Source organism: Polypterus senegalus, chromosome 9 (genome assembly GCF_016835505.1).
Source record: "Polypterus senegalus isolate Bchr_013 chromosome 9, ASM1683550v1, whole genome shotgun sequence".
Taxonomy (NCBI): domain Eukaryota; kingdom Metazoa; phylum Chordata; class Cladistia; order Polypteriformes; family Polypteridae; genus Polypterus; species Polypterus senegalus.
In genome coordinates this window covers 103,820,468-103,892,080 of record NC_053162.1, presented here as the reverse complement: position 1 = coordinate 103,892,080, position 71,613 = coordinate 103,820,468, and the positions used below count along the sequence as shown (strand labels likewise).

General features: G+C 40.0%; 1 protein-coding gene across 1 annotated transcript; it reads left to right on the top strand.

The window, feature by feature from the left end:
• The first annotated feature begins 11,031 nt into the window (after positions 1–11,031).
• LOC120534882 (carboxylesterase 5A-like) lies at positions 11,032–60,032 on the top strand. Its single transcript, XM_039762396.1, has 10 exons — positions 11,032–11,268; positions 11,551–11,755; positions 22,689–22,827; positions 30,573–30,706; positions 30,828–31,017; positions 40,109–40,183; positions 43,503–43,650; positions 54,183–54,332; positions 55,234–55,306; positions 59,220–60,032. The coding sequence occupies exons 1-10, from the start codon at positions 11,196–11,198 to the stop codon at positions 59,404–59,406; spliced, it is 1,374 nt and encodes a 457-aa protein (XP_039618330.1). The 5' UTR covers positions 11,032–11,195; the 3' UTR covers positions 59,407–60,032.
• The last annotated feature ends 11,581 nt before the right edge of the window (positions 60,033–71,613 follow it).

The window sequence follows — 71,613 nt, the reverse complement described above, 5'->3', positions numbered from 1 at the left end:
CAAGGGGTCTATTGATTGACAGTTGCCAGCTATTTGGGGGATAGATTAACCAAAATGCAAAATGATGCCCCTTTGACTTTCATGATTATTCCTTATATCTGAGGCATCCTGTCAAAGCTCCATCTGATGACTTTGGGGGTCTTTGAGCTAGAAGAAAGGGTCTCCTGCAAAGGGTGGCATGGTCTTGGCAGTTGCTGTGACACTTGCTTTCCATAATAAGTAGCAGGGTTTAACCATTTTGATTAGAGTTATAATGTAATGTTTATGTCAGTAATCTATGGCTCATTTAGTTTTTGGGCGATTCCCACATAAGTTCCTTCCAGGGCACCTTCTGTAGAGATGGGACTAATCACACTTTGGTTCACGATTGTCAACAGTTTCTCCAACTGCATATGCGGGGTCTCTGTCTCTTGGGGCCCACTTCTCCATATTGTGCTGATTTTTTAAGTTCTTGTAATCCCAGAAACTCATTTTTGTAGGTCGTTACACTAACTGTTGTCAGTTTTTACATATTTGAACGTAGTTTAAAATAATCAATTTCTTTTAAGAAAGAGTTGTTAGTTTAATTGAATTCCAAATGAAACAATCATTTGTTACATCTGTATGATATAACAAATGAGGTCGTGGACAACACTGTTTGAATGAGGAGCTGTTTAACATTTATAGTGGAACTAGGGGGCCAAGCCCCCTGGCGTGTTCTGTGCCCAACCCCGAGTTGCAGGCAGAAAATTTGTAAAATCTGTAATTGTACCAAAGAAAAATGATTATTTAATGGAGTCAACATCACGAAATTCTACAAATAAATAAAGGAAAAATTAATTGTTATTTAACGGAGTAAAAATGATGAAATGAGAATAAAATATTTACTCTCTTACAGATTGGAGTATTTCCGTTAAACTGAGGTCCACTATGCTCAATGCACGACATTCTTGATATTTTAGTTAATAATTTAAAAATGGAATAAGAATCTGTAAATCTAACAACATCACATTAAAGTTCGATAGATTCTGAAAAGAATGATACCAAACATATATATGTAGGTTTTAAAATAAGCCTGATTTAAAGCTTGACAAAAAAGTCACATAAAATCGTTGCACAAAATTGTTGCACTTTTAAGCTTAAGGTTTTATATATAGAGAGTAGATTGGTAACTATGTGTTAAAGAAAATGTTATCATCAGATTAAATAGCATTTGTACAGTTAACTATATTTGTGATGGTTAACAAATGAATAGGACTGGCTTGTCTTAAATATTATTTTATTGATTTTTGCATACATGATGTAATCATTCTGAAAGACTAAGAGAAAGTAAAATGTTTTCTGCATGCAGAAAGTTGCTAACCTGACCTCCTGTGATGATTCAGACTCTGGCTTGTTTGTCCAGTATTTGCGACAGAAGACTAAAGAGGACCATTTAAATGTTGCCAGATCGGTTAGTTCTGAGAACTGATGTCATACAAAACTGCAATTCTTGGTGCAAGCGCACAGCATGTTCAAAACCAATGTGGTAAAAATAGATTTTTGGGTTACTGTTTTGTATAGCTCTTTATATTTGTTTTGCATTATGTTTAACTAAGTGAACTTGTTTGTGTTTGCATGAGACTTAACTTGTGAAACTGTACACAGTTCTAATTACACTTCATGTACGGAATTCTCTGCTATGCATTACTTTTGAAACAACAAGTGACGTAATACATTTCTAAAGAATAATACATTTCTGAATTATCCAAATAAACAGTGAGAACTTAATTTACAAGATGAATCCATAAACACTTGTAATTACTGTATATGAAACTGAGGCAGAAGTATGAACCTCAATATTATTTGTTTTATTATGCAAAAATCCTGATCTGATTTTAAAAAGTTTAAATACTAGCAAATATTTTGAGTCTACAATACAATTAACAACTTAGATGATGGCTGTGAAGGAGGAGTAACATCTTGGTGGTGTTCTCACAGTTTTTCTGGTCTGTATGTTGCAGCCCTTCATATTAGCATGGGATAAGACTCTTTTTTATGATGTTAAAATTTAGCTACATTAAATCGGAAATGGACAAACATTACAGAAGTCCTTTTCCCCATTATGAAAAATGGCTCTTTTGCCTTTCAGCACATTCGTCACCAGAGCACGTGCCTGAAGCGGGAGTGCTCATTACTCCCGGCCGGCAGAGAAGACAGACGAGGAAGTAAGTCTTTGCCGGGTCGAAATAAAAAATAAGATTGACTTGCGGGAACTCGAGCGCTTGATCGAGCCCGTAAATAGTTTTTTACAGGTCCTGACGACCATTGAGAAGATCGTCGGGGAATTGGGAGTGGCAGCCAAAGCGCCGTTGGAGAAGCTGAGGGATTACGTGCGGCGATTTGGTGGGGAGCCTCCTATATATCATTATGTGGCGGTACAGGTATGTGAAACCCGTACCGTATATAAAACAAGAGGGACGCAGTGTAATCCGGGCCCACTTTTAATAAATAGCGGGTGCCAATACACGGCGTGCCCTACAAGAGAGGCCGGTATGATAACCGAGTGGCGGGCGGAAGGGTTAATCGATCCGGGCAGCTACACAGTGCTGACTCCCGGAGAAAGACAGCCCTAAAGACGCGCAACCGGTAATTTGTAAAAGTAAAGGAGTGCAAACAGTCAAGGGTCTCTCTTTACTTAATAGAGAGACTCAGACTGTGGACAAGCCCCAGATTAAGCAGGAGATCCCGAAAATAAAACGGGGGTCTCCTGACAAGAAATGTATAGAAGCGGAAAGAGAAAAAACACCGTTACAGGCGGCAGGGGTTTCTCTCCCAGCAAGAGAAGGGGCGGACCTAACATTTCCTTATTGTTTTCAGTCCCGTAGGGGGAGAATACCAGGAGGACAGAGGCAGTGCTACGGGTGCCGAAGGTTGGGCCACATACTGTCCTTGGAGAGAGGGGGACAAGATATCGAATTGGAATAATATTCCCTTAGGTTCTCCAGGGACCAAGATATTCGGACTAATCAAGGCTCAACCGAACGCCCTCTTGAGGAAGACTTCCTTCTGGGGGCAGGCCGCTCCGAATCTTTATAATTTGTCGCTGGGGGGGGGAATACTGTGGAGGATGGCCGGCTGTTTATCCCGGCCAATACCCCCAAGCCGCCAGGTGGAGCCCTCCTTGCAGCATGGAGGTCCCCAGAAGACCAGCAGGGCATCATGGACAATGGAGTTTGTATGCACCGCCCTGCTGGATGCCATCGGGGCCACGAGAGGAAGCTGCAGGAGGACGAAGAGTTTTTCGTGTCCTATGACCCGGAAGTTCGTCATAGGAAGAGCGATGGGCTTCCGGGGTGAGAAAAGGACTATTTACCCTGACCCGGAAGGAATAAGGACTTGTGGACTGTTGGGCAGGAACACCTCCGGGTCAGGGAGTATAAAGGATCATGGGAACTCCCAGACAATGAGCTGAGCTGGGTGGTAGGAGGGCAACGCGTCTGGGAGTGGAGGATTGTGATTATTATTGTTATTGTTATTGGAGAATTGTGGAGAGGAGCGTGCTTTGTGCACATAATTATTATAATAAATAATTATTTGGACTTTTATCTGGTGTCTGACGTGTGGTCCGAGGGTACAAGGGTGCGAGAAAAACCCTAATCTGTCACAATAGATAGATAGATAGATAGAGGAAGACGCTATTTGATTGATATTACTTTACCGATCCGCAAGGGGAAATACACATGTGCAAATAGCAACATAGTACAAAAAATCAGTAAAAACCAAAGTGCAAGATATTATCTAAAAGCAAAGCCCAAACCAGTGAGCATAGTATACACAGTGCACGCTAATGTGTAGTGTCCTAATGAAATATTGTCCATTTTCAGTGAGTCTCTTATAACTGACAAAGGTGAAAACAGGCATGGTGGAAGGAGCTGTTATACCTTCTGATGTCTGGAAGCAAAAATACAGCCTCAGCAGTGCTTCCTAACACACCAGGGTGGACATCACATTATGAAGCGGAGGAGTAGCATTGGTCATGATACTTTGATGTGACAGTTTCCCCTCATTCCTTAATCTACCTCTGCTCCAGTAAATCCAGTATGAGTCCTGTACAACAAGTGGCCTTCTTGATTGGTTTATTCAGGAGCCTGGCATACCCTAAACTGATGTTGCAGCACGGTGGCACGGTTGTAGAACTTGTTCTCCATCTTATTTGACACATTAAATATAACAGAGCACTCAAAACTGGTTTATTTTGTACAGCACATCTTTGATATCCACCTAACTCCATCTAGTGTTCAAATGGACCTCCCCAGATGTTAATAAGGTTGCACTACTTTCCCCAGCCCTCATTATGGAGACTCATCTGAGGAGGCTCTAGCACATTAGATGTCCACTCCACCACCTTCATTTTGGTAATGTTTAGTTGTAGTTGGTTATTGTTGTAGCTCATGGTGAAGTTCTCCTCCACTTTTTTGGTATTTGGTACACAATTTTCAGATTAAGGACCTTGTTCAAAGGCTCAATAGAAAAGGATTTCTTCTGGCAGTATGCGACTTGAACCAGCAACCTTCCAGATACCAGCACAGATCCCTAGCCTCAGAGCCACCACTTATCTATATCCTAAAAATTGAGTCATCCAAGAACTAGAGATAGCAGTGAAGGATATTTAATGGAATTTGCTAATTTGAAAAGATAAATAAACATTTACAATACGGTCACTCAAATAAATTAAATGATTAAATGGGCTTCATGACAAGAAAAAAAATGCATTGCAGTATATCAGCGTATTTGGTATACAAAAACTTGTCTACCAAATCAAAGAATTATATAATTCAGACAAATTGGCACTCCTACCACATGACATGGTGGTGAAGAAGAAGACACATCTTGTGCCATAGGGCACTGAAATTTACCAAATATCCAAAAGCTCACTACATGTAATTTTTACCCACCTGTGGTGTTATGGGTCCACAGCTCGCCAGCAAAGGCCATTTAAATAATCACCACGCCGTGGCTTCGTGAGGGGGGATAGTAGTCGTAGCAAGCGCAGGGCGATCTGCGTGTGGGCGCTTCTCACCGTATGCACAGGTGAGGAACTGCCCACATCCGTAATTGTTCCCGTGGCTAATGTGCTGCAGCTGCTATGGCCCCTCGCAATATAAAAAGAAGCGAGTGGTTGGGAGGAAATAAAAAGGAAAAAGAATGAGAGAAAGGAAAAGAGAGGACGGAGGTTACAGGGAGCGAGGAAGCAAGGCGGTGCAAGAGAGAGACAGACACGCAGAGTGTATGGGCGAGCGAACGAGCGCTCGTGGGCAGCTGCGAGGAAGCTGGGTGCTAGGCCGACACCCAGGTGTTGATGTTGAAGTCGCTCCCGCTGAGCGATCAGGTAGCAGGAGTGACCAGGGAAAGGTGACTGGCCGTAGAAGACCGGAAAGGCAGCGGGAGTCGCGAGGCTTGGAGTTGCAGTCCTTGGTGTGGGCGTCCTAGAGACCAAGGAGTCCAAGTCTCAGGTCTGGGATGAGTGCCAGACTGAAGCCAGGATCAGGAGGTCTCCAGATCTGTGTTAGTGAATAGAAAAGGGCAGCTGCAGAGAGAGCGTCTCGCCTCCTGCAAAGTCTAGTCAGGAGAAGCAGGTGAGACGCTAATACTAACAGGAAAGAAGCACTGAACTTGTTGGTTTTTTTAAGACTGCTTCCTATATGAACGTTTTAACCTTGGTTTTTAAAGGATTGTTTTTTCGATTGTTTTTAACCTCCACGTTTTACTTTTAATGGATTATTTATTTATTGAACTTTGAAAGCACTGCACTTTATTGAACACTGTTTTTGTTGTTTTTGTTGACTATTTTAATAAAAACACTTCTGCACTTTTTGTACGATCTCCTTGCTCAGTTGTTGCCTTCACTGTCTAGCTCATCTCGGTGACATTATCGACAGTGCTGGGTTCAAGGGCTCCCTAACAGCGATGGGAGCGTGGAGACGAACCCGCATCATCACACCACCAAGATCTGGGGGAACAAGACATGATTAGGGCATGCCATTAAAAAAGCGTTAATTCAAAGTTTAGTTTACAGCGAGACTAAGGCCACACCTGGGGCTATTACACTCTGTAATGCCTCAAACATCACCAGAAGCAAGTAAGAGGGCCTTTGGCGTGCGGCAGACAGACAAGTCCTGGGCTAGTGTTGCTAGACACTGTAAATTGAGCCACCTGAGTGTCTCCCAACTGCAGCCCAGGTTTCAGCAGGCAACTGAAAATTTGGTCTTCCTTGTGTGACCATGGCAGAGCAAAACCAACCCCTCAGACTAGTCCATCTTAGAGATCATTTTAGATCTGTCACCTATATTGCTGCTGAAACTGTCAGTACATGTATTATCCACTTCAGCAATAGGAACTGTGAAGAGTAGTTTCGCTGGTCACTCCTACTATATGTGTGACCCCTCAGCAGGACAATGTCTAGCTACAAATAGTGGCTGTCTTGAGGAATGTCTTCTCATCTGACTGTAAGCACCGCAGAGCATCTTTGGGATACCCTGGATATCTCAGCATCTAGAGAAGTCACCCTCAGCATGAAAATAATCAGTGACTTCATCAGGCCATTCTTCAGGAATGGGATAATGAGCAGTGGTGGGATGTCACAACCACAGTTTTTTTGTTGTTTATTTCGCCTTATACAATTTCTTGTATTAGGAATTTGTTAGTCTTCACATACCCCTTGGGGTCAGAGTGCAGGGTCAGCCATTGTACAAGCGCCCCTGGAGCAATTGAAGGTTAAGGGCCTTGTTCAAGGGCCCAGCAGAGTAGAATCTCTTTTGGCAGTGACAGGGATTTGAACCAGCAACCTTCAGGATACCAGAGCAGATCCTTAGTGTCAGAGCCACCACTCTGCCCACACTGCTATCAATGGTCACAGTTGTTCCTGTTTTATTCTTTTTTTGTTTTTGTACTATTTTGTTTTTTCAGTTATTCTCATTTATTTATTATTATTACAGCATTGACGGTCAATATTTCTGTCCAACAACAAGTGTTCCATTTCTTTTTTTAATCAACATATTATGCAAATCTTGCAAAAGTGTCTCTAGACAGTGTGCTTCCTACTTCATTTGTTTTCAAGAAGGAGTCAGAACTTACTCTTCAGGGCAAAGGACAACATGCAACACGTCGCCACCCTGTGTTGTCTTGATAAACAAGCAGATCTATAACTTTATTTTAAGTTAGCTTAGCTGCTGCACTCCTTACTCTTGTGATTTCATTCTCAGGACTGCAGGTTTCAATACCCAGCATTCAGTCACCATTCTTTCTTTTAATTGATCTCATTGTTTAGTTGTCTGGCTTACAAATGTATCTTTATGTCATTTGCAATAGATTTAAATGCTTTATGTTTCTGTTGTCATTTTTTTTTAAATGTAGTGTTTCTATGGAGTTTGCTCCTTTAATTGTATCCAAATGCTGATTACTAGCAAAGAACTTTACAGACAAAGATGCACATGCCACTGAATGCTAAAAGGGGACAATGACATTGTGGAACACCTTGTACTTGAACCCTTGGCACAACCTAGTAGTTCATAACCGAGTTAAAACCAGAGGTATTTGAAGCAAACGCAACATAGACTCTTGACAATCTCTAAAATAATGCCTTCTATTTCAAACTCAATGATTGTTCCAATTCAATTTCATAAATCCTTTAATAACCGGGTGTCATGCAAGACAAACCAAAACCTGTGTTCTTACCTACTTGGTTGAGAAAATATATATATATATATTTATTTACAATATTTATTTTTACAATATTACACGTTCTGAACTTGGAAATCTGCAAGTTGAAACAATGCAAAAACAAATAAGAGGTTTCTTCTTTAATCCACTGCAAGAAAACCTTCTTCCAGAAATGTAAACACAAAAAAATATTTACAGTTCCTTTCAGATTTTGCCAGCACGACCTCTCTGACTTTGCACACTCTTTCTTTCCTGGTTGTCATCCTCCATCAACCATGTGCATCTTTTTCGCTCTTTCAGCATCACCACAAACTAAATGCTACAATACAGATTCAGCCCGAAGACAGACCCCTCTCTAGCATTCACTCCACTCCTTTTATATAACCATAGACTCCTTAGCGGCCAATCGGCATGGGGTGGGCAACATCGGTCCTAGAGGGTCACAGTGGCTGCAGGTTTTTGTTCTAACCCACTTTCTTAATGAGAAGTCATATTGCTCAAGTGACATTTTTGCTGCTTTATTTTAGTGGTCTCGCTTGTTAAGGTTCCCCACTCGTAATTTCTTATTTCAGTCTTAAACAGCTGCATTCCATGTTTTTAATGGCTTCTTATTAAAATCAGATGCAAAAGACAAAGAAACCAGCAGTTCACCCTCTAACTTATTTCCATTTACACCTGTGTGGATTCATCCTGCACAATTTGGTTTAATAAAACACTGAAGAGAAAAATGTGACAGATTCAAATTGATCCCTTTCAGGCTTCAAATCATTCTTATGATTTCTTTGGAAAGGAACAAAATCTACGATATAATGTAAGAACATTACATTGCAGATTAGCTAGCCATAAAGTTAAATGGAAAATATTAGTTTCTAATGAAGCAATTGGGATGGAACGAAATCCTGCAGCCACTGCGGCCCTCCAAGGCTAACTTTTCCTACCCCTGCTCTAAAGCTTCACCCTGCTTAGCATAGGTTAGCTGCATCTACGTTTCGTCGACCTTTTAAAACAATACTCTGCACAAGGTTAATCAGTCATGTGCGCACACGCGCTTCCGTGACAACTTGCAGCACTACCTCCGTGCTCGCTGAGTAGCGGCTTGTTTCTCCAGTAGATCCCTGCTCTTCCTGGAGTGCCTTCTCAGTTTTACTCGCGTCACGTTGCCGTGGGGACTTAAGGTTGGCCACGCTGAAATACGCGCTTCCCAGACAGGCTGTCCGCGGGATTGCCGATTATACTTCCTGCGCGTCTCGTGCTCCCACCTATGCCGCAATTAAAAAAATAAATAAATAAAAAAATTAAGTGAACCGTTTAACTATTTACAAAAGAATATGCAGGCTATAAATAATTAGCTTTCATTCACTGCTTCTACTTTGGTGTAGCGCTAAGGCTTCACTCTCATTTTCATTCGTCTACTTATTAAGAAATAAATGCCCGTCAAACTAAGAACCAGGTTAAAACTCCACTTCACTGTCAAATGCTCGTTCAATTTTTGCCGCTGATCATTCCCAATGAAGCATAAATATGGATAAAACAAGAAAAAGACAAAAGACATGAAAAGGTGTTGGAACAGCAAATGTATTTATATTTAAAGAAAAGAAAAGTGAAGAAATTGATCAAACTAAAAAAAAATTAAACAAAAATTGAAATGTTCCTTACAAAAGGAAAAGATGAGACAATGAGAGCAATGTCACTTGTGCCTTGCTATGAACTGGCACCCCAATCAGAGTGGGGTTTCTGATTTCTGCTGTCATCTCACCATAACCCTGTAATGGAGAAATGCGGTTCAGAAAATGAATGGCTGGAGTCGTTTATTTGATGCCTCCTCTTGCTGATCTGATTCTGTCTCTACCTAAATCCACACTCAGTGTAATCCCAATTGCAAGCCTTCTTCTCCACACATAATTGTTGCTTGTCTCAGTCCATTCACAATGACGACTGCAATATTGCCCGCTGTGTAGTGGAGTACAGAGTTTTAAGTGTGTTAGAGGCAAAAAACATGCAGGAAGGCGCAACATCAAAGAAGAAAAAAAAAGAAAGTACTCAAACACATTAAATAAGCAATGTCAAAGCTGAAGTGATGGCTGCCAAATAAAGGTGTGGAGTTTTACTGGAGGAATCACAGAATTGACCTGAAACATTAAGTGAGATAAGACAAAGTGAGTGCAGGACATCACAATAAAGTGCCCATATGTTAAGACTGCCCTGAATAAATATTGTTGTGATGGTTTCATATATTGTATGTTGTGATGCCGGCCATGCTGTGTTTCTGTCTGTGGCTTTAGCACTGAGTTAAATCCTACAGTATGTTGCCAGTTCAGAGGCAGCGCACACTATTCTACCGCTCAGGGCAATAAACAATTGTGCCACCCCTGGCTTTGCCGAATTCAATCCATCATATTCAAGGGCTGTACCAGCAACATCATAGACCCCCGGGCAAACTAGTGCACTGGGGCCCCTGTTTTGAAAGGAAAACAGAAACATACAAAGGCATCAGAAACATTGTGGGCCCCTACATTCCTGGAGACCCCAGCTTGTGCCCTTAGTGTCCATACTTTAAGATGGCCCTGCGATCCCCTCACCCACACAGAATAAATGCTCACGTGCTGTGGCATGTTAAATGTATTGTTGGACACACACAGTGATGATCAGCATTTTTTAAACTTTAATGACGGGTCAATATACAGTTCAAAATACTGTAACGTCAGAAACCAATAGACGGCATACCCACATACAGCATAGATAGACAGATAGATAGATAGATAGATAGATAGATAGATAGATAGATAGATAGATAGATAGATAGATAGATAGATTTTCTTAAAATCTCCAGGTCACGTTTATTTTCACCCTTCACAGTTTTCAAAGTAGAGTGTAAACACGCACTTTGCTGTTGAGCTCCTCCCAATTCTCCTACATACTGTATTATCAACACTACCTGCAGCCACACCCTTTTCCATGTTATTCTTATTTACATTCAGGGAGAGACAAGCATATTACCGTATTCCTCCGATTTATCCGCACATTGGTCTGACAGGTGCCGGGCTTCAAAAATTCCCTGTTACATGTAACTGTGCACACCCAAGCTGTTTACCTACAGCAGATGTCGGGTGTGTATGTGTGTGTTTTGTTGTGAAACACGTATATAAAAGATTCTGTTAATTGCTGTGCTCTGTGCATAATGATTGTGTTTTATATAATTTAATCTCATTTTTCCTTTTACTGTATATTAAGAAATCACCCAATACCTTAGTTGCACTTAATAGAAGTTGAGATGGAACATCCGGGGAAATTGCAGAATGTTTCCTTGTAACAGGGAGCTCTTACTCAATTACATTTTGCCCTTGAATTTCCGCCTTTGTCCGACTGGGACCACAAGCTCTTATCTCAGCACTTTACCGCAGCGTATTGCTGGTTGTTCGATGAACTTTGAACTGAGCCCATATTCAGAGACGGACAAAGCGCCAAGATATCTTTCTCTACATCGCTAAGAATTAGGCGCAAGTTTAACACGAACAATGGGAGCGACTACTCAGTTTTTTATTTTTATTTCTTTTATAATATGGATCGGACTTGCATCACAGTTAACAGGTATTATATTGAAAATTTTGAGACATGGTGATATTCGGTACTGCCTTTTTTAAATCCCTAATTGTCCCGTTTAATCGAATGACTCAGCGTACTCGGAGAGGGTACTGGCCCAATCAGAAAAGAGTGAAAGATTGTGAGAGTTTCTGGCTTCCAACCAGGGCTTGGCACCTGCGTTATATGTAATTTCTAGTAGAGAATTTAAAAAACGGAGAGACGTGTCGCCAAATACATGCATTTACTGACTTGACAAGTGTTTGTCTCTCCTTCTTTCTTTTTCTCTAGAAGACGATCATGCTAACCCAGTTGTGTCCGTAGAAAACGGCCGCTTAAAAGGCAGCGTGTCGCGAGTGAAGGGGACTGAGCGGCTTGTCCACGAATACCTCGGGATCCCCTTTGCCAAACCCCCGCTGGGATCGTTGAGGCTATCCGCCCCGGAGCCCCCGGAGCCGTGGACTGGAGTCCGAGATGCCACTCGTCACCCTGCCATGTGAGCACGCATACTGACTAGGGGGGCACTTTATGAGTTCTGTGTAGCTGTTATGCATTTGAGTTGATCTTGCATAGGCTATAGAATAAATTAATAATTGCTACGTCAAAAAAGGAGGGGAATATAGAACAATGTTTACTTTTAATGTTAACTTTACAATTAAGCACCATTTTATTGCGTACACTAGTGAAGACACTGTAATGTTTAATACTAAAATATCAACACTCATCCAGTGCTCCAGTTCATTTGGCCCAATTCAAGCTCGTCTTACCCGCTTACCATCAGTCTCAAGGCTGGAACCAACCCTGGAAGGGAATCAAAAACATTGCAGAGAAAAGTTGAAGGCGGGGATCAAGCATATTGTGAGCGCTAATTCTTCGCAGAGCATAACTCTCCTAAAATTGTGTATGGAAAAGGCAGTAGGGTATAAGACATGAAAATTCTGAATCTTTTTACGAATATTTTTTCTCACCCTTTTAAAGAAACTCAAATGTTCTTTTGCACTTAGTTCTTTTTTTCTTTAATTTATATAAGGTCCAAATTGGCAATAACTTTCTATCTATGTGCTGCTGCCCAATTATCCATGCAAAACTAGAGATGTTTTGTAGTTGCATATACCATGCACAGTAGTGTCTCTATATTTGCGACAAGTGTGGCACTGCCCCCATTCCCAGCAGATTGGACTCTTTTGCAAAAATTGAATACGTAAGCAACTTGTCTCAATATATTATTGCATTTTTTATTACAACCCCAAATCAGAAAAAGTTGGGACAGTGTGGAAAATGTGAATAAAAAAATAAAGCAGTAATTTACAAATTTCCCTTAACTTTTATTTCATTGCAGACAGTATGAACACAAGATAATTCATGTTTTTTATGGCCAACATCATTTGATTTGTAAATAATCATCCATTCTTGCCATTCAGGCTTGCAACACATTCCAAAAAAAGTTGGGATGGGGCAATTCAGGGGTAGTAATGAGGTATAATAACTAAATAATGATGTGATTTGAAACTGGTGATGTTAACAGGTGATTGCAATCATGATTTGGTACAAAAGCAGCATCGAGGAAAGGCCTACTACTTTAGGAGCAAAGATGGGCAGAGGATCGCCAGTTTGCCACCAAGTGCGGGCAAAAATTTTTGAAATGATGAAGAAAAACGTTTCTCAAAAACAGATAGGAAGAGATTTGGGCATTTCTCCCTCTACAGTGCATAACATAGTGAAAAGAATCAGGGAATCTGGAGAAATTACCGTGCGCAAAGGCCAAGGGCGCAAGCCTAAACTGAATGGTCGTGATCTCCGAGCCCTCAGACGGCATTGCATTAAAAACCGTCATTTATCAATAAATGATATAACTGCGTGCGGTCAGGACTACTTCAGGAAGTCACTCTCAAGCACTACAGTACGTAGTTACATTAGGAAATGCCAGGTAAAACTGTACTGTGCCAAAAGGAAGCCCTACATACATAGTGTCCAGAAGCGCCGTCGTTATGGGCTCGGAGGCATCTGGGATGGTCCATTGTGTAGTGGAAACGTGTATTGTGGTCAGACGAATCGGTTTTTCACATCTTTTTTGGAAGAAATGGACGCCGTGTGCTGCGGACCAAAGAGGAAAAGGACCATCCAGACTGTTACCAGATGCAAGTCCCAAAGTCAGGGTCTGTCATGGTATGGGGTTGTGTCAGTGCCTTCGGCAAAGGTAACTTGCACTTCTGCGATGGCACCATCAATGCTGAGAAGTATATTTCAGTTTTGGAGGAACAAATGCTGCCTTCAAGACGACGTCTTTTCAAGGGACGCCCATGCTTATTTCAGCAAGACAATGCCAAATCACATACTGCGCGCACAACAAAGGCATGGCTGCCTAAGAAGAGGGTGTGGATGCTTGACTGGCCTGCCTGCAGCCCTGATTTGTCTCCTATAGAGAATGTTTGGCGCATTTTGAAACGAAAAATGCATCAACGGAAACCCCGTACTGTTGCGCACCTAAAACATTGTTTGGAGGAAGAATGGGACAAAATATAACACCTGCAACACTTAGTCACTTGATTTCTTCAATGCCTAAACGTCTTTTAAGTGTTGTTAAAAGACAGGGGAACTGTACAAAGTGGTAAATGCTGTACTGTCCCAACTTTTTTTGAAATGTGTTGCAAGCCTGAATGGCAAGAATGGATATTTATTTACAAATCAAATGATGTTGACAAAAAAAAAACATGAATTATTTTGTGTTCATACTGTCTGCAATGAAATAAAATTTGAGGAGAATTTATAACTTGCTTTTTTCTTTTTTTATTCACATTTTCCACACTGCCCCAACTTTTTCTGATTTGGGGTTGTAGAAAACTCAACTTACCTGTTATAATCTGTTTTAGTCAGTTACCACGATAAGCTCAATGCAATTTCTTATCTGGACAGATAATTATGTTTGGTGTTTGTGAAATTTTCTTTGTGCCTGGCACTGCTAGCCAGTGTTTGCATTTCTTGGATAGCCCCTTTAAACCTTTGAATGTTTCAGCAAACCTTTATGTTTGTGCTGCCTAAACTCTGCAGTTCGAGGACAAGGAAGGGACGTATCCTAATCAGTAACCCAGTCCCTAGCTTCACACTGGGACATTTTAAAGATAAGTTCCAGTTTTTATTTGTCATTCCAGCCATATCTAAAATACAGTGGAATTAAACTGTGTTATTCAAGACCAGAAAAAGGGAAAAACCGCAAAAAAGTAAATGAAGACAAAGTTCAACCAATACTTATGTAAATTAGTCAATTAAATACTACAGTTAAAAAATAATTATGTGTATAAGAAACTGGCTTGTTATGTGCATGTTACAGAGAGTTTAGCAGTCTTATTGCCTGTGGAAAGAGGCTATTGCACATTATGGCTGTTGTTGATTTTATGGAGCGATATCTCCTACCAGGAGTCAAAAGATCGAACAGTTCGTGAGAGGGGTGTGAGGAGTCTCTCACAATGCAGGGATCTTTCTTCTTGTATCAGTCCTTAAAACATCCTCAATGGAGGGGAGAGTGACCCTGATAACCCTCACAGCCATCCTTGCCACATGTTGCAGAGTCTTTCTCTCAGACACACTGCAGTTTCCAAACCAGGACACTCTCAGTTGTGCCCCTGTAGAAGGTTGTGAGGATGGGAGGAGGGATTCTCACTCACTTAAGTCTTCTAAGGAAGTGTAACATCTGCTGAAGTATCTTGACTTGGTGTGTGGCATTAAAAGTCCAGGAGAGAGCCTCAATGATGTAGACACTCCAAGAATTTTGTGCTGCTTACCCTCTCCAGAGGAGAACCACTAATATGGAAGCAGAGAGCGGATCAGCAAGCGGAAGCAGAGAGCGGCGGCGTCTCCCACAGGCACGTAGCCCTTTGAAAGCACACGAGCAAGTTCACCTGAGATAAAGCCGGCAGCTGACCAGTAGAAATAACCGGCAGTGAGAAATTAAAGTCGATCACTTAGCGGGTGGTGGAAACTTAAAAGCGACGGTGATTCAGCTCAACACGGAAAGCGCAGAAGCACCTATAAAAACGGCAAAGATGACTTCAACATTTAATGTAAGTTCTATCTGCTCTCTGCCCATCGAGGGCACGTTTATATGTTGTGTGTCCTGCAGTATGTACAGCTCAGGTTTTCCGGCCGACAGTGCAGATAGCTTCACCTGCCAAAAATGTTTAGTTAATTTAGAGTTGGTCGGGAAAATACGCGAATTGGAGGACCGCGTTAGGAATCTGATAGCGATTAGGCAAACCGAAAATTGGATCGACTCGGTTTGTTTAGACAATTCGGCTACATCTGATTCGGCTTCAGTCTCTCCAGGTCCCACTGTAGTCAGTGCGAGGCCGAAATCAGCAGCACCAATTCAGCCACAGGGCGAGTGGGTAACAGTAAGACGTGGGTCTAAGAATCCAAAATTTAGTCCCCCAGCACCCAGGTCACCAATTCGGACCCAGAACAGGTTCTCAGCTCTCCGCAGCGCGCCTGTGGAAACTGAGAATAATAAAGTGCTCATAATTGGCGATTCCATAGTGCGGAATGTTAGAATTCCAAACTATGTTAAACCAGCAGTTAATGTTAAGTGCCTTGCAGGGGCCAAGATTTCTGGCATAAAGGCCGCATTGGACCGTGTTGCCGACGATGAAGTATCTACCTTATTGCTGCATGTCGGCACTAATGATATTTATTTACAGCAATCTGAGGTATTAAAGCGAACTTCATCTCTATGCACCAAAGCTAAAACAAAATGTCGGAATTTAATTGTATCTGGTCCCTTACCAAGATTATATAGAGGGATGTGATTTATAGCAGATTGCATTCCTTTCACTGCTGGCTAGAAACCTGGTGTGCAAATAAAAGCATAGCATTTGTGAACAATTGGGATGATTTTTGGGAAAGGCCTGGATTTTTCAGAAGAGATGGTCTTCATCCTAACTGGAGGGATCTTATGTATTATCCCAAAATATGGCAGCAAAACTGCCTGGTTGACTGATTAGAGCACCATCCAGGCCGCAGTCATGTGATCTTAAATCACAGGCTGTTCTTTATCCCACCTGTTATTTTCCTGAAGCTGTTACCCATAATCCCTGTTGTGGGGCATCCAGTAAATTTAGTCTTGAAACAAACCATAAATTAATTGATAACCAAAAAATAAGGTGTATAATTAGACCAAGGGATAAAACCAGACACTCCACCAGGGGCATCTGTAATAGAAATTTAATTCAAATTAAAACAAAAATATATCAGCAGTTCAGAAAGAACCATGCAGTTTTAAATGCTGTTTATTGAACATTCGCTCTCTTGGCACTAAAGCTGTTTTGGTAAATGATATAATATTAAGTACAAAATCTGATCTGTGTCTTCTTACTGAAACCTGGCTTAGTAAATGTGACACTGTTCCCTAGCTGAGGCGTCACCAGATGGATACTCGTTCCTTCATAAGTCTAGAGATTCTGGTCGAGGAGGAGGCCTTGGAATAATTCATTGTAACAAAATGCAAATCACTCCTAAAAATTTAGGCAACTTTACATCCTTTGAGGCATTCATTTTAAATATTAAAACAGATTCCAACACAATTATAGTGCTAGTCTACAGACCACCAGGGCCATATTCATTGTTCATGACTGAATTTAGCAACCTTCTGTCTGATTTGGCTATAAATTATGATCACGTAGTTCTGATGGGGATTTTAATGTACACATTGATGTGGAAACTGACACTTTTAGCAAATGTTTTACTTATTTGTTAAATTCAGTAGGATTTTGTCAGATTGTCAAAGGTCCAACTCATAATCATAACCATACATTAGATTTAATTATAACTTACAAAGTTGAAATTCAAAATTTAAATATTACTCCATTAAATGTAGTTATTTCCGATCACTTCTTAATTACGTTTGATTTAGTTCTGCCCATGCCAGCGCTCGCAGATTAAAACAAAGACAGTGCGACATCTAGATTGTAATTCTGCTTCAAAATTTATAGATACCTTGAGTAAGTCGAGTGTAATTGTGGAAAACCATTTAGATCAGTTAACATCAAATGTAAACGTGGAAAACAATTTAGATCAGCTAACATCACATTATAATGTGACCTTGAGAGATGCTTTGGACACCGTGGCTCCCCTAAAACAAAAGTGATCAAAGCACATAGAAACTCTCCCTGGTTTAATGAAAACACTCGAGCTCTTAAATTAGAGTGTCGAAAACTGGAGCAGATGGAGAACAACAAAGCTACATGTCTTTCAAATTGCATGGACAGAGAGTGTTAATAAATATAAAAGGCCCTCTTTAAAGCTCGCTCAGAATACTATTCTACATTAATAGATAGCAATAATAAAAATCCTAGGGTACTTTTTAGAGCAGTGGCTAAATTAACAAATGGGAATTCAGATCAACAGTGCAAAATACCAACAGATATTAGCAGTACAGACTTTATGAACTTCTTCAATGAGAAAATTAAAAATATAAGATCCCAGATCTCAGCATCACAGTACAAACCAAATACTAGCTTAGCAGACCCTGCTCACATTGCATTCAGCACTTTAATAATTTTAATCCTGTAACTGAGCAGGAAGTCTTAACTTTAATTTAAAATGAAGCCCACTACTTGTTCCCTAGATCCAGTGCCAACAAAACTAGTAAAAGTGCAATGGATGTTCTTGTAGCACCATTCTAAACATTATCAATAGTTCATTATTGCATGGCACAGTACCTGATGCACTAAAAGTGTCAGTCATTAAACCTTTACTTAAAAAGTCAGACCTAGACCCACACATACTAAATAACTATAGGCCTATTTCAAATTTACCATTTCTCTCTAAAATACTAGAGAAGTAGTCGCCAGTCAGCTTCAGTCACACCTTATGCATTACAATTTATTTGAGAAATTCCAGTCTGGCTTTCGCACTGGTCATAGTACAGAAACGGCACTAACACGGGTTGTAAATGACATTCTGATATCCTCTGATGAAGGAAATTCCACTGTAATTATGTTGTTGGACTTAAGTGCAGCATTTGACACCATTGACCATTCTATTTTACTGCACAGGCTAGAAAACGATGTTGGGCTTACAGGCCCGTGCTCGCTTGGTTCAGTTCTTATTTATCAAATCGATTCCAGTATGTACAGAAATGTGCTGACAGTACTCCATCATTATACACAGAAGTTGAATATGGTGTCCGCAGGGCTCAGTACTGGGACCTTTACTGTTTTCACTTTACATGCTTCCACTGGGATCTCTCATTAGGAAACATAATGTTAATTTTCACTCGTATGCAGATGACACCCAGTTATACCTTTCATTTAAATCAAATGAAGTTTCTCCGATGTTGTCTTTAATTAGTTGTGTTAGTGAATTAAAGGAATGGATGAATGAGAACTACTTGTCTTTAAATACAGATAAAACAGAGATGTTAATTGTTGGAGGGAATGACGCTGATCACAGCAATATTTTGTCGTCATTTAACTCAGTTGGAATCCCAATTAATTTTACTGAATCAGCCCGCAATCTAGGAGTTATCTTTGACTCTAGCATGTCATTTAAAGCATATTACAAAGTCGTCCAAAACATGTTTTTCCATCTTAAAAATATTAGGAAATTAAGGCGCTTTCTAAATAAACAGGATTGTGAGAAATTAATTCATGCATTTATCTCTAGTAGGATTGACTACTGCAATGCGGTGTTCACTGGCTGTTCAAACTGTTCTCTATACAGCCTCCAGTTAATCCAAAATGCGCTGCAAGAATTATTACAAGAACAAGAAAATATGAACACATAACCCCAGTTCTTAAATCTTTACACTGGCTCCCAGTTAAATTTAGGGCAGATTTCAAAATCCTCCTTTTAACATATAAAGCATTAAATGGCCAAGGTCCGCTTACTTGTCTGAACTTATCATGACTTACAAACCTGAGCGCACATTAAGATCTCAAGATGCCGGTCTGCTTAGGATTCCAAGGATTAATAAAATAACAGTGGGAGGTCGAGCTTTTAGTTACAGGGCCCCTAAACTGTGGAATGGTCTTCCTGCTTCCATAAGAGATGCCCCTCGGTCTCAGCCTTTAAATCCCGGCTGAAGACTCACTACTTCAGTTTAGCATATCCTGACTAGAGCTGCTGATTAACTGTACATACTGCATCTCTGTTGTTAGTCATTAGCACTATAACATAAGTAACATGATAATTATATTTGAATACTAACCCTCACCTATTCTGTTTCTTTTCTCGGTACCCAAATGTGGCCATTGGTGCCACGGCCCACCTGCCAAGTTGTTTGCCTGCCTATGGTAAAGTCATCCCTGATGGAGGATCACAGGAATCATGGGAAAGAGGGTCCTTTCATCGGAGCAATGTTTCAGCCGTGGCATGGCCAAATGGAGATGCAGCTAGATGGATGAGGTCTCCAGGACTCTAAAAATATCCAAACCTAATTATGTCATATCATCTACTGTTAAACCGTAATTCTAAAATTTTTATTATGCTGTCTTAAGGAATTGTTCTGTTGTGTATATTGTATTGTATTGACCCCCTACTTTTGACACCTACTGCACGCCCAACCTACCTGGAAAGGGGTCTCTCTTTGAACTGCCTTTCCCGAGGTTTCTTCCATTTTCCTACAAGGTTTTATTGGGAGTTTTTCCTTGTCTTCTCAGAGAGTCAAGGCTGGGGGCTGTCAAAGGCAGGGCCTGTTAAAGCCCATTGCGGCACTTCCTGTGTGATTTTGGGCTATACAAAAATAAACTGTATTGTATTGTATTGTATATGTAGTGGGGGATATTCAGCCTTTGTTCTGAAGCGCACAATCAACTCTTTTGTCTTGTTGACATTAAGGGACAGATTGCTGTCCTTACACCAGCTCATTAACTGTTCCACCTCTGCTTTATAAGATGTTTCATCTTCATCACTGATGAGTCCTAGTGCTGTTGTATCATCAGCAAACTTAATGAGTTGATTTGTGCTGCATTTGGCAGTACAGTCATGTGTTAGCAGAGTAAAGAGCAATGGATTGAGCACACAGGCCTGAGGGGCCCCTGTGCTCAGTTTGACGGTGTACAATGTTTTAGTGTCAACATATGCTGTCTGTTGTCTTTCCAAAGTCCAAGATCCAGTTACAAGGTAAAGTGTTCAATCTGAGCATAGAAACTTTCACTATTAGCTGTTGTGGGATGATTGTATTAAAGGCTAAACTGCAAGTCAATAAACAAAATCCTGCAATAGCTTTTCTGTTCCTCCATGTGGGATAATATGGTGTGTAGGACTAGTGTGATTGTGTTATCCGTGGTTTGATTGGTATGATACACAAACTGTAAGGGCTCCAGTGAAGGTATTAACTTGGCCATATGTACTGTATTTGGGGACATTTGTAACAACCCGGTTCTTGAGAAAAACACAACACAGACAGAACATACAAATTCCAGTAAAAGATAACCTGAGTGAGAAATGAACCCAAATCGCCAGATCTGACGGATTATCAGTGATTATTATGAAGTGCTAGTAAATGGCAGTCAAGTGCAACCAGAGGAGTATGTCATGTGTAGCATGCATTTTTACAAAAAAAAAAGCCTTTAAAGTTATTCTTGTAAATTATTGCTACCTAGATGGGCCAATTATTTTTACGATGAATTAAGTGAGTAACTGGAACCTCTTTTGTGTAAACTATAATGTAAAAATAATACTGTAAGGTCTAAAAATGACACGTTGAGAGCAGAAATATTTATGAACCTCATGATACTTATAGTGCTTGACAGGTGCTGATCATTAGTAGGCTGGACAAACTTTAGTGTTTATTTTATATTTACAATATGTATTTATAAAGTAAGAAAACTGGCATATCATCATGATTTGGTTCCTGCCCAGCACTCAACACTACCAGGATAGACTCCAGAATACTGGTCCATGGATGAGATTTGGTGGTTTTGACAATGGAAGGATGGGTGGGTAAAATTAGAAATTAACCACATAATCTATAGCTAGGCTTTGCATTTCAGGGTGACCGATATCTGGGGCAACAGTTCCATGATTACTAGTTATCTTACCTTAATATTTTGTCTTTTTGACATTGTTGAAAATTTAAATTTGTAAATTTTGAAAATATGAGCCACACCTAACTATGGGTTGAATGAACTATGCCAAGGATTGCTTATCTTTTTTGGAACGTCTGCCCTCATGCTTTCTGTCAGTTTCATGCTGTGTGGGATGATTTCTTCTGAAGGCATCACTTTACCGAGTTATTTCTAAACAGTTAATGCCTGTTTTATGTAACACATTTATCAATATTCTCCAAATTGAGTTTCTTCAAGAAGATTTCCATGTTTACTGCATTTGTCTGTAACGAAACAGCATGGTGGAGGAAGATGTTTCACATGTATAAAGTGGCATGGTGGCATTGCTGAAACCCAGTTCAAGTCCTCACTGGACTGTTTTCTGTGTGCTGTTTGCATGAACCTTCTGTGTATATGTGGTTTCCTCCAATAGTCTTAATATATGGTGTTTCATTGATTGAGGGTCTGAGTTAACCATGATGGGCTCTCTCCTGTGATGGACTGGATGGATTTAGCTTGAACATCTCATAGCAGTATTGGGATCAAGGCAAAAGGAATTCCTGCATATGGTGGCAGTTCACTGCAGACTCAGATACAAAGACATTTTGGAGTTGCCACATCAGATAACCTTCATGCTGTTGAAATTGTGAGAAAGTAATGGTGAATCTGGACAAAAGACCAGTGCAGACACAGGGAGAACATGTAGAATTCCCAAAGGCAATGAAGTGAACCTAGGATTTGGACCTAGGACACTGGTGGTAACAATAACCATTACATTAAAATCCCATTGTAAAACATGAAATAAGAGTGTGCAAAGATAATTTTTAGATTAATAATATTTATGTAGCACTTTTCTAATCTACTTCATAGCATTCACTGGGATTTGAACCCAGGACTCTTAGGTATTTCCTAACCTGCCACCTTTGATGATTTTAAACTTTTTCTACTTTGTGTTGCTAGTGAAGGGGTTTTTGAAGTAATCCTGGCAGCTACTTTAAACACAACTTTCTGCTGATGCTAATGCTACTGATTCCAAACAAACAGACAGTACAGAGATGTGAAGCAAGTAGAATCGGTGAATGGACACCTGGTGAAAAAATATATTCAGTTAATGCTGATTAATCTGGAAATATTTGTAGAAAAAGAGTACTTTGATTAAATGTAAGTGTATGTGTAGTATAATAAATGCCTATACTGTTACGTTGTCAGCATTCACTTTCTGGTTTGTTTATGTGTTGGCTGCCATTCAACCAGTTGAGTCTTTGCACATTTCATTTTTTGTATAATACAGTGTTCTTTCTATAATCCATTGCCTTGTTCTTTTTACTTATGTACTTTCCTTTTTAATCCAAAGTATAATCTTGAATCTTGGTATTAATTTTATTATAGTTGTATCCAAAATGTGGACTTTATAGAAAAGTTTTTGGAGGAGGTGAAGCTAACATTACAGATCCCTGTTGTTTCTGAAGATTGTTTGTACTTAAACATCTACACCCCCGCAGAATCCAACAAGGAGTCAAGATTACCAGTAAGTTTAAAGGATTCACTCAGTTACCCACTGTCTGTTTTTCGTTTTAATATTTAGGGCTTGTGTAAAGCTTGTTCAGACTCTCGTATGTCACATACCACTACAGGTATCTGCCTCACTCTGCACTTTTTTATTGTGTGTTATCATTGCACAATCTCATTTTGTTTCTGCTTTACACAATACACTCCTTAGTTTGTTCCTTCCTTTTCTGAATCCAATTTGTCCAATACAGGGCCACCATGCAGGTAGCATTTGGGGCATGGTGAGTCACAGTTTAACACAAACAGGGACAATGCAGATATACCGTTAAACTAACCCTTGGGCAGAGGGAGGAAAGGAACATGGGAGAAGTCCAAACCAACTGTGGCTACTTCAAGATTCCAACTGGCTGCTCTAATAATCACACCGCCTTGCCATCTTTAATTAATATATTTCTCCATTTTATAATCCTGCTTATTGCACTTAAGGGGAGCCATATCATATCCTGAAAGTAACTATCTCTGTACCAGGTGCCAGTCTATTATGGGACACAGTCACAGTTACACATTCACACTCTCTCATTACAGGCCAGTTAACCTAGTTGAACATTTCTGTCATTTGTGGGGGAACAAGTGGTGTCCCTGGAAGTAAGCTTGGGGGCATATAAAATCTCTACAGTAACAGATACACCAACTCTAAAACACTGTATCGCTGTCTTAACTTTAACTAACACAGCTTAAAAATCAAACAGCCTCTTACTTCGCTGAAGGTGGGGCAAAAGAACTGTGAATCAGGTTTACATATTAATGTCTCTTCCTTTCAAAGATCCCAGGGGGAGGTAGGGAAAGGATCTTTCACTTAATATCTTAAGAAAAGGAGTGGAAGGCAGCGATGCATAGAATACACTCTAGCTCTATATGCACAAAGCATTCAATCATTCAACTTAAAATCTTTTATCTATCACTCATTTAAGACTGTCCAAAGCATATCCAGGACAAGATTCAGCCTGTGAATGTTGCAATTTAGCTCTAGTCTCACTGAGCCACATGTTTTGGATGTGCACCAAATTAGCATTACTTTGGACAACAATCACTCCTAACTCATTAACAGCTGTGTTTGGTGTACTTCCAGATGGGCTTAAATTGGAGAAGGACAAATTAATTGTAATTGCCTTTACCAAACTACTAGCATGTAGATGTATCTTGTTTAACTGGAATAATCCCAGCCCACCTGTTATATTTCGGAAGGGTAACAGAAGTTCTATACTATTTGAGATTGACAAAATCAAATTCTCGGGTACAAGATCTGTTCAAAACTTTTTAAAATTATGGCAAGACCTAATTAATAATATTTTAGAATAAGCATTTATATTGAGGAAAAGGACTTTTACTCTTTGTAGTTTTTTAAAGGTTTGCGATAGCTGTTGGCTCTTCTCTCTTTCTCTTGGGAGGGTGTTGAACTTTGTTTAGTTAAGTTAGACTTGGGTGTATGGAACATTATTTTTTTCAAAAGAAATTATTAATAATACCAAAAAAAGAAACAGGTTTACATGAATCCATAGCCTGTCCAGCATGTAAAAGCTCTTGGTGCATGAAACAATGTAATCCTTTTCGGAAACTAAGAGCTCAACACCAGTCTGTTAGTAAGCAGACTCATTATCTATACTAATAAAAGGCAAAGCCCTCACTGACTGACTGACTGACTGACTGATTGACTCACTCACTCACTCACTCACTCACTCACTCACTCACTCACTCACTCACTCACTCATCACTAATTCTCCAACTTCCCGTAGGTAGAAGGCTGAAATTTGGCAGGCTCATTCCTTACAGCTTACTTACAAAAGTTGGGCAGGTTTCATTTCTAAATTCTACGCAGAATGGTCATAACTAGAACCTATTTTCTCCATATACTGTAATAAACGCGTTAAGCTCGATGGCGTGGGGGCGGAGCTGCATGTGACATCATCACGCCTTCCACGTAATCACGTGAACTGACTGTGACCGCAGTACGTAGAAAGAAGGAAGCGCCCCAAAGAGTGCTGAAGAAGTTTAATGAGAAGACACGAGGTATAAACGAGACTTTGGATCACTTTGTAACGGAGTTAAAATTGCTGTAGCGAGAAACTTTTAAGTGCCGGGTCTTAGCTAACATTAAATAAAGCCGTGGACATTGCAACATCTCACAACAGAGCAGCTCACGTGAACTGACTAAACGCAGTAATGAGTGATCACTTCCATGCATCAAACCTGCTCAAAAACGCATTACACAATTGACAAGGTAGGAAAAGAATATGCTCTGAGTTGAGCTCCACAGCTAACGCTGTCTTGGAAGCAACTTCGTCACGCTGCCACCAAATACTCACAGAAAAATCCACAAGTTAATACACATGCTGTCTTTAGAGTTTCTCCACATTCAATGTATTCCTCGCATCCCTGTTATACCCTCTGATCTCCCATTTCAATTCAGATGACTCCAATTTCCAGTAAGGCTCTGCTATGCGATGACAAGTAATAAGTCTCAGGGTCAGACACTACAAAATGATGCTATTGATTTCAGGCAAGATTGCTTTTCTCCTGGACAACTATACATTGCATTCTCAAGAGTGAGCTCAAGCTTCGCTATATTACAACCGGAGTGCTGAACTGACAACGTGATATACTGTATAAAGAACTATAATAATCGTAATAAACGAACAATAAAACAGCGGACAACCCGTGGATTAAATAAGATGGCAGCTTCCTTGCCAAAGGAAAAAGGAAGGCTTTATATGTCGCTCGCTTATAAAACAGCAGAGAAGCTGTGTAAAGGCTGCTTCACAAAAAACTAGTGGAGCGCCTTATATGAGCAGGCAGTCAGCTAAAGAAGGGAATCAATAAATATCTATAATCTTAATAAACGAACAAAAGATAGTGTACAAGCCGCGGATTAAATAAAGGAAATGGGTACCTAAACAATAAAGTAAGTCTCGAATAGCTACACAATAACTATAACAATCATAATAAACGAACAATAAAACAGTACAGAACCCAAGCAAGCAAGGAGAAATGATGGCCTTATATGGCATTTGTTTATAAAGCAGCGGAGAAGCTGTGTGAAGGCAGCTACACAAAAAAACAGCAGAGCGCCACACTCTGAATGTATTCCTCGCATCAACGTTATACCCTCTGATCTCCCATTTCAATTTAAATGCCTCAAATTTCCAGTAAAGGCTCTGCTTCAAGGGTTGACAATTAATAAGTCTCAGTGACACACCCTACAAAAGGTTGCCATTGATTTGAGGCAACATTGCTTTCTTCCTGGACAAAACTATACGTTGCATTCTCAAAAGTAAGCTCAGTGCGCAGCTTGGTCATATTACAACTAGAGTGCTGAACTGACAATGTGGTATACAAACAGATCCTTAACAGACAGTTATTGGTATATTTTCCCTCAGTTTAAAAAGATTTTCTTTTCTTCTTAATAAAAATTTAAAAGCAGCTCTTCGTCACTGCGAAGCGCGGGGATTTTGCTATATAAAGTATATATAGATATATATGTATGTATGTGTATATATATATATATGTAGATCCGTATATATATGTATATATGTGTCTGGGTGTGTGTGTATATATATATATATATATATATATATATATATATATATATATATATATATATATATATATATATATATATATACAGTGGGATGCAAAAGTTTGGGCAACCTTGTTAATAGTCATTATTTTCCTGTATAAATCGTTGGTTGTTACGATAAAAAATGTCAGTTAAATATATCATAAAGGAGACACACACAGTGATATTTGAGAAGTGAAATGAAGTTTATTGGATTTACAGAAAGTGTGCAATAATTGTATATATATATAGATATGTGTATGTGTAGATATGTGTACTGTATATGTAGATATGTTTATATGTATATATTGTGGTCCCCGGCCGGGATGCCCAGGAGGAGGAGAGGAGGGCTTGTGCCTCCTCCAGACCACAAGGGGGCATCCGTCCTGGTTATGTAGGGGGTCTCGGGTAAAGGGCTTGGAATCCCAGCCCTGTAGGGACCCGTGGCCACCGCTAGGCGGCGCCCCGATGCCGGTTTACCCCGTGTGGTCTTTGGCCTGGCGGGGACGCCTTGGAAGACCGGAGGAGGGCGTGTGCCTCCTCCAGACCGAGAGAGGGCATCCGTCCTGGTTATGCAGGAGGCCTTGTGTAGGGGGCTTGGAAGCCCAGCCCTGTAGGGACCCATGGCCACCACCAGGCGGCGCCCCAGTGCCTATTGATCTGGAGCCCGCACTTCTGCCACACCAGGAAGTGCCGGGGGGAAGAGGAAAGGGGATACACGGATGGCTTCCGGGCGCAGCCGGCACTTCCGCCACACAGGGGTGTGGCCAGGACTAAGTGCCGGGAAGCAGCTGGAGCCCATCCGGGTTCCCATAAAAGGGGCCGCCTCCCTCCAGTCATTGGTGGATGTCGGGAGGTAGCAGGACTGAGCTGGAGAGAGAGGACGGGAGGAGGCCAGGAAGGCACAAAGACTGTGGGCCCTGGACTTTGGGGAAATCGGTGCAAGAGGCACTGGGGTTTGTGAGTGCACGTGACTTTTGACATTGGAAATTGTATATAGTGTAAATAAACGGTGTGTGGGTGCAAAAATATGTTGTCCGTCTGTCTGTGCCGGGGCCAGCGTTCACAATATGTATATGTTGTGGACTGGGACCCGGACACAGGCAGACGGACACCATAGTTTCACCACACACTATTTATTACACAACAATATGTACAAATTCATGCTCACAAACCCCAGTGCCTCTTGCACTGATTCCCCAAAGTCCAGGCCACACTCTCAGTCACTGCGCTGCCTGGCGGTGGCCACGGGCCTCCACAGGGTTGGGCTTCCAAGCCCCCTACCCGTGGCCCCCAATACAACCAGGGCGATCGCCCCCTTACAGTCTGGAGGAGGCACAAGCCCTCCTCTGGTCCTCCTGGGTGTCCCGCCGGGCTCTAGACCTGACCGGGTCCCACACGGATACTCCGCATCGCTGGCGCCGCCTGGCGGTGGCCACGGTCCCTACAGGGCTGGGATTCCAAGCCCTTTACCCGAGGCCCCCTACATAACCAGGACGGATGCCCCCTCACGGTCTGGAGGAGGCACAAGTCCTCCTCCGGTCCTCCACAATGTATATATGTTTATGTGTGTGTGTGTGTCTGTGTGTGTGTGTGTGTGTGTGTGTGTGTATATATATATATATATATATCTATACTAATAAAAGGCAAAGCCCTCACTGACTGACTGACTCACTCACTCATTCACTGATTCATCACTAATTCTCCAACTTAGGTAGAAGGCTGAAATTTGGCAGGCTCATTCCTTACAGCTTACTTACAAAAGTTAAGCAGGTTTCATTTTGAAATTCTACCCGTAACGGTCATAACGGTCAATAACGATTGACAACGTCCGCCATGTTGAACTTTCTTATTTATGGCCCCATCTTCACGAAATTTGGTAGGCGGCTTCCTGCGCTTAACCAAACCGACGTCGTACTTATTTCGATGGTATGATGCCAATGTCGGCCACCATATTGAACTTTCCAACGTCACTAATTCTCCAACTTCCCGTGTAGGTAGAAGGCTGACCCCATCTTCATGAAATTTGGTAGGTGGCTTCCCGCGCTAACCAAAACCGATGTACATACTTATTTCGTGGTGTGACGCCACTGTCAGCCGCCATATTGAACTTTCCAACGTTGCTAAGTCTCCAACTTCCCGTAGGTAGAAGGCTGAAATTTGGTACTTATTTCGTGGTATAATGCCACTGTCGGCCGCCATATTGAACTTTTAACAGTCTTTGTTACTTATGGGCCCATCTTCAAGAAATTTGGTACGCGGGTTCCCAACGCTAACTGAATCCTACTTACGTACATATATACGTCCATAGGCTGCAGCTCGGTCACCGTGTGAAGCGGCGTTGGGTCCCCCATCCCAACGCCTCCCACGTTGTTGGCTGCCTGCCTATATAAGGCTGTCTTTTCTTCCAGTCTCTACATTCCCTTCCTTGCTTCGCCACGGGATTCACGTCTCCCTGCACCCATTTCCTTTATCATTCCAACCGTACCCGCATTAACATGTCTATCGAGGTGATCACCATCGATCAAACTATTGTCACTTTATCGAGTGCTTTCCATGCCCGGAGATGGCACCTACCTTTTCCATTCTCTTTGTTATATATTGCACGGCCATATCAGGCTCACTCTTGATATCTGGAGGAACATTGTGTCTTATGTATTGAATGACTGAGACAGGTTCAAGGTGTGGACTGATGACAGTACAGGAGATAATTATACTACACAGGATCACTATAAGAGTGAAATGCTTAAGCCCTTCACCTATGGTTCTGCATGTGAGTTGATGGCTGCCGCTGAATTGTTAGGGTTGTCGCTTTCAAGTGTACCAAAATGGCCAAATATTTTATACCTTTGGACAACCGCCAATGCCTCTTCAACATCTTAGATTCACAGGTGACGATTTCAGTAGTGGACACTTTGATGTTTATGAATGTTTAAATTCTCAAAAGCTGGATGTGAAGTTATCGATGAAACTGGTTGTATACTTATAACGCTTGACAGATGCCGAATGTCTCTTCAACACAAGTCCTGCAAATACTGTCGTAGTTGAAACAAACCATGAAACTCAAAGCGATTATGACAACAGCAATACAAGCTGTGAGATTTGAAACAAGATTACTGTTCACATGGCCAACTGTACGTTGCATGCTTAAGAGTAAGCTCAGTGCACAGCTTGGTCATATTACAACCGGAGGGCCGAACTCACAATGTGGTACACAAAGAGATCCTTAACAAAAAATTTTTGGTATATTTTCCCTCAGTTTAAAAAGGTTTCATTTTCTTCTTAATAAAAATTTTAAGGCAGTACTTCGCCGCTGCGAAGCGCGGGTATTTTGCTAGTATATATATACTGTATAAGACAGCAACACTCATGACAGTGACAAAACAATTACATTGACAATCATGTTACGTTATGTTTAAAATATTTCCTTTTCTTTTTCATAACTTCTTTAACACACTACTTCTCTGCTGCGAAGCGAGGGTATTTTGCTAGTCTTCTTATATAATACGCTATCGTGGCTGTGGCTATTGTGGAAAAGATACTGAAGTAAAGAAGCGGGTTGCTAGAGTGGAAAAAAAAAGAGCTGCTCATGAAGCAGCAAGCTCATCAACCTCTGAGCAAACGAATGCTAAACATACAGAGAAAAAGGATGAAAACTAGAAATTACAGTAAGTGTATTTGCTGCACGTTATTGTGCAGTACGCCATTACTGGTACTTTAATGACTATTGTCAAAAAATCACCTCATATAGCACTTGCTGTAGCAGAGCACCTGGATCAGTCCATCGCTGAAGGTACTCCTCCATTTAACCAGAATGGCATGCCTGTGGCCCAGATAAATTCCTGCTGATTGTATGCTCACATTATCTCCCCATCGTGACAGATATTAGCGAAGCTTTGGAACTTCTGAAAGTCACTGTCATCTTCTTTATTTTGCCATACTCATAAAATCTCTGTTTCAGGGTGAAAAGTTTAAAAATATTTTTTTTTTCTGCAAAGTAACATTTACAGGTCTATAAGATGTCTTCATTCAGGATCTAATGAACACAATTGAAAAACAGTGCTCCTGCAATTATTATGTTCAGCCTTTAAAAAGCTTGTTTTTTCTTTCTGTTTATGCTGAAATACTACTGAAATATTTCACTTTTCCAGGTAATGGTGTGGATTCATGGAGGTGGATTAATGATGGGCGCAGCCACCATTTATGATGGCTCAGCACTTGCTGCGTATGAGAATGTGGTGGTGGTGGTGATCCAGTATAGGCTGGGAATTTTAGGATTTCTGAGGTAGATTTTCTAAATATTCAATTGTGCATTTGTAATTGATATTATTGAATTCAAGAATAACGAATAGTGCTCATCACTTTTCATTATCTATTTATCATTTATACTTTTTGTTAATATCTAGCACTGGTGATGACCATTGTCGTGGAAACTGGGGCCTCCTAGACCAAATAGCAGCTCTACAGTGGGTTCAAAGGAATATTAAGACTTTTGGAGGAGACCCAGACTCTGTGACCATTTTTGGAGAATCGGCAGGAGGATGCAGTGTATCGGCTCTTGTATGTACATATATAATTCTAACTATATGTGATATTTTACATTATTAAGTTTACTTTTGTATTAATGTAATTGAGCTTAACGAACACATTTAATGCACATGTATATAAAACACAAGTTTAGTCATAAATACACTCGATACAACTTTCCAAATATCATAATATAAATAAACAAAGTCATTCAACACCCTGACCCAACCCTGTTCAGAGAGAGATGCATGAACAGACCCAATATATTAAGGAATTTCTGCGTGTTTGATAATTTTAGTTCTGACTATACAATATCGAAAATTGTATTTTAAATCCTCTTTTATGTTGAAATAAAATTCTTATTTGCCTTCTCTCAGTGCTCATAAGTGGAATGAGATGACTTCAAATGAGTTGCCTTTTATCTCCTCTAGTCAAAATATTACATTTTGATTACTGGCTGACCTTGCATATTCTAGATCATTTGCCTAAATCTCAGTAATTCATTTAGATGCTCTTCTAGTTTTCACTTTTTTTTAAGCACAATATAGGAAATGCTCTGTCTCATCAAGTATACTTTAGGAATTTTCCTGAGTGTTCCCACAGATGTTTCTTAAAATACTAACATATTTAAGGAATATTTTAAGTCTGCATGTACATTAGAGTGTAACAAGTCTTTAATAACATACAAATACTAGAGCACAATACACTGTAAAGGAGAAAGCAAAACACTGAAGCTGTCTGAAATCCACGATGATACGAATTCCCGACATAGCAGGACACCTGCAAGTTTGGTCTTCTGTGTAGCAGATCTGGCCCCAGAAATACACTTTAAGTGTTTTCCAGAGTGCTCCCATGGGTTTCTGGAAATACATTTGAAAATATCAGCCTGTGTAAAAATCAATACAATAAACCTATTGTCCAGACTTTTTAGTGGGTTGAGTTTACAGTAACGAGTTCTATTAGTGAAACATAATGATTTGAGTTCTAGAATAAGCGAAGCATAGCCAGAGATAGCACACTGCATATTATGAGAGAGGATATTAAGTTATTATCAATATCTGTTAGTAACTGATGTAGAGTTAATAAAGAAATCTGGATGTGAGAACCGTCATATTACCACAGTGGTTTTAGATAATGTAGCAGCAGTTGTTAATGATCTACCTCAATTGAGGTTTAATATGCAAGTAAAATATCCCATCATTGTAAGAGTATGAGATTCTAACCATGAATTCTTATTTATAAAACATCAGTGCATATATATTGGCTGTAATTAAACTTTGTATGGCTCCCAGCCACTATAGTGTTGTGCCTTTCAAGCTTTGGTATTATGTTAGTAACTACGAAGGAGATTGACTTCTGAATTCAAATTCCTATGATAAGCAGAATGAAAGATTTCGCTGATCTCTTTTCAAAAATGATTGAACCTTATTATTAAAGTGGGTTTCCTACAAAAACAAAAAAGGAGATGAGATGTGAAAGCACTCTCATTCTGTTAAGTTCTTAACCATGACCTTAAATATTCCACTTTCGGAAATATAATGAGCTCATTATATTTTATTTAATAATTTTACAGATTTTGTTTTATTTTAGAGTAAGTCTTTCAAGATAATGAGAGAAATAACATCTATTTAAATTTTTTACTTGCAGCAAATATCCAAATTCTCCACTGGAAGTCTGCCACCAGTAATTGTTGCAATAAAATCTGAGAAATGCACTTTGGGAATAATCTGGATATGATTTGCTGTCTCCCCCTTCCCTCCCTACATCCACCCATCATGTCTTCCTACATTAGGATAAGATCAACCACAGCAAAAAGTTTGTGTTCTGACAACGACAAAAAATCATGGTACTCCCAAAAACACATAGACTCCTCCTGAAAAAAGTTACTAATACGTTGCTAAAATATAAATTACCAGTAACAGCACACTGCACGTTAAAGTGCAGTGAATACACTTGACTTGAGCATTCCTAGTTTTCATACTCTTTCTCTGTACGTTTAGCATTCGTTTGCTCAGAGGTTGATGTGCTTGATGCTTCCTGAGCTGCTTTTCTTTTCTCCACCCTAGCGGCCCACTTCTGCTCTTCTTTCGTCGGCATCTTCTCGCTTTAAAACTGATAAAGTCAGTGTTTATGTTGCAATTACTTAGTATGTTTTGTTTCATTTTTCACTTAAGCTGGCACTTAAGTCTTCAATCCACCTCAAGGATGATTTAAGATATGAAGAGGTAGGGGAAGTGACGGCGAAGGTGGTAGGGATGAGAACGGCGCCTATACGCATGCGCCACACGGCCACCCTGCTGGCTGCTACGGAGAGTTAATTCTACAATAAAATATAAATATAAAGAGTAATAACCTTGGGGGTCAATCATCACCCCAAAAGCGTGTAGTAGACGTCACGTAGTATATGTGTACCAAATTTCAGTTCAATAGGTCAAAGGGTTTGCGAGCTACAGGTGATTTAAAATCCTGGACAGACAAACGAACAGTCACGGTAGCATATTATATATAAAGATTACTAATTATTCTAAAACAGTCAACTAATTATTGGCTAGACAGTCAAAAGATAAAATAAAATAATACAACCCCCACTTCAAAAAGGTTGTGACAGTACAGAAAATGCTAATAAAAACAAAGCCAGGTTTACCTGATCAACTGCTTTGTTTTGAAGATGGGGACAGTGCTTACTTAATATTAATTACAGTGTCACAAGTTGAAATAGCAAGTTAATGGTGATGTTAAACAGGTCAGGCAGTTGTTTTACAGTACATAAGGAGCCACCAAAAAAGGTCTAGTCTTTCGAGAGCAATGATGGGTTAAGGCTTACCAATCTGCCAACAGATTCATCAGCAACTAATCTAGCACTTTGACAAAATTCCCAAGGATAGATCAGTATGATTTAGGGCATTGCATGCTCTATGATGACCAGTATAATTAAAAAATTCATAGAATACAGTCAGAACTTGATGCATAAAGGGCAAAGCCAAAAACCACTTCTTAATATGTATGACCTCGGATCTGCCAGATGTCACTGTCATAAAAACTGTCATGAATATCATGACACAATGTTAAGAATATTTTGGTAACCTTTGTTAGTCAACACTATTTACCTTTGCCTCCATAGGTGTAATTATGGCTTTAACATGCAAAAATAAGTCATAAATTACAACCATTTAGAAGTGTTGCCATCTTCTCTAGGCTTGGTCTCATCTGAGATGGAAAGTAGCACAGAGAAATTATATTTTGTGTTCTGATGAGTCATCTGAGATGAGTTTTGGAAAAACAGCAGTTGTGTTCTCCAGGCCAAAGAGAAAAATGATCATCCAAAATATAATATAATAATATAATATATAATATTATCAGCTTCAGGTCCAAAAGCCATCATCTGTCATGGTATGGGGTTGTGTTAGTGCTAATGACATTGGTAGCTTGCACATCTATGAGGGCACCATTAGTGCAGAAAGATATGTACAAACATTGGACCAATATATGCCTCCATCTACACGCTGTGTTTCCTGAATTTTCCAGAAGGACAACACTAAACCACACTCAGCTGACGTTTCAAATGCAAGGCTACATTAGCAGACAGTGCAGTTACTAGATCGGCTTGCCTGCAGTCATTGGTTGAGAAGGTGTGGTGCAGGGCGGCACGGTGGCGCAGTGGTAGCGCTGCTGCCTCGCAGTTAGGAGACCTGGGTTCGCTTCCCGGGTCCTCCCTGCGTGGAGTTTGCATGTTCTCCCGTGTTCGCGGGGTTTCCTCCGGCTCCGGTTTCCTCCCACAATCCAAAGACATGCAGGTTAGGTGGATTGGCGATTCTAAATTGACCCTAGTGTGTGCTTGGCCTGTGGGTGTGTTTGTGTGTGTCCTGCGATGGGTTGGCACCCTGCCCAGGATTGGTTCCTGCCTTGTGCCCTGTGTTGGCTGGGATTGGCTCCAGCAGACCCCCGTGACCCTGTATTTGGATTCAGCGGGTTAGAAAATGGATGGATGGATGGTGTGGTGCATTATGAAGAATAAAATGCGTCAATGAAGACCTTGTAGAATTGTACAGTTGAAGATCTGCACAATGGATGAGTGCAGGAAAATTTTGCCTGTTGAACTTAACCAACTAGTGTCTTCAGTTCCCAAATTTTAAAAGAAACAGTGATGTTTCACATTGATAAACACATGACTGTTTCCACTTGTTCGAGTATATTGTAGTCATCAGACTTGACATAAGTGTATATTTTTAAAATAATTAAATTCACAAGGTTAAACACCCAATGATTTGTTCTCAGTATAGTAAATGTCGAATAAAATTTACAAATCACTCCTCTTTTCCATCCTATCCCAACGTCTGGACGTTTTTGGAATTGCAAATAAAATTACGAAAAAAGGAAAAAAACAGGCCAAATATTGACTGACTAGATAGATAGAATTAAACCACAGTTGTCTGCAATAACCATTCAAACTATACCTTCACATGTGGTTAAACAAGAGAGAAGAAAGCAGGAAGAAAAAGATGGGGAAAAGAAAAATGAAAGTTAAACTAGATATTGTTATGTATTATCACTAAATATAATAATGTTAAACAGATGAGCAATAGTGCAATATAAAGATTCAGAATGATGGGTTAAGACTTAATAATGACCAAAATAGATATATATATATATTGTGGCGAGTGGCTAACAGGAGGACCGGAGGAGGGCTTATGCCTCCTCCAGACCATTAGGGGGCGACTGCCCTGGTGGCTTTGGGGATCACGGGAACGGAGCTTTGAAGCTCAACCCTATAGGGGCCCGTGGTCACCGCCAGGGTGTGCCCCATTGCCTATGGAGCCCTGGCCCTCAGCACTTCCGCCACACCTGGAAGTGCTAGTGAGAGAGAAGCTCATCGGGAGACACCTGGAGCACGTCCGGGTGTGTATAAAAGGAGCCGCCTCCCTCCATTCGAGGGCTGGAGTCGGGAGTGGAGAAAGACAGAACTTGATGGAGAGGAGTGGAGGCGGACCTGAGGAAAAGGCATTGTGTTGAAGGCCTGGACTTTGGGGTGATTGGTGCTGCGGCACTGGGTTGTGTGTGCTTCACATTGTGTGTAAATAGTTGTAAATAAACGTGTTGTGGTGCTTACAACAATGTCTGTCTGTCTATATCAGGGCTGTTTCCCACAATATATAACATTAAAAAATAGTCATATCAATTACAGAAAAACCGATCATTTAAATAAATCAGATTAAACACATTTACATGACATATACAATAAAATAAAACACTAGGGAAGGTTTACCAAGTAAACAATGTGGTTTTTCAATTCATGGATTTTCTTTTTGTAAGATTCTACACACTAGCTCTTCAGCAATTCCAAATATTTTAAAGTTTTTTTCTTCTTCCTCAGTTTTCCAAATCTGTTAGTATATTCTGAAGAATTTTAATTTCCTTTAATGCAAGGTATGAAGATGTGTTTTATGTCATCCAGTTGTGCTCCAGTTATGTTCATTTTACTTTCATTTTGACTTTATTTTTTTCTACCTTATGTTTAAAATATTTAAATAAGCATTTTACTTGATCCTTTATTTTTTACTCTGTATCATTCATGTAATACAGTATATAAAATGATCTCGCTGGCGGATATAATTACACGCCGGATGTGGCCGCGGCCTTGAGTTTGACACATATGGACTAAATAGAACTTGAAAAGATATATTTTTCGAATGTGATCGCGCAATTCAGATCGACTTGACGCGCACTACAGTACAGTACATCGAGCCCGCGTGCTATTGTGGTTTTGCCTGCGTGCCTCAATAAGTCACCCTCCCCTCACTCTTACTTTTTTAACGTTCATCTAATGAATAAACTGAGTATGGCGTTACCAAAACAATCATTGATGGCGAATTAAGTATCCATCATTCATAAAGCTTCAATTGGTGATCTGTCCTTCTGCGTTAACCGCATATTTTTTCATACGTCTCAAACAAAGGGGATGCGAGGGTAAAATGAATTGGGAAGCGCGCGTACATACTCAGTGCACCCCCTCTCGGGAATCGAACCTTGGTCGACACCGCTAGAGGCAAAGGCTTTATCATTGCGCCACGGCGTGTGGTTTATCGATTTGATTGTATGTAGATCGAGGTATATATATACATATATATATACCCGCGCTTCGCAGCAGAGAAGTAGTGTGTTAAAGAAGTTATGAAAAAGAAAAGGGAACATTTTAAAAATAACGTAACATGAGTGTCAATATATAGTAATTGTTTTGTGAGTGTTAGGAGTGTTGCTGTCATCAAGGATTTGATTATCATTATTTCTTTCAATTAGGTTTGTATGATGTGTTCAAGTTACATTCCGTGTTTGTCAATCGTTGTAAAGATAACAGGTTTCATTCATCGATTCGTTTTTTACTGCATCAATAAACAGCTCGTCTTCCTCTTTATCTGAGACGTGACACACTGAATGCGTGGGTTTTTTTTTTACACTGTGTTCCTTTAGCGGGACATTGACTTTTTCCACCGTGTGCTTTGTTTCCGCAGTAGCTGCACTTATGAATATGCTTGTATGTATCACACACTTCATATTTTTTTGCTGCCTTCTCAATTGTGTAATTCGGTTTTTGTTCAGCACTCTTTGGAACTGTTGCTTTTTGTCTGTGCACTGCGTCATTTCACGTGAGCCGCTCGGTGTACATGCATCGAAGGTTTCCAGCTGTGCTGGTGCCATCTCGTGCGATGTCCACGGCTGTATTTAATGTTAGACCCGGCACTTAAAAGTTTCTCTCACAGTTTCGCCGAGTTTGTGCCAATCCTATTCCACCCTGACCATCTCATCTTCCTCTGCATAAGCACAGTCCTTCACCTGTAAATATTAGTGGCAGTATTTCTATTGGATTGCCGCTGACGGACGGCCTTATATGGGCAGACACTAAATTACGTGGAGGCGAAACTCTGCCTCCCACGGGCATCGATTAGAGGTCTATTATAGTATATGGACGAAAAAATAGGTTCCAGTTATGACCATTACGTGTAGAATTTCAAAATGAAACCTGCCCAACTTTTGTAAGTAAGCTGTAAGGAATGAGCCTGCCAAATTTCAGCCTTCTACCTACACGTGAAGTTGGAGAATTAGTGATGAGTCAGTCAGTGAGTGAGTGAATGAGTGAGTGAGTGAGGGCTTTGCCTTTTATTAGTATAGATCACGGAGAAGTGATGCAATATAGAATCGAAAGAGATAAATTATTGGACGTATTAGAAATTCTAAAGCCAATAATTGATACAAATCCATACGTCTAAAAGTATTGCACTTTACACGAAAAATATCTGAAAAACATGGACAATGAAGTTTTCTTGAATTTCTATATGAATCCGAAAGATCACGCTCACATATATAATAAACCAACACATGATGAACTGTCAGCGATAATAGTTTCGAAAGACTGAGATATCAAAGTCAGAGTTAATATTCGTGTTTATCATAAAGCACAGCATGATTCGTCGCAAGCAGCTGATCCGGGAAACGACTAGTGAGTAGGGCCCGCATGAGGGTTGGCAAGCAAAGTTAGCTTGGGGCAGAGCCCCCTAGTCTACCTAAAAATTATGCTTGTGCAATAAAGAGCTTTCTTGGAAATTCACCAAACTGAGCTCACAAATATCAGAATATGTAATTTTGTTCAACAACAGCAAAGCTAATGGGAGTTTTACTCACCTCTCCTAGCAACTAATATGGCAATTCAACATTTTGGAAAAACTAAGAATTTGAACACAGTTCTTTAAAGTAAGTTCAGTTTATAAAGAGAGACATATTGATCTATAGCTTCATGGCTAAGTTTCAGCGGAGATCCTCAATTGCTTTCTTACCTTAAAACTCTTGGCACTCTTCTTTGTAATATCACACCTTTCACAGATGTCTGACTCTCGGCTGATCAGCAGACCTTCAGCTTTATAACCATCCATCAGTATCTAATCATTATGCTATGGCTGACCCCTTCTTAAAAATTCCAGAGTTACACGAATTAGTAATCTGACCCACTTTTAATGACTGTGCTCCAGAATTCCACAAATACAGTTCTGATGTGATCCAAACAATAAGCAAGTCAAATTGACTGTACCCTTACTGTAAGAGCCATTTTCCTAGTTCTATAAAATGTATGAATATTTACTAGATGATAATGCATAAAATATGGGAGGTTCCTAAAACCCCCGTGAATAGAATTGAGTTGGTATTTTCCTGACATTTCTTAACAGTTTTTGAGTAAACAATGTTCTTTAGTAAGTGTTTTGCCTTGCCTTGTGTAAGGTACAGAGGCATACGGTTTTTTAACCGTGTCCTTGAAAGAATTCTTTTTTGTGCTCGCGTTCGTGCTTATGCACGTCACTGAGCCTGGCGCATATCTAAGTGCCAACGGCCTAAGGGTCTTTTGAGTGTGAAGTAACTCGTAAATTAAAAGATCTAAGTTTTGAACCGTATGTTTAAAGCATACAGAAGAAGAAATAAATAACCTTTAAGTACAGAAGTAACCAAAGCTTCATAAGAAAAACTAAGTTTAAAGAAGATACATTTTTCCCCTTTTTTTTACCTTTATTCTTTGTGTGTAACTATTTTTCTTTTTATTCTTGTATGGATTATTTGCCTTTAACTTTCACTAAATATTTTTGAAACGAACTTTTGGACTGAGAGATTTCTTTGACACGCGTCTAACCCGTGCCTGACTTCACCTTATGCAAAAGGCGGCTACACTTACTATGCTCATGTTTAGGTGCTAGGCTAAAAATTCACACTGTCTTGATAAGCTTGTGAAATCCATTACTATGTGAGAATATTTAAACAATATTTTGATTGTCAACTGGTTTTCAGTCTTGAAATGAGTCTACACACTGTTATCCAGCCTTTTGTGTTTCCTCTGTCCCCTGTGCTTTTACACTTGGTGCATACCTTTCTTTACAACAATTTGCCTTAGTCCGTGTACAGTAGTACATCTCATCTTTTCACAGTTGCCTTCACCAACTATTGATTACACATTAATCTAGTTAACTGTTCTTGTTCATCACATTGTAACATAAATTTAGGTATTCATCCAGTGACTCACTCAAGACAATATCATCCTTATACAATGTGGATGTTGTGGCTACTTTATTGTCCTCTTCCATCCAACAACACTTAAAAAAAATAATAATTTTCATTTCTTTTCCAGGCCTTTTTTCCTCCTGGCTGGCAAGAGGGAATTGAGAAAGATGTGGCAGTTTCACTCCTGAATAAAATTTTCCCAGTGAGTGAGACATTTTGTATATTCAAGAAAGGTTTCCTATTGAAGTAGCAATAATGTGTAAAACATTTTATTTCAGTCACATTTTATTATAAATGTAATCATTATAAAGTATGGCAGTGATGTCTGCTTAGATATAGTGTATATGTTCTCCCTGTGTTGCTGTGAGTCAATTTGGCTCCTTACTGTAATCAAAAAACCATCCAGTAATGTGAGTTCAGCTGGTAAGACTTCTGTGATGGATGCTAAAACATGGGACTCTATAATGGAATAATTCCAGCCATACTGTTATGTATTAGTACTGCATGTTAAAGTTAATTTTTTTCAAGTCATTGTTATTTCTTCACAATTGTGGTACATACAGTATTAATTTGCAGCATAAAATTGTGTTCTAAAGTGAAGCATATTTTCTACATTTGTAAAATTCCTTGTCATTCTTACAGCTTGCAATGGGGCTAATAGATACACGGATCCTTAGGTGAATAAAAAACACCTTAAAACTGAATCATTTTTTGAGTGAAAATGTTACTGAGTAACATTTTCAGATTGCACACATATTGCAAAACAGCGTATCTATGTACTTTAAAGAAGGTAAAAAAGCAAACAGCAAGCCATTGTTGCGAAATTCAGCCATTTTAAAAGCTGGATTTGCTCCGCTGTTCATCATCTTCTGTGGCATATTTCAGGGCAAGGGCCATGGATTTACCTAAAAAAGTCAGCACCAAGCACTGCTATTGACACTGAATACCCTGATATGAATTGTTGTCTGTGTTCTGTTGACATTTAGGCAGTAATAACTGAAAAAGGAACATTTACGATTGCTTATATTCTTTTACTGTACTAGGCAGCCTCTTTCACCATGTGGCGACATGCATTCCCACCTCATTCTGCTCACCCCTCTGTATGCCACTCCTTCACATGGCTACCCTATGCAGGTATGCATCAGCTGCACAATCTCAGATGGCCTTTGTCTACCAAACATATGAACTGTACTAGTAATCTGTCACATGAGGTACGGTCAACAGAGCCTTCAAACAAGATGATAGTTTATAGGCTCAGTAAGTGCTGTGTCTACACTCTGCGTCTTTGCCCCCTGAAACCTCGGTGCTGCTGCTGTCACTGCTTGGAGAGCTTCTTTTCTGCCAGCTTCTTCAGGTAGCTCAGAGCTATCATTCCTGCCTCAAGGTTTCCATGAGTTTTACATGTTCTCCCCATGTATTTATGGACTGATTGTTATTTGCACAAAGTACAATGAAACTGATATGTGCTCTGTTCACTACACTGCCACTCACTGCGAATCTTGTTCTATAGGTTGCGTAAAATCACAGAATGTAATGAGTAAAAGGTAGGCACCATTTACACAAAAACAATTGTATGATGGCAGGACATAACGTTTGAAAAATCAGAGGCAAAATTAGCATTATAAGAAGAATATAGCTTGGTGCTGGGGGCTTGTTGGGTTGTCATAATTTCACCCATGATGGAGTCTATGAGCAGACAAAAGACAAGAAAATGTAATCTTACATTGAGAAAAATAGTTCCTTGAATCTATTTCCTTTTCCTATCACAAGGATACCTCATAAATGTGAAAGGAATATTTTCTTAAATTAAAACTTTTGTTGCTTCAAAGTAGACTTATTTGGTAAGTTTTAATATTTTTTTCATTCACCTATGAACCCATATAGCCGTTACTCTTATTGTAGCTGCACAAGCAGACAAGGTATATTTTAAAAAAAAAATTCCAAAACACTTCAAAAACACTTCAACTTGAAAAATATCCTTTAAGTCAGGTATTTGGCACTGTAGTACTTTTTAGGATGCTTGGTGAAATCTCACAAGCAAAATTCCTCACATTTTGTAGGAATGTAAGCAAACTGATGCTACTAGCTGGCTGTCTCTTTTATCAGTAGTTCAACAGCCACTTTCCATGTTTACCCAGTTGCACCCCAAATCTTTTTCCTTCACTCAGTGCAATTCTGGTTATCCTTCAGGCTAAGACCCATTCTTTTCATATCATTTCACACCTTTGGACTTCACCTTGGTGAGCCTATGTATGTCTAAAGTAATGGTGTGGGAGGAAGGGATAGGTCACTTCCGTCCTTGGACCTTCCTGGGAAGGGCTATGCTCCCTCCATTGGTATGTTTTAGTTTCCACTCTTCGATGCATACATCCATTCAGTTACACAGGATCAATTTAGAACCAGTGGTTAACCTAACACAGATGTGTTTGTGTTGCAGAAGTTCCTCCATAAATACACATACAGACTGTACACATTCCACAGACTATGACGGAGTGATTGAAACCTAAAATGCTAGACTCACAATAGCTTAATGAAATGGACAGATAACATTGCACTTAAATCTCAAATCTCCAATGGGGACCCTTGCTGCTTTTTTCGGGTCACTCTAGAGCCCATGGGGGTTTGGGTGGAGAGTCTTAATCTAGCCTTGCCTGTACTCTGCTTCAGAAATTAAGTAGACAAGCTGTTGTAAGATATTTTTAGACATTCTCAATTCAAAAAACACAATTTGTAGGTTTCTAAGATCACATACCTATTCAGAGAAGCTGTTTGTTGTTGGAAGTTTCTACCTGATATTAAAACTCTAGAGACACCCAGGTTTGTTTTTGTTAAAAATGACCATGAAACTGACTCTCCTCATTAAGTGAATGATCTGGTGAAACATGTCTATAGAAGATGTTCACTAAAATAATAACATTTGCTTTTTTATTAAAGCTGGTGGCTTTCGAGACAATGGACTAATGTTAAGAATTACTCCTCAATTAGAACATATCCTCTGTGGAAGTAATGATAGAAGAAGTGACACACAGTCATATGGCAACTAAGATGCAAGCTATGTCAACACTTTTACCTTTGAGGTTGCCTCGAAAACTCCACTTTTATAACAAGAATCCTATGAGTTTCTTGTTTTTGTTAGTGGGATTTAGCTTTCGAATTAATTCATAAATTTGTTCCTGTTTGCTTTATCATATGCAACAATTTTAAAGATGCTGGCTATTTCTGGCTCTCAGAAGCAGCACTAAGAGATTAAATTTAAATCACACTGCTGCCATATTTTTGCATTGCTTTCCCTTATACAAAGCACTGCCTTATACAACAATGCAGATTGAATTTTAAAAACTTTGATTAAAAATACTATTTGATAAAGTCAAAAGTGACTGATCTACTGCCACCAATCATTGAATACATAGAAATGTTTGCCTACATTGTATACATTCACTCCCATTGTTTGGCAGATTTGCTTTTGTGGAAGACTGTGGTGTTTGCTTAGTACTGTTTTAAGAGTATGTTGTGTTTTACAGGCTGGAATTAAAAATGAAAATGAATATATTTTTAATGAATATGTTGGCAACATCACTGATCCTACATTAGTTCGAGACCTGCTCACTCAAATAAGTGGAGATATTTTAATGGTGAAGCCGACTATTATTGCAGCTAATGCTCACAGAGGTAAGTAAAAGTAAGAGTCAAATGTAAGGATTATCATTATTATAAGGAGTATTCCTGTATAGACATTGTTATTATCATCACTGTAAAGGATAGGCCAGTTCTCTTCTCATATTCTTTCCCTTTTAACCCCTGGCCACCCCTGTTTGAATCTGTTGCCTGGTAGTCTTCATTATGTAGCAGTAATTTGATGGTAGGAGAGCAGCCCTAAACCAGGACAGCTAAGATGGAGCTTTACTAGAGCTTTGTGTTTCATATCTCTGGAACAGCCTACAGTTCTTTACCAGTTTGTGTGTTCTCTGTCTCAAGTTCACTTGTGACCTTTGACTTTGAATTTAGCGTTTTGTCTAGCAGCCTTCATCAGGTTTCCCTTTTTTGAAATGTATTCAGGATTTGTTGTAAATTTCTATCTGCTTATTTGTGTATGATCACCTACCTGTTTTAGTTCTGCCTACTGAATCTAAATTAATCAAAATTTTTTCTTTAACCAATATGTTTACTGGCCCTCCCAGATCTACAAAGTAATTTTAGTGCAGGTCGTCAGTTGTGCTTTTCACAGCGGCACAGTTGCTCAGTGTTTCCCTTGACCCATTCGTGCCTACTGGAGCAGGGGGGCCATGATTTTGCCTCTATGGGTGCAATTACCAATCACATTCCTGACATCGTCAGCACAGAAAAATAAGGTCTTTTCAAAATTTGTTACACGATTATTAGGGTCTGTTATAGTCCATCAGCATTTGCAAAACACATTTATTAGGAACTTGGATATTCACTCAAAAACTGTAAATTTTAAGCTTTTTCACAAATTGCATTTTAGATCAGTCTTCTCCAAATGTATTGCTGCATATTAGGTTCAGTGTTACACAAATAACACTCGGAAAAGTCAATTTAAGCACACTTTATTCTTGAACTTGAAGTAACAATATTGGAATCATTAAAGGCATCCAGAAAACATAATAAACTTCTTCACTCATTTGACTCCAGTCGTGAGTTCCTGGAAATTAAAACAATTCAGTGGTGTCTTCTTCAGTGCTATTGAGCTGCAGAAGTGTGGCACCACAAGCTCTGCGGACAGCCTGTAAGACAGGAAAGTCAGCCAGGCAGTGAAATGCTAGATTGGCAATTAACCAGTTCTAAAGATTTTTCCTACCTTGAGATATGAGAACTGTGCAAAACCACAGTTGATTCTGCATTTATTAATCCAGTATCTGTCTGAAAGTGTGCTTTCCCTGTAACTAAACCTGTACTCTCAATTTTTAGAGTAGGTTTAATTACAGAGATGGCACACATCTAGACAGATACTTCTTTAATATAAGAGAGATTGCGTGCAGTTTTGCACAAGTGTTAAATCACTAGTTCATAAACAAAATGGAAGTAAATGGACATGAATTAAAATCTTTCTGAAAAGAACATCTTCTTTTATGTGCTCATTTGAAGTTGTTCACGTTGTATTGCTATTTATATACCTCTTTCAAAAGCTGGATGACATGATATTCTCATCCTTGCTTGACAAAATTGCTGCTGTATTGATTTAAGTTGGAGTTTTAGCAATGCCTGACTTTGAACTCTCTGGAATTAGTGCTCAGCCAGTGCAATATCTGGTGTAAGGTACATGTATTACAGCAAGAACCAGCATAAATGGCTATGAAGAGAATATCTGCCATTGTTAAATCCCTGCATGCACTTACTGTATATGTCATATTACTGACAAAATCATCTAGCTATAGCAAATATTTAGTGGTTTATATTTTATTAAGAATCTGATACTAATGCATGTAGTATTGGCCTTATGTCTGTATAATTAAATGCACTCTTAAAAATAAAATTTGCATTTCCTTCTTAACTGAAATTCCCTGCACTTGACATGTAACATTGCGAATTATGTGTCAGACTAGCATGCTTACAATGCCATATGACAAAGGCAAAACCCAAGTGGCCACAGGAAGATAGTCATACAGAGGATGGCGGACAGGTTAAGCAACCATATCCCAAACACAGGCAAGAGGTCTGGAACTGGATTCAATCAATAACTAAAACACTAGGCAAAGTCTTAATACCAGAAGTAAAATATCAAACAAAAACAAAGCTATAGACCAAGGTGGTATACAGGCAAAGATTTCAGTAAGCTGAAAAATATGTTTCTTTTTAAAAATACCTGCTTTATTTACAACAACGATACTACAATTAAATTGAACCCAAAGTACAGATTAAGGAGTCATCCACAGCACAACACCCATCCTAATTAAAGGGCATGTAATATAGCCTGATGAGTTTCATTGGTAACCTCTTCCCCAATGTTGCCCAATTAGAAGAACTCTGTAACACTCTATACCTCTGTGGTGAGGTATGGCTCCACACAACTACTTACTAAAACGGGGGATTTCCAGCATTTTAACAGGAGTTCCCTTCTGTCCCTGACTATTTAATGTATGCCATTTTTAAGTTCTGTGTTAAAGTGGTAGCAATCCCTCTTGGATACACAGGGCTAGCACCTACATATCCTCCACAGCTTACTTCTTCTTGTCGAAATTAAATATCACAATGGGACATTATAGTGACAGTAAAAATCTTGAACACCTGTGACATAATGTTATCTATGAAATGCTATTATCCTAAGCCATTTTACTGTCTTTTTACTGGCCTAGATAGAAATAGATAGATAGATAGAGAGATAGATAGAGAGATAGAGAGAGAGATAGACAGAAGCTCTGTAATAAATATTATATTTTAACAAACAATAACCCACCTCTCAAATACACACTGAATTGAATAAAAAGACAGAAAACTAAAAAAAAATACTTTTCACTTGGCTAAAGATAAAAAAGCCACAGAGAGGCATTTTAATGGCATACTGCTTTTGGGTGTAAAGGAGCCCAGTAGCATTTCTTGACAAACTTCTACTAAATAATTCATTGGCTAAATGTACTCAATGTCATTATGTTAAATAGAGGATGTGCTGCATTGTTCATAATAGCACTCAGTTTTGTTTTAATTCTCTCTACCACTACCACCTCCAGCAAGTTGAAAGTCTGTCCAATAACTGAGCCTGCCCTTTTAATTAGCTTGTTGATTCTGTCATAGGAGGAACATTTTTGTTCACTTTCCCTTTAGTAAAAAATATGTAAATAATAAATGTAAATGCCAAAAATGAAGGGGCAATAGGCACCCTTTGTTTGAGATTTGGATGTTAAGTGAAAAGGCAAATATCCTGAATAATTCTGTTTCAGGTTATTGTTGATGGCTGTCAACAGGACATAGATATTTACTTGTTTTGCAAAAGAGTCACTTGCTTTGTAGATCAGACTGCTTTGATTGGTATCTCATCAACATGCAATATTGTGAAAACAGAACTACCTGCTTCCTTTGAAACTTAACATGTTCTGGGTACATTGGTTTCTAATGAGCATACAGTGGTATTGGTACTTCTTGATAGCAGGCAACAATACTCTTGTTTAATCAATGAAGATGTGTTTACACTATTGTCAAGCAATGGAAATTGGTATGTACCATTGTTTAATCAATCGTCATGCTGATCTAGGTAAAGACTGAAGAAGTTATATACACCTGGGCAGTGGGGTGTTGTCGGACGGTGCAAAGAGAAAGAGCGCAAGGCAGAAGGGACAGAGCAAGACCAGAGGATGGTGTGAAGCAAGGGAGATGGCACTGCTCACACAGAATGCAGAGACTTGCAGGCAGACAAGAGTATGTGCTGACAAGACACAAGGCACACATACAGTGACACATACCTATAGGGAGGAAGAGACAGTTTCTCCAGAGAGATGCCGATTGTAGGTCAAGAGAAAGTGGGAAGACTCATGAGAGGACTGAGTGAAGCTGGCGGACAAGAAGTGAGGTGTGTTTAGGTAGTTGTAGCAACATGTGGAACCCAGAAGTGAAAAAGTAACACTCGCTCCACAAGGGAGAGAGAGATGCCATCAAGAAATTGACAAGATAGCAAGACTTCTGTTGGGAAATAAGCATAAGATAAACAGAGTGTTTCAGTGGGACAGTTGGAAGACTAATCATTGTGTTAACACTAAGTGCAACTTGGACATCACACAACCAAAGGTTGTATCCTCCACTGTTATGTTTCAACAGACTGTGTTGACTGTGCGCTTTCTTTTTAAAAGGTTTTCGCTCCTGATATCTTTAAACTCTTATCTACTTTTATCTTCTTGGTGGATTTTATATTGTCTGCTGTAATACAAGTTAGTGTTGTTTTTCTTGAAATTACTGCCATGTCTTTCATTGTGTTTACTCATGACCTGATTGAAAAAACGTATATATTATTATCTTTAAATTTCAAGAGTTCCCAGATTCTTGATAAAACTGGGTGGCATAGTCAGATCCTCCTGATCTTCCTGCTAGGACATTGGACATCTCTGAGTCCACAATGTCATGCTTCAGCCAGCATTTTCCCCCTGGCTGGTGTTCATAGTTGTGTTTCTTTTCTGTTTTGTTTAATTTTGTGTCATTTATTTGTGTTAGTGTTTCTTTAGTATATTTTACTGTGTGTGTGTTGGGAAAGGGGTAATCCTCAAATTAGTTGTGAACCACCCAATCTCACTGAGATTGCACTGGTGGTCAACCAGCTGAGGGTAGGAAAGGCTGCAGGGATCTGTAATATTTGGGGTGTACTTCTCCAGGCTGGTGGTAAGGCTGCCCTCCTGGCATTGCAAGCAATCTTTTGTTTAATATGGGAGGTGGGCTTCATCACAAGTGACTGGAAAATGGCACTTCTTGTCCCTATCTGGAAAGGGAAGGGTGGTTGTCTGGATTGTGGTAACTATAGAGGGATGTCATTACTCTCTGTGCCAGGTAAGGTCCTTTCTAGGGTCATCCTTATTAGGATCCACGATCATTTGCTCACCTACCAGTGATCGGAGTAGTCTGGTTTTACACCTACCATCAACTGCATCCTGGCACTGAGGGTTCTCATCAAGCGCAAACATGATTATTGCAGAGTTTCTTTGCAGCCTTTGTTGATTTTCATAAAGCATTTCTCTCAGCTGATTGAACTGACCTGTGGAACATCCTAAGACTTCACAGGATTCCCCCAAAGTTGCTGGATGTCATGGCCTTTCCTGTGCACTAGTACTGTGAGTGCTTTGCAGAAAGGAAGCAGAACCTCTGCATTTTTCCCAGTTGATGCTGGGGATTGTCAGGGGTGTGTTCTTGCTCCTGCCTTGTTCAATGCTTGCATAGACTGCGTGTTGGGCAGGGTTATGGGGTCCAGTGCCTGTAGGGCATTTGTTGGTGAAGAAGGATTCACTGATATTGACTTTGCCAATAAAGCTGTGATCTTCACATAGTCAATGGAGGCTCTGATCGGGGTTCTCAAGAGACTGTAGTGAGGAGTCTGAGTGTCTGGGCTTTCGAGTGTCCTGGATAAAAACCAAGGTCCAGGCCATTAATGACCTCTTGGGCACAGCCATCAGCAGTGTGTCTGTCTGCAGAGAGAGTGTTGACTGCATTGAGAGGTTTACTTACCTCTGCAGCAACATTCATGTCTCTGGTGACTCTTCCAGTGAAGTCAGTAGACAGATTGGGAGAGCATGGGTGGTCATGACGTCACTGAAAAGGGGTGTGTGGCGCTTCTGATACCTTTGCAAAAGGATAAATGTCAAAGTCCTGGTGCTTCCTTTTTTTATATATAGTTGCTAGATTGGACACTATCTAGTGACCTGAGACAAAGACTGGACTCCTTCACTATTGTGTCTTTTCAGAGAATCCTTGAGTACCATTGGTTTGACTGTGTATTGAATGAGTGGTTGCTCATGGAGTCCTGCATTACCTGCATTGTGAGGGAGCATCTGTTATGGCACTACAGCCATGTGGCACGATTCCCCAAGGGTTATCTGGCTCACAGGACCCTCATTGTTGAAGACCCGAGGGCTGGACCAGGCCAAGGGGACACCCATGTAACACCTGGTTGTGGCAGATAGATGGTCATTTCTGGAAGGTGTGACTGGACTGGGGTCTGCCTGGGGACTTGCCAACTGAGATCCCAAGCTGTTTCATCATGTAGTGGGTGTGGCAATGCCCTATACCAGTGCATGCTCCTGAACATGACCTGACCTGTAGATGGATATTTTAACTGTGTTTAGGTTATATTTTCTATAAGTGTGACCTAGACACCCGTCACAATTCAGTAGGCCTCCTTTGAAGTGATGTTACCAGCTAAGCACACCACAATGTTGAAAACTGCACACATTGCTGTTATTAATTCAACAGTTGAGTAACATAAGTTAACTGATGCTTAATGAATAATTTATATATTGTAATGAGTACAGTGATGGAAGAGATAGAAACTGTGGAGCCGACCCGGACACAGATAGGCGGACATGTTGTTTTCAAACCACCACATGTTTGTTTACAATATTTACAACAATAGGAATGGTCACTCAGACCCAGTCTCATGTGCACAAACCCCAAACACAGTCCTGGCCACAATATGCCTTTCTTCGGGCCGCCTCCACTCTCCTCTCTCTTGCCTTGTCCTGCCTCCACCTGACTCCAGCTTCGAATGAAGGGAGACGGCCCCTTTTATACATGACCCGGACGAGCTCCAGGTGCTTCCGACACTCCCCCGTTGGCCACTCCCCAGCGTGGCGGAAGTGCCAGCTGTTCTCCCGGCAGCTCTCCGGGTGTCGTCCAAAGCCTTCCCTCCAGCACTTCCTGGTGTGGCGGAAGTGCTGAGGCAACATGTCCCCAAGGCATTGGGGCGCCTCCTGGCGGTGGCCACGGGCCCCTACAGGGTGGGGCTTCCATGCCCTGAATCTGTTGCCCCCAAAGCAACCAGGAAGGCGACCCCCACGTGATCCAGGGTGGGCGCAGACCCACATCCGGTCCTTCATGGCGTCCTGGCCGGGTCGTTGCCCCAGCATCCCTGACAGTGCCCCACAGCCAGCGAAGACCACTCGTGGGAAAGAGCAACCCGTCCCACGTGGGCAGCACAGTCCCGAAGCGGGTCCTACTCCAGGACAGCCGGGTCCGTCCCGCCTCCAAGCAGGGACAGGGGCGGAGACGCGGCCTGAGCACCACCACTTGGTGCTCCCCTGCGCCTCGCACAGGTTGCACTCCTCCCTCTTACCGGCACCCCGGGGCCCCCTCATTCGGCACCCTCTCCGAGGCCTCTGCGCCCCTTTGGTCGGAGTCACTCGCTCCCCTGCAGCCTCCTCCAGCCGTGGTGGCACCCGCATACCAGCAGAGAGATTCTTCAGCAGACGGTCCGACATCTGAGGGCAGGTCCCCAACGAAGCGGGGTCCTACTGCTCGCCCGCGGTCCGTCCCTGCAAAAGAGAACACGGGCAGAACCGCTGCCAAGGCACCCTTCCTGTGCCACGCACTGGCAGCGTCCCCCCCTCCAATCGGCACCCCGGCACTTGCCTGTTCGGCACCCTCTCCTCGGCATCACAGCCATGTTTGGCAGACCCTCCTGCATGCTGTACGGAGTCGGCTGTACTCACCGTCTCTGCCGCACCGCTCCGGCTGGAGATTCCAGCGTCGCGTCGTCTCGTTGTCGCTAACGTCTTCAGTGCCGCGAGCGCCTTCCTCTCCAGTACCAGCACTTCAGCCTGGATGGCATGTGCATCTGCAATACACGCTGCTCTGCGGGCTGAAGGCACACCTCCAGCTCTGCCAGAGCAGCCGGCAAAGACAGGAAGTTAACCGACGCGGAGCCTACCTGTCTGTCAGCCTCCGATGCTGGCCACTTCCTGTGGGCCTTCTCCTCCGGCCCAATCGGGTCTCCCCCCTGCCCGTGATGGATATTCCCTGGTCCCGCCTCTCTGCAGTCATCGGCGGGCACACAAGACACACCGTCCAATCGCATGCCTATCAGGGGGAGGGACATCTGGTCCACGGCCATCTTGCCTCCCCTTCTGCGGTGGCGACGTGCTTGCCGGCAGCCCTGCTGTTGCCAGCGCCTTCCGAACTGCAGCGTCTCCTCCTCCACAGCCCTCGCGGCTGCCTCCGTCCTGTCGGAGCTCCACAGACCAGTATGCGCCCGCCACTGACACAGATCCGGGAGGTCCCTGCCTGAAAAACCAAAAACACACGCGGCCCCCAAGGGCCGGCTGCCGTTAGGCAGGGCACTCATCTCCCCGGACTCGTCCAACCGAGGAAACGTCCTCGGCGTGGCCTCTCTGGATGCAATGCTGTCCCGGGCGCCTCCAACAGTGGCGCTCGTCGGAGACCGCTGCAGTCATGCCATGCACGACGCCAGCTTGAGACAGGGGAAGACGGCTCTCCTGCGGATCCCTGGCGGTCCGTGGGGTTTCTTTACCCCGCAGGGCTGTGTGCAAGCAGCACCCGCGGCACGTGGGTGGGGTCCCCTGCTGCGCCAGGGGAAAATTTTTTACTACAGGTCCCTGCCTTGGAACAGGCGGAGCATCCTGCCGGCTACGCCAGATGTGGAGCCGACCCGGACACAGACAGGCGGACATGTTGTTTTCAAACCACCACACGTTTATTTACAATATTTACAACAATAGGAATGGTCACTCAAACCCAGTCTCATGTGCACAAACCCCAAACACAGTCCTGGCCACAATATGCCTTTCTTCGGGCCGCCTCCACTCTCCTCTCTCTTGCCTTGTCCTGCCTCAACCCGACTCCAGCCTCGAATGAATGGAGACGGCCCCTTTTATACATGACCCGGACGAGCTCCAGGTGCTTCCGACACTCCCCTGTTGGCCACGCTGTTCTCCCGGCAGCTCTCCAGGTGTCGTCCAAAGTCTTCCCCCCAGCACTTCCTGGTGTGGCAGAAGTGCTGAGGCAACATGTCCCCAAGGCATTGGGGCGCCTCCTGGCAGTGACCACGGTCCCCTACAGGGTGGGGCTTCCATGCCCTGAACCTGTGGCCCCCAAAGCAACCAGGAAGGCGACCCCCACGTGATCCAGGGTGGGCGCAGACCCACATCGGGTCCTTCATGGTGTCCCGGCCGGGTCGTTGCCCTGGCATCCCTGACAGCACACATATGCAGAAAGACCATACAGGATATACAAGTTTGATACCTCAGACAGTAAGGTGTATTTATTAACACAGAAAAGGCAGATCGCTAAACCCTAGCATGCCAGTGAAAGCATCATTTTTGTTAGGGGGCATGGGGAATGCCACTCTAAACAACAAAGATGTTTGCACACCCACAATGATGATTCATCCATCCATTATCCAACCCGTTGCCAGATCATTATTTAGTTGAGCAGCCTGCCTCCTCATGATGGCTTTTCCTGTGCATGAATCATCAACACTCCTGACGTCTGCCTCCTCGTCTACTCTGCCATACACAGCACTTCAGCTACTCCATTCAGCTCCTATCATCCACATGGAGGTCTATCTCATGTAGGCTGTTCTTTCCCGTTCATTACCTTCTGCCACCAGAACACTCTGACCTCTTGACCTTTGTACCACTGGATGTAAAGACCCTGGACAGGATTCCCTAGAAAGCTTAGTAACAGAGAGGACACTGCTAGAGAATTTGCTGTCAATCAGGAAACTCCATATCATCTCTAAGTGTCATCACGGACAAATCTGTTTGTCTTCTGGCTGCTTCAATGTCTTGCTGATATTTTGACTATCGTATAACTTTATAGCATAACAACAGCAAATAGTTTAGTGAATCATTGTGGTCTTCTTTCTGATAAGGCATGTTTGGCATTTACAGTTACACAATAATGTTAATTTCCTTAGTTATTCATTTAGATGTGCAGTCAGAACTTGGATGCTGTGCAGCCTCGTCCATGGTTCTGATGGTGTCAGATTTGTTAGGTACATTTCCTGTTTTGGTGTTTACTGAGTACCAAAAACTGCATCTCCTCTAGTTCCTCGTTGTCATCCCGGCAGTTCTTTTCATCTCCTTTTTATTTGGTGTCATACCCAAAGCCCAGTGTTCTAATGTTGAATTTACAGTTCATCTTTTTATAAACATAGCTGCCAATTCTTTCAGCCTCACATTGTCTTTGATTTTATTGCTGTAACTGAGAGCAGCACAGACCACATCTAACTGGCAGGAATGCATTGTTCACTTTGCCACTAGCTCACTCATTGAAGTCTTCAAATGCTGAAGTATTATCTAGTTTTGCATAATTTTTTCCCCTTGCAAAAGGTTAGGGTTGTTTTTAACATATGTAACATGTCCAGTACACATGTGTTTATATGTTTAACTGTGGCCTTTTAGGAGACTGTTCAGTCATGGAAGGCTTATCAGGTGTAACCATAGGCCTGCCGTTGGTCGAGTCATGTTAATAAGAACACGGTTGCACTTTGCTTCTTAAAATATTAACACTTACTTTGAGCACCACTTTTATGGGACATTGGATTTTTTGGCAATATCACAGTCATTGAACAACTTATTGTTCCCATCCACTTTTAAGCCAAATTCACTCATGGTTGTCTCCAAACATATGTGTTATGTATATGAATGTCCAAGATTATACTGTATGTAAGTTAAATCATTGGTTGTCAAATAAACAGTCAAAAAAGTGTTATAAGTGATGAAGAAAACTTACATTATCCCTCTTTTTTTTTAAAGATGCTGGTTCACCAGTATACTTGTATGAGTTTCAGCATCGGCCAACCTTGTATGGAGATACAAGACCCAGTTTTGTGAAATCAGATCATGTTGATGACATTGGATTCGTTTTTGGTTCATGCTTCTGGAATGGACACATTAAGCTGCTTGGTAATTTGAAACCTTTTCACTCCACATGGTTTAAAGAATATATCTTTAAGTTCTATAGACAAAGTTTAGAGTCAATATAGTAAAAATGGAAATTAATATTTTAATTACTTAATTTAAATTAAATAATTAATATAGGAGACCTTATGATAGTGACAGCAGTAAGTGCAAGACTTACCATCTCTAAGTTTGAATATGTAATTGATCATTATTAATTTTAATTACTTGCTATTACCAAAAATTATGATTATTGTGATTGCTGGTGTCCTGTCTAGGGCTGTTTTTTTCCTTGCACCCAGTGCTGCTGGGATAGGCTGCAGCTCCCTGTGACCATAAATTGGATTAAGCAAGTTGTAAGTTTTAGAATGTAATGATTTTTAATGAATAATTACTTTAAATAATAATAATTTATGATAAGTGTTACTAATAATGTAAATAATTTTTGAAAAGTCTTTTTGGGGGAAAGAAGTATCTAGATATTTCAACGGACAGTCCAGACTTGATTAGTAATATTCGCTGATCATGTTGCCAAAATGTGGTGATATTTTACATGTTGGTCGGTCATGTAAGTACAAATTTTACTGTACTTAGTCACTAAATAATTTTCACTGTTGTGTATATTTAGTGCATATGAAGCTACCAGACAAGTAACACGTGTGACATTTGCTATAACAGGTTACCACAGAGAACATAAATGTGGTCATTAATGTCTAACATGGTAAAATTAAGTTTTAGTAATGTAGTAATGGGGTATATTGAGTGACCAAATACTAGGAACTGTTTTGTTTTGTTCTGGTTAGTTTATGTTTTTGTTAATCATGTCATTTGAACATAACATTATCATAAATTAAATAACTATAACAAAAACAACAATCCTACATAATGTTCAATAAATGTGTCACAGGTAATCTAACTGAGGAAGAGAATCAACTATGTCGAACAATTATGGCATACTGGGCTAATTTTGCTCGAAATGGGTAAGAGAAATCTTTTTTCTGTAACAACATAAAAAATCTCATGGCTTTAAATGGAATTAAAGGTCACCCACCACAAACTGTCCAAATGGATGGCCTCTATCTTGTACTATCATGGGAATGCACACTTGCTCTTCACATCCACAATGTACAATGGGACAAATTGTTCCTACTAGACATCGGGTCCTCCAGTCCCCCACTGCATGTTCCCAAGTTCTGTCATAGCCCCTCTTGCAGTTGCATAAAAAGGTAAAGTTGGCTATAGGTGTCAGCACATTACTTAATAGTACAAACATACAGGTAAAGGATAACAATTGGGCATGCACAACTCTGCCAAGTGATTGAATTCTGCTCATCCCACTGACATTGCTCCTGTCCACCACTGAGGTGCTACAGAGTTAAATTAAAAATTCATTATAACAGAATAGTTCTTTTGACCAACCGAGCATCTGTGTTTTGATGTTATTCTGACTTACCAGAACAACAACTTAACAAAGATATTGTCCATACACTTTTTATCATTAAAGTAAATTCTAAACAGAAGCTAATATTTAACTACAATGCTGAAATAAAGTCAATGTTCTGAAGATAACTATGAAGGACACCAAAGAAACCATTTACAAATATATCCAGTTCCTTCATCTGGGCATGAAAGACATCTATGTTTATGTGGCATTATGCTCATGACAATGGCTTCTCACTTCATCTTTTTTCGAAATGTTGTTCCAGCTCAGCACTTGCCTTAACCTAATTGTTCAGAATAAATGGCATCAAATCATATAGCACAACTACAAAGTTGATCATTAATCCATGGTATTAGGTATGACTCCAACTGCACTTACGTTTAGATATGTTATTCCAGACATTTAATGCCTAGCACAACAGTTCAACAGTGATTTAGCTTTCGAAACTGAATTAAGTAGGCCATTTCCTCCAGCAACACCCCTCTAGGCAGCTATATCATTTTTCAAATGACCTCAAAAATCGTAATTAAAACTGGAGAATATGTGCCAGTATCGTTTAGGGTACCAAACCCACTGTCTGTGTGAAAGCAGAGTACTATATATACAGTAGCTGTTAGACACATACACATCGTCAATACTTTCTTCACTGCAATTGAAAGTTTCATAGAGGTACTCATTATTATCCACAGGTGCAAACTCCATCTGTACAGAAACCAGTTGGTGGTTTGTGAATATCCCCACATGCCTCCCAAAGACTTCTCCTATGGAACAAGAGTACAGAGGAGACAGATAAGACAGACAGTGACCACTTTGAAGTGACAAGTATGGCTAAAGAGCTAATGCTAAGAAGTTATGTTTCATGTCTGGAGATCAAGTTTCCATTACCAAGCATTAACATGTCCAGGTTGCCTAACACTAAATTAATTCCCTGATGTCTGCCTTGCATACCTTGCTTCACTTTATTGGTGTTTACTGTAAGAATCTTAAACATCTAAAATTTTCTATCGTCCTCTGCAGCTATTCTATTAACTTAAACCAGTCAATTGAGTAAAGGATAAGTAACTTAGGCTATGTCCAGCACTAATACATTTTTGTCTGAAAATGTGGATATTAGTCTCTGTTTTTGCCTTCTGTCCACACTACCCAGGTGTTTTTAACCTCCAAAAACAGAGACTTCCAAACGCCCTTCAGAGCCATATTCTTATGAAAATTGTGGCTCAGTGTGGATGGATGAAAACACACACTTTAATCACTTTCTGATTTGTTTGTGCTTATTACATACCCCACTCTGAGTGAATTCTGCTCATTACAGTATCTCATTCCCTGACTGGTCACCATTCATGGAAGAAAAGCATATTCCAAAATCACAGACACATGGAAGATGCTTTACATGCTTTGCGTGTTGCTTTCCTGCACGCATCTAATTTGTTCTATGTACAGCTTCTTGACACAAAAGGCAAATAATTTACCAGTTTTGCGATAAATCTTATGGCCGGCAGGATTACCTTCCTTTTAAGGATTTGTTGTGAGCATGCCCAGTGTAACCAAATGGCTAAATCATATGTACAGGGAGATTCTAATAGGTGGGGCCCCGAGTTATGATGTGTTACTCACATAATAATGAAGTGACAGAAACTAAACAAATACAGTGAATACCATGATGGATGTGCAAACAATCTAATCACTTTTGGTGTATGCCATCCTTCCCTGTACTGAATTTAGAGGGAAACTGTCAATGCATTAACTTTTGTACACAGGAACTCGCTGTAGGTGACAGTCAGGCAGACAAACGCTGAAGTTCTGCTGCCTACCAACAGTCTCGACAGAAGACTGCCATGCCTCACTCGTTCGTACATTTTTCCAGGTATATGTTGATCTTTATTTCATTTGGATTGCTTCATTATTAAGACAGTAATATATTATAACTCGGTGCCCCACAAATTAGAAACACCCTGTATTTTCAGTCATTCTAGTGTGGGTGAAGGTACTTTTCTAAATGATGTGAAAACGATAATGTGGATTGGGGACCTTTTTTTATTTAAAAGTGCCATTTTTATATTAAAACATACAACTCTGTTCCCACAAAACTTGTGATGCAGTGTAAAATGTAAATAAAAACTCTGAGTACAATGATTTGCAAGTCATTTAAACCCATTGAAAATATAACTAAGACAGCATATCAGATATTGAAACTGAGAAATGTATTAATTTACTGTTTTTGAGAAATATATGGTCATTTTAAATGTAATGCTAGCAACACATTTCAAAATAAGTTAGGACAGGGGCCTGTGTACCACTTTCTTGCATCACCTCTTCTTTTAGAAATACTCTGTAAACATTTGGGAACTGAGGAGACCAATTGTATTGTGCTGAAAGTGAAATGTTGTACAATTCCTGTTGGATATAGGATTTCAGCTGCTCAACAGTTGTGAGATGTTCCACCAGGTGTTTGTTTTAGCATTACACAGATTGTCCAGTCTTTTGTTGTCCTGTCACAACTTTTTTGAAAAGTGTTTCTGGTATCAACTTCAAAATTAGCATATATTTCTTCTATTATAAAAGGAAATCCTGGGACGAGCTTTTCTCTGAGATAATTTCAACTCCCGTGAGACAAGACTTTCTGCCGAGAGATTTTTTCAAGTCCCCACTCCTCTCAAACATTTACAACCATGCCCACTGTCCAATCACTTCTCATTCGTGTGAATGCTATTGTCAGACACAGTTCCTGCCCTGTCAGCTCCAAGTGGGTTTGGAAATAAAAGTCAAAGAGTAGAAGACAAAGTAAAACATCGTAAAGAGGTTCAAAAACGTTGGCGCGATACACAGGCAGAGCAGGTTAGAGATTATGAAAGTACCAAAATTCAAAAGTCTCAAAAACTGATTGTAAAAATCGCATTAGCGCTAACAACTGAAGTTATTACTCAGTGAAATAATGAAACAGCAAAAAGAGATTGAATATATGGACATAGGTGATATGATAGAAGTATGTAGATATTGTTCAGCTTTAAAATTTAAGCTGGAGACTTGTGGATCATCTAATTTATGTTGCTATCAGGGAAAAGTAGTGTTTCTTTCCAATGAAGAGACCTATCCACGAAAATTAAGAGATTTGTTCTTTGGTGAAAGTGAAATTCACATATGCAAGCAGCAGAGACACAAAGTGGCTGGCATATAGCACCTGTCTGGTGGGTTGGTCAGCAAAGCAAGCAGGGGACGCCCTAGTTTCATAAAAGAATAAAATATCTCAGTGTCAATATCTGATAAGTTGTCTTTGTTGTATTTTCAAATAAATATGGGTTTAAATAATTTGCAAATCATTGCATTCTGTTTTTAGTTACATTTTACACAAATGGGTCTGTACTAATGTGGACATTGTATACGTAAAGTAAGATGTTCTATAATTTTATATGCAGTTACTCGTGACATAAAAATGCTTCTCTTTGAATGTGCAGGAATCCTAATGGAGATGGGCTGGAATCATGGCCACTGTATAATGATGGTGAACAGTACATGGCTCTCAACTTAAAGCAGAGTAGCGGAAGAGGACTGAAAAAAGAAAAAATGACTTTCTTGATGGAAAAACTGCCTGAATTAATGAAAGAACACAGTAAAAACACCGAAGTTCACATGGATCTATAATGAAGAGAAAAAAAGCAGGGTGCACTTCAATATCACTAAATATCTGGAGAGAAAAAAAGTTAAAAATGCAATTTTCATATACTGTAGTAACTTTTTAAAGTATAATTTTTATTTGATACATTTGGGATTTTAAAAAAGACAAAATTTTTATTGTCTATCATGTTTCTGCTATTAATAGTTATATTCATTCTGCACGTCTTGGTACTACGGCCTTCAGCAGAATGAGTATGCTAATTTCAGATTCAAGCTGGCTCAGTCTAGTTCTCAGGAAATGTCTTCAGCCAGTCATATATTGTAGTTATGTATGAATTAAAAAGTTTAAGGCATCTAAAATTAAAAAATATATAATTGAACCTCCCAGGTAAAAGGCTACAGATTGAGCAGAAACTGAAAAAAGAATGGGAATGGGTTGAAATAAATAACCATGCATTATGAAAAAAGACCCGGTTGTCCAAAAGATATGCTGGCTTTGTAAATAAAATAATTATGTTAGAGATTACTTACACAAAAATATTGACTTGACATCTGAAGTAAAATGTCTTCCAAAAACACTGTTATTTCCATTTCACAATAATTCCCTCATTTATCAAAAAAGTGCATTAAAGATACCCCCCTGTTTAGCAATACTCTGAATAATTTGTTTATTTTTACAATTAAATAGTGTTTATAATTGAAAGAGTTTTTATTAAAGTTTAATTCTCTTTTCTTAGCACAATACTCCGCTTATAAAACAATTAGGCTCCAAACACAGGCTGCAATACCCTACAAATAGTATATAAAGGGAGATGTGTAAAGTATTTTTTTTCTTAAGCTAACATTGCAACATTTACTTTTAAATACTGGCTATGAAGCAAATTGGCAAGACAGCATATTGGAACAGAGGGTAATCAATAACTATCAGGTGACAGTGATAAGAAGCAATACCAACTCCTAAACCCCTGGGTATTTCATACATTCTTCATGTTTGTAAAATTAAGTGTTCTGTTCAGTTCTGCAATTTATAATTGCCTTTTTAAAGTTGACACAATATCCTAATGGGCAAAATGTCAATATGTTACACCACATAAGAAAAATATTTCAGTTACATCATTCCACTTGTATGTGTTTTAAATAGGGGAAAGGATATCAAGTATCTCAACAGTCCCCATGTTCTATTGCCGCATTAGAAAGGACAGAAAGAAAATAAAAATATGAAATATTAATGTTTATCGGAAAACAGACCAAGGTCAAAACTGGGAAAATAAACCAAAATCACCAAAACCCCAACGTTAATTGGAGTTAAAGTTAAACTAACAAGCTAGAGCTGGGGTCCTCAATCACAGTCCTGGATGGCCACAGTGGCTGCAGGTTTTTATTCCAACTAGTTTCCTAATTAGAAAGCAGTCCATGCTGATAATAAAACTTGGTATTAAACTGTTTAGCTTATTAATGCTTGCATTCATCCAAGAGTAATTTGAATTGCACTGTAGAGTTTCCTTCTGTGAGAACAATATCCATGTGTTTTGTGTACCAGAATAGATTTAAACTTAATGGTCCTTCTAATTCCACTCTAATTCATTTCTAAACATTTTTTATCTCAGATACTTCATAGTAAGCACGTTAGCTGGAGAGCTGCTGGTTTATTGATTATCAGCATCTCATTATTAACTAATATCTGATTAAGAAAACAGGCAACAATTAAAACTTAAATGCAGCTGCTAAAATCTTAAAAAGGTAATTAAGGTTTCTGAATGGTAACAAGCGAGAAAACTAAAATTAAGCTCAAAAACATTTTGCTTTAGTTGTAAATAAAGGGTTATAATTAAGAAATTGGTTAAAGTGAAAACCTGCAGCCATAGCAGACCTCCAGGACTGTAATTGAGAACCTCTGATCTATAAAGTAACTAAAATTTGTCTTTGATGAATGAAGACACTAACAAGGCATAGAGTTAAACACCAACTTTCATTATCAGCAAGTACTGAGTTCTAATTAGGACACTGGCAGGAATGAAAACCCGTACCCACTGCGGCCCTCCAGGACCAAGATTGAGGACCCCTGAGCTAGAGCCTAGTCACAGTTATCTGAAAACGAAAAAGACACCTGATGGCAATGGTGGCATTGCTAACATTAGCTGACTCAAAAGAACACAAAATGGACCCAATCCATAAACAAAATAAAGTGCAAAATAGTGTGATGAACATAAATATAAGAATGAAAAAATTCCAAAATGAAAACAAAATTATAAAATAAGATGGAAATGGAACATGTTTTAGAGCCATAAAATCAGGAAACATATTAAGTCTGAGGTGTGGTGCATAATGCATAGCTACATTGACAAAACTCAGCTGGTATGTTATGTTTGCAGTCATACTGCCAGCCAATACGTGAGATTAAAAATTGTTTAAACTTGTTTTAATAAATTGAAATTAAAATTCCAGGAGGTATATTTCAAAGGAGGGATTTGTCACTGGACACCATTAAAATGCTGTTTTCACAATAATTATTTAATTTTCATGAGACAGTGATGTTAAACAAGCAACCAATTCTTAACTATCACTAGAAATGTCCTGTGATGCTCTGCAATCCCCTTTTATTAAAGGCCTTTGTCAAACTATTTCTTTTTGCTTGCTCTTTTGTTGCAGCTCAATCCAGTTTTCTCATGGTTTCATGGGGAGGTGAATTTTGGATGCACCCATGTGATGCACATGAACACTGTAGTGAAATGCAGTGAAATGTTTTACTTTGTACTTTATCTATAGAAAATGTTTTCTGTCCCCACTTTGATCAGCATGTAAAACAAGGCCCATAATATAAGGATGTGGTTTCTAATTTATCACACCAGTCCTTGTATGTCGTGAATCCAATACTGTATTTCTTTCCTCTAAAATATCCCTGTCACCGGGAGTGAAGATTGTAACATTAGCCGGCTCCTCTTGTTGAAAGGGAGAATAGAGTCAAGACATAATGGGGCTTTTCTGTTTAAAAATGAAAAGACTGCTCAGACAGAAATCTGCCTATTCCAGGTACAAAATACTTTGGCTGGAGCAGACCCATTGCTAAAGTGAACACAGCTGACGGCTGGGTTTTCACTACCCTGTGTGGCAGGGGTCCCCAACTCCGGTCCAGGAGGGCCCCCTGTGGCTTCAGGTTTTCATTCTCACCCTTTCTTAATTAGTGAACTGTTTTTGCTGCTAATTAACTTCTTTTATATTCATTTTAATTGACTTGTTTTTTAAGATTTTTTCCCCTGAATTTCTTCATCGTTCCTCTGAATTGTTTCATTTCTTTCTTTCCTTAAATGGCACCCAAACAGAAATGAAATGTGAATTGAGTGAGCCACCAGAAGACCAACTAAGTCAAGGCCTCAAACTCCAACCAATTTCACTCTAACCAGTTGCTTAATTAGGCTCTGATTCTTGTTGTTAATTAAACCTGTTCTTTTAATTCCATGGCTTGTTGCTGCTCTCATTGTGCAATAGCAGACATTTCTGAAAATGGTGATTTTCTCTTTTCTAAGAGCACTCTTAAAATGTTTTGGGGACCTGAGCAGATCAACATTCCTGAGACCTTCATCTTTCTTTATTTTTCAGATATTTTATGATGGATACAGTTTGCTGGTCATGTTTTGGCACATTTTGTATCTCATTTTTGCTTTGCTTAGGAGAAAGAAACAATTAAGGGGTCTGCGTCTTCAAGAGTAAGTAAAATAAAATTAATTGAAAAGAAATAAATTAGCTGCAAAAACAGGTCACTAATTAAGAAAAGGGTTAAAATGAAAACCTGAAGCCACTGGGGCCCTTCAGGACTGGAGTTGGGGACCCATGCATTGGGGCATCTCTGACATTTTCGGTGCCTGACATCAGACTCTTGTACATTTTGCACTTCTGTTTGTTTCATTTCGCTAATAAAACCTAAAACGTCAGCTTGTTAAAACATCATTTACATTTCTCTAGCACAAGACAAAGCTGGGCATTAAGTCCTAATGATGGGTGATTCGCAAATAATTTGTTCTTTTTAAACGACTCTTTTCAGCAAAGCGTAGTGTAATGCCAGACTTCTGAGGAAAACACACAGGTAAGGTTCGTGCAACAGCTGAGGAAGGGGGCAGAGATGTGACCGATGAGTGACATAAAAAGGTTCCGGCATAGATACCTGGAGTCGACCCTTGAATAGCATCTGCAAAAGAGAGTTTAAGTGACTGGTTCTGCACTGCTGAAGAGTGGCATCTCCTATAGCTTTAAAATGGGAGTTTGAGATGGTGATTTAGCATCCAGCAGGGCCTACAATAATGAAAGCATTTAACAGTCACTTGTGTCTCTTCTACAGTCTTCCTTGCTATTGGGTCGTTAGCAATACATATCGATTCAGTGACGCTCACAGGATTTGCTAAAGTAACTTCAGTAGTTGATAAATAGCCCCTATTAAAGTTACATGTTTTGTGTAACTGTGATCGGTAACATCTAAGTCAATCTTCATTTATAAACCTAGTTATGCAGACGTAAGCTTTATAATCACCATCTATATGCTCTTTCCAAATAGTTTTTACAAGTTTAATGAACTTCTCTAGTGATAAAGTTAACACTGGAGATTTTGCCATGTACATTTATAATCAACTAATATTTTAATGAAGAGAGATGTGTATTGAAATGCCCATATTCAGTATAAGCAAATTTTCATTTGAGGAAAAAAATGTAAAAGCTAAGCTATAAGGTGGGTCAATGAAGAAAGGGGGTGAACATATGCCTGGGCCAAATACTGGCAGTGCCACTGCTTCTTCTTTTTCTTCTTCATTTGCCTCTCTGCTGTCTTATGGTGATCAAATACCCAGTTAAGACAAATGGCACAGTATTTCCTTTATATATAGTGTAAATAAAGTAAACAAAAACTACATTATAGAGCTGGGGTAACCTCACTTAATTATCAATAATACGGGTTTTTTGTTTTAAGAGAAAACATTACTGTGTAGAACAACACCAGTGTGCCTTCCTGTGCATTGGAACAAAGAATGACAAGAACTTTAGGTAACACCAAGTCTTTGATGTGGAAGACTGAAGAGGCAGGATCACTGCTCTAAATCAAGGTCATCTTCCTTGGGTCTGAGAGCAGAAATGGAAGAGGGATAAATGATACCCACATCATTCACCTGTGTACTCTTTAATAGTCCCAGAAGCGTTAATATTAAATCTAACACCTACATAGGGGTAGAAATGTCTATTTCCTGGCAGATGTAGGTGAAGTCAGTAAGAGAAGGACAACACTTGCCGAGCCAACAGTAGACATTTGCACAGAAGAGAAAGAACATGAGGGTACAGATGAAGGAATAGTTATGTTGCTTTGTTAAAAATTAGGGTAAGCCGTAACAGCGGAAACAGTGTCAGCCATGTAGAGTGACGCACACAAAGGGTAAGCAAGGCTGTGTTGTGCTATACTAACATGTTATTTACTATTAGTACTCACTTAATCAATATCCAGTTTTCTAATACGCAAATAAACTGTTTTTGGTACTTTGCCTTTGTCATAATGTGTCCTAGCAAAATGAGAATCAAAAGGACAGTCAGGTAATTGATTTCTTTTAATTAAAATTAATTTATGTGTTTTGGTATTCTTTTTTATGAGAATCATGGTGACATGTTCATGGTGGTCTGACACATGAGTAAGAATTTTATAATTTCTGTACATATGAAAATAGTAATATTACAACTGCTTCTACTGATTTAATTAAAATATATACAGTAAATACTGTGGTTTAATACAGCACTGCCTAGCATTGTTTTCTACGAGGTCCAGGAAACACCTTGTGAACAGGTGTTTTGTAAAAAGTAGTTCATAATAGGAGATACCTGGCTGGTTGATTAATCCAGAGATGTCCTTTTCACAATATATTTAAGTCCAAGTGGTTTCCACTAAAATGTAGAAAAAGCAGTTGTAGAAAACTGGCTGGTGTGTAATAAATAGAGACATTTCACTGTAGTTTAGAAGTTACTGACAAATCCGATTCATTAAATTGTGAAGAATGTTAAATGTTAACCAGAAAGATACAACCATTTATAAGTCTGTCCATACTGTACGTTTATACAGTATTCCCATCGTCGTCGAAGAACTCCTGGCACTCGACAAACAGATTCCGAATCTCCTGTTCAGACGAAGGTACCTCAGAGACTTGAAGGCTCGGCTGCTGGATAAACCACACTCAACAACTGATGTCGACGTAACATCAACCCCACCTCGTGCCGCTCAATTTCAAGGGCAAGTAAGCTTCACCCCCACGCCTCGTAGGAGCAACGACAACGCCGATGAAGACCTCGGCGGGTTTCAGCTTTGCAGGCGGGGGTTCAAGGCTAGAACACCTCCATCGGCACAGGCGAGCATCCCAGTCCAGAACCGGTTCGACCCTCTCCGCGTCCCCAGTTTGCCTTCAACCCCGGGTGATGTAATCGTGGTAGGTGATTCGATTGTACGAAACCTCAATATCACATGTCCTAATCGAAAATCTTTGTTTCTTGTTTTCCAGTGCTCGAATCCGAGATGTGATGAAGCACAAGAGGGCAGTTGGATCCATTATTTTACACGCCGGCGTAAATGACATAAGGCACCGAGAGTCAGACGTTCTCAAGGCTGACTTCGCAGCACTAGTTAAAGACACGAAGAAGAGGACCCCATCGGCAAAAATTTTCATCTCTGGTCCACTACCTCTCATCAGACGATCGAATGAATACTACAGTCGTCTGCTGGGTTTAAACAACTGGCTGAGAGGCTTCTGCGAGGCTCAAGACATCAGGTTTATTGACAACTGTGATCTTTTTTGGGAAAGGCCGCTTCTTCAAGCGGGATGGACTGCATCCGAATAGATTTGGCGCCCGGGTCCTCTCCGAAAACATCGCTAAGGTAATTCGTCTATCTTGACTGTCTACTTCTACTTTAAACCCCTTCCGTAATGCTACTGCTTTGATAGGACATAATGGCTTAACACAGTCTTCCGTTAAAGTGCACAACATTAATAATCTAATAACAATCTTAATGCACGTAAAAAATCTAGGTAGTGCGGCATAAACACCAATAATTTAATTGCAATTACTACTTTATATCAACAATGCATTAAAACTATAAAACAGATTGTAGATTACATAAAAATACACACAGAGCGCTTAACAAAAATAACTTAGTTTTGTTCCAATACCAATAACGCATAAAATTCAGCTCTGCCCCTCCAGAAACATTAAATATGGCACTATTAAATGTTAGAGCTTTAACTAACAAGACATTTTTTATAACGATCTTATTAGTGATAGAAACATTGATTTTATTGCACTAAGTGAAACATGGCTTAACTCAGAGGGCGCGGCTGTTTTAATCGAATCTGCACCTCCGGATTACAGTTTTACTCGTGCAGACCGCCAGGGAAAAAGGGGCGGTTTGGCAAACATTTACTCGAGCGTTAAAATGTAAAGATGTTAGTTTTGGTAAATTTAAGTCTTTTGAGTATCTCGTCGTTATTCATGGAGATTCTCACGTTCTAGTATTATCCGTGTATAGACCTCCTAAATATAATGCGTCTTTCTTTGAGGAATTCTCTGACTTAATGTCAATTTTAATTACAAACTATGACACACTCTTAATAGTCGGCGACTTTAACTTTCATATCGACAATCAGTGTGACCAAAAGTAAAAGGAATTCATGAACCTCCTGGCCTCTTTTGATTTGAGACAGCTCGTTAATCAGCCTACACATAAAGCAGGTCATACGTTAGACTTCGTGATTACTAAAGGACTTAAAGTTGATATAAAGCAGGTCATTGATATGGTCTATCAGACCATTTCTTCTACTATTTAATATAGAAATAAAGATAGAAAACACTCATGAGAAGCATTTTGTTAAAAAACGCTTCTTTGACTCATCAGCAGCTTTAAAACTTACAAACATTCTAAGCAATCAGTCCGTTTATAGTGCCAACTATAATAGCGAGGATAATGTAAATAGTAAAGTGGAAAACTTTAATTCTAAAGTAAGAACTGCTGTTGACATAGTTGCACCTGAAAAGACAGTTAAAAATCTTCTAGTATTGTTATTCCATGGAAGACCCAAAGAGTGTCTGATTTAAAAGAACATGTCGTAGAGCTGAGCGTAAATGGAGGAAAACTAAACTAACTATCCATTATGAGATATTGAAGGTTAAAATAACAGAATACAATAACACAGTCCGTCTTGAGAGGCACTGCTATTTCTCTAAGATTATAAATAACAATGCTAGTAATCCCAGAGTCTTATTTTCTACAATTGATCGTCTGTTAAACCCAGGTAACACAAAGGAATGCCCCAGAATACTTCCAGTGAAACCTGTGAGAACATTGCTGTATTTTTCAATCAAAAATTAATGATATTAGAGATAACATAGTATATCTCCCCAACACTGCAGAACCTCCAAAGCCCGGTACTCCATTATAAACAAATTAAATGCTTTCACCAGGATAGATTTACCTGAATTACATAGTATAATCTCTCAACTGAAACCCTCCACCTTTGTCCTTGACCCAATACCAACAAGGTTTTTCAAAGAAGTATGAGGCGTGCTAATTGACAATATTCTGACATAGTAAATTGTCATTAGATACGGGGTCTTCCCAGACTGTCTTAAGACTGCTGTTTAAACCCCTGCTCAAGAAAAATAATCTTGACCCCTCTGCTTTGAAAATTTTAGACCCATCTCTAACCTGTCCTTCTTAAGTAAAATTCTAGAGAAGGCAGTCATTATGCAGTTAAATGACCACCTCAATAAACATGCTATTCTTGATAAATTTCAGTCAGGTTTCAGAACAAATCACAGCACAGAAACTGCACTTGTTAAAGTAGTAAATGACTTGCGGTAAATGCAGACAGAGGCCATTTATCTGTTCTCATCCTCTTAGATCTGAGTGCTGCATTTGACACCATTGATCACAATATTCTTAGAAATCGCCTTAGTCAATGGGTGGGCCTCTCTGGCAGTGTCTTAAATTGGTTTGAATCCTACCTGGCAGGAGAAAATTCTTTGTTAGTTGTGGTAATCAACTCAAAGACACATGATATCCGATATGGTGTTCCACAAGGCTGTATCCTGGGTCTGCTGCTTTTCTCAATCTATATGCTTCCGTTAGGTCAGATTATCTGAGGTTACAACGTGAGCTATGCTGATGACACACAGCTGTACTTATCAATAGCACCTGATGACACCGACTCTCTCGATTCACTAACACAATGTCTTACTGGTATTTCTGAATGGATGAATAGTAATTTTCTCAAACTAAATAAAGAGAAAACTGAAATTTTAGTAATTGGCAATAATGGATTCAATGAGGTTATCAGAAATAAACTTGATGCATTAGGATTAAAAGTTAAGACGGAAGTAAAAACTTAGGGGTAAACTGTAATCTGAATTTTAAATCGCATATTCATCAGACCACTAGGACAGCATTTTTTCACTTAAGAAACATAGCAAAAGTTAGACCTCTTATATCATTGAAAGATGCTGAGAAATTAATTCACGCTTTTGTTTTCAGTAGACTAGATTACTGTAACGCACTCCTCTCAGGACTACCCAAAAAAGACATAAATTTTGCAACTAGTGCAGAATGCAGCTGCTAGAATCCTAACTAGGAAAAGAAAATCCGAACACATTTCTCCAGTTTTGATGTCACTACACTGGTTGCCTGTGTCATTCAGGATTGACTTTAAAATTCTGCTTATGGTTTATAAAGCCTTAAATAATCTCGCCCATCTTATATATCGGAATGTCTGACACCTTATATTCCAAATCGTAACCTTAGATCCTCAAATGAGTGTCTCCTTAGAATTCCAAAAGCTAAACTTAAAAGAAGTGGTGAGGCGGCCTTCTGCTGTTATGCACCTAAAATCTGGAATAGCCTGCCAATAGGAATTCGCCAGGCAAATACAGTAGAGCACTTTAAAACACTGCTGAAAACACATTACTTTAACATGGCCTTTTATAACTTCACTTTAACTTAATCCTGATACTCTGTATGTTCAATTCATCATAATAACTATTCATGGTGGCTCTAAAATCCGTACTGACCCCTACTCTCTTTCTGTTTCTTTTTCCGGTTTCTTTGTGGTGGCGGCCTGCCACCTCCACCTACTCAAAGCATCATGATGCTCCAACATTGATGGACTGAAAGCCAGAAGTCTACGTGAATGAACTTCTCTAGTGATAAAGTTAACACTGGAGATTTTGCCATGTACATTTATAATCAACTAATATTTTAATGAAGAGAGATGTGTATTGAAATGCCCATATTCAGTATAAGCAAATTTTCATTTGAGGAAAAAAATGTAAAAGCTAAGCTATAAGGTGGGTCAATGAAGAAAGGGGGTGAACATATGCCTGGGCCAAATACTGGCAGTGCCACTGCTTCTTCTTTTTCTTCTTCATTTGCCTCTCTGCTGTCTTATGGTGATCAAATACCCAGTTAAGACAAATGGCACAGTATTTCCTTTATATATAGTGTAAATAAAGTAAACAAAAACTACATTATAGAGCTGGGGTAACCTCACTTAATTATCAATAATACGGGTTTTTTGTTTTAAGAGAAAACATTACTGTGTAGAACAACACCAGTGTGCCTTCCTGTGCATTGGAACAAAGAATGACAAGAACTTTAGGTAACACCAAGTCTTTGATGTGGAAGACTGAAGAGGCAGGATCACTGCTCTAAATCAAGGTCATCTTCCTTGGGTCTGAGAGCAGAAATGGAAGAGGGATAAATGATACCCACATCATTCACCTGTGTACTCTTTAATAGTCCCAGAAGCGTTAATATTAAATCTAACACCTACATAGGGGTAGAAATGTCTATTTCCTGGCAGATGTAGGTGAAGTCAGTAAGAGAAGGACAACACTTGCCGAGCCAACAGTAGACATTTGCACAGAAGAGAAAGAACATGAGGGTACAGATGAAGGAATAGTTATGTTGCTTTGTTAAAAATTAGGGTAAGCCGTAACAGCGGAAACAGTGTCAGCCATGTAGAGTGACGCACACAAAGGGTAAGCAAGGCTGTGTTGTGCTATACTAACATGTTATTTACTATTAGTACTCACTTAATCAATATCCAGTTTTCTAATACAAAATAAACTGTTTTTGGTACTTTGCCTTTGTCATAATGTGTCCTAGCAAAATGAGAATCAAAAGGACAGTCAGGTAATTGATTTCTTTTAATTAAAATTAATTTATGTGTTTTGGTATTCTTTTTTATGAGAATCATGGTGACATGTTCATGGTGGTCTGACACATGAGTAAGAATTTTATAATTTTCTGTACATATGAAAATAGTAATATTACAACTGCTTCTACTGATTTAATTAAAATATATACAGTAAATACTGTGGTTTAATACAGCACTGCCTAGCATTGTTTTCTACGAGGTCCAGGAAACACCTTGTGAACAGGTGTTTTGTAAAAAGTAGTTCATAATAGGAGATACCTGGCTGGTTGATTAATCCAGAGATGTCCTTTTCACAATATATTTAAGTCCAAGTGGTTTCCACTAAAATGTAGAAAAAGCAGTTGTAGAAAACTGGCTGGTGTGTAATAAATAGAGACATTTCACTGTAGTTTAGAAGTTACTGACAAATCCGATTCATTAAATTGTGAAGAATGTTAAATGTTAACCAGAAAGATACAACCATTTATAAGTCTGTCCATACTGTACGTTTATACAGTATTCCCATCGTCGTCGAAGAACTCCTGGCACTCGACAAACAGATTCCGAATCTCCTGTTCAGACGAAGGTACCTCAGAGACTTGAAGGCTCGGCTGCTGGATAAACCACACTCAACAACTGATGTCGACGTAACATCAACCCCACCTCGTGCGCTCAATTTCAAGGGCAAGTAAGCTTCACCCCACGCCTCGTAGGAAAACAACGCCGATGAAGACCTCGGCGGGTTTCAGCTTTGCAGGCGGGGGTTCAAGGCTAGAACACCTCCATCGGCACAGGCGAGCATCCCAGTCCAGAACCGGTTCGACCCTCTCCGCGTCCCCAGTTTGCCTTCAACCCCGGGTGATGTAATCGTGGTAGGTGATTCGATTGTACGAAACCTCAATATCACATGCCCTAATCGAAAATCTTTTGTTTCTTGTTTTCCCAGTGCTCGAATCCGAGATGTGATGAAGCACAAGAGGGCAGTTGGATCCATTATTTTACACGCCGGCGTAAATGACATAAGGCACCGAGA

Coding starts and splice junctions, on each gene's coding strand:
- LOC120534882 (XM_039762396.1), top strand. CDS start 11,196: ATGGGAGCGACTACTCAGTTTTTTATTTTTATTTCTTTTATAATATGG. Junction 31,018..40,108: donor TTCTAACTATATGTGATATT/TTACATTATTAA, acceptor TTTCTTTTCCAG/GCCTTTTTTCCTCCTGGCTG. Junction 54,333..55,233: donor TGGACACATTAAGCTGCTTG/GTAATTTGAAAC, acceptor AATGTGTCACAG/GTAATCTAACTGAGGAAGAG.